We start from the raw sequence: 70,910 nt of genomic DNA, 5'->3' as shown, positions 1-70,910 counted from the left end.
AATATCATGATCTAAACTATAATAATGATGTCAAATCTAGTAATATTTTATGCACTTATTTATACGTGAATTCTTTTGAAATTTCTTAAGTCGCTGCTACTACTAGAGTGTCACGATACAATTCCTCTGACACTAAGTTTCTTGCATAACACATGAGTATTTTGTTGTGACTTTGAGGATCACCAAACTAACTCTCCAATTGAAAAATTATTTATGATTATATTGATTTCTTAAGATTACATTTTCATTATTCTATATTAGCGATGAATTGAGAGAAAGTTGAGGGAATGAGAAGGGAAGAGAGTGTCAAATCACAAGATCTCTTTATGAAGTGTATTATGGTTCATTACTCGGATACAAGACATGCACATTATATATATATATATATATATATATATATATATATATATATATATATATATATATATATATATATATATATATATATATATATATATATATATATATATATATATATATATATATATATATATATATATATATATATATATATATATATATATATATATATATATCATGATACCACTAGTTAGTTACTTATAGAAAAAGTTAGTTAGATATTCTAACTAACTTTTCTACATTAACAACCATCAATCTAACTAACTATATTAAATTATATTTACTTATTCTTATATATCTAATATCCCCCTCAAGATCATAGTTGGAGCAAGGAGAAACTTTGAGCTTGTCTTTGAAAGCTTGAAATATAGTATGTGAAAATGGTTTGGTTATAGCATCTGCAATTTGTAAGGTGCTTGGAATGTGTTGAATCAGAAGCTTGTCAGTGGTTACTTGTTCTCTCACAAAGTGGATGTTTAGCTCTACGTGTTTCGTGCGGGCATGGAGGACCGAATTATGAGATATCATCACTACAGTGATGGTGTCACGGAGTAGTGTTGGCACCTGATAGGGAATATTTAGTTCCTTTAGTAGCGATTCAATCCACAAAAGTTCTGATGTAGCATGAGCAAGGGCACAATATTCAGTATAGGCACGAGTATGAGATTTGGTCAAAAGAACACGAATGAGCCAGAAGTGGACTTTCTATCATCGGGGTCACTGGCTCAATTCGAATCAATATAGGCACGAATAGCCAACTTGTGCATTGGATCAGCTGGCTTTAATACTAAACCATGACGTGTAGTGCCACTAAGGTATCAAAGAATTCGTTTGACATCACTCCAGTGTGATTCAAGTGGTTGTGACATGAACTAACATGTTTTATTAACATTATATACAATGTTTGGCCGAGTTAGTGTCACATATTGCAATGTGCCGACAATGGACATGTAGTGTGAAAGATCAAGTATAACATATATGCCATGTTTGATCAATTTGCATTGACTGTACATTAGAGTGTTTACTTCATTTCTACCTTCCATATTTTCCTTGTTTAACAAGTCTCTGATGTAATTAGTTTGACTTAGAAGGATATCACCTCCTTGTTGCTCATGTACCTCAATTCCTAGAAAATAGTTTGGCTTGCCTAGCTTTTTAAGAGAAAACTCGTGATGCGGTTTGGAAATCAAGTTATGTACCAACTGAGGAGATGTACCAGTGACGAATATATCATCAACATACACCAAGGCATAAAGTGTGAAATTTTTTGTTTATGATAGATGAAGAGTGAATGGTCACATTTATTGGAACTGAACCCAAATTATAGTAGAGCCCAGTGGAGCTTTTCATACCAAGCCCGATGGGCTTGTTTGAGGCCATAAATAGCCTTTTTGAGCTTGCAGAAAAGGGTAGTATTGTTACCTACAAACCCTGGTGGTTGGTGCATGTACACTTCCTCTTGAAGATCACCATTTAAGAAGGCATTGTTGATGTCAATCTGTTGAGTTTCCCATTTGAAGGTAACAACTAATGTCACGATGATTCTAATCGTGGTAGGCTTAACCAGTGGTGAAAATGTCTCTTGAAAATTAAATCCTTCTTGTTGGTGGAATCCTTTATCCACAAGTCTAGATTTGTATTTGTTAATTGAGCCATTTGGATTCTTTTTCAACTTGCAGACCCACTTACATCCAATTGGTTTTCTATGTGGTGGGAGTTTGTTAAGAGTCCAGGTTCCACTTATCAACAATGAGTTATATTCTAATTTCATGGCATTGAACAACTCAAGATGTGCTAAAGCTTGTTTTGCAGTAGTAGGTTCAGAGTGAACCATGAGAGATTTTGGTCGAGAGTGACCAGTCTTAGCTCTTTCCATCATAGGGTGATTGTTGATAGGAGGTGGTATGGATTGGGATTGATTATGGAAAGAATGTGACAAAGAGTTAGATGAGTTGGTGATGTAGTGATCTAAAGAGGTGAAAGAGATTTGAGCTTCCTTGTTATGCAAGTCATTTAGGCATGAGGAAATGTTATACCCAGGTGTAGGTTCATGATCAGGATTCCAGGTGGATGTCTATGGTGTATTTGTGATAGCGTGATTTGGTGACTCAAGTTGTGTTTCAGGGACTTGAGATTGATAGAATTAGAGAATTGGAATAAAGTTGACCGCCTATCATCAGGGTCTGATGCCCAGTCTGCATCACAGAACCCTAACAATTGCATAGGTTGCTGGACAGAAGAAGGTTGGATGAGCAAACCATGATGCAGAGTGCCACTTAAGTACCTCAAGATCCTCTTGACTGCCTTCCAATGATCCTCTAAAGGGTTGGACAGAAACTGACAAACTTTGTTGACAGAAAAGGAGATCTCAGGTCTAGTTAATGTAGCATATTACAAGGCACCAACAACTGATCTAAACTGAGTTGGATCATCAACAACAGCTGAACCAACGTGAGATAACTTGCTGCTAGAGACCATGGGGGTGGGCATGCCATTGGCATTGAGCATATTCAGTTTGGAAAGCAAATCAGAAATGTATTTGGTTTGGGAAAGAATCAGAGAACCATTTGGGAGATGAGATACTTCAATGCCCAAAAAATAGTCAAGTTGCCCTAACTGCTTTAGGGAGAATTTGTCATTGAGATGCTTGATTAAGGAGGTAATAAAAGGAGCAGAACTGCGTGTGATGATAATATCATCAACATACACCAGAATCAGAACCTGAAGTTTTCCTTGATGCAGCAGAAAAAGACTAAGGTCACATCTGCTAGCCTGAAAACCAAGATGAATTAGTGCACCCTTGAGTTTGTCAAACCAGGCCCTAGGAGCCTGTTTTAAACCATAGATAGCCCTATTCAACTTGCAAACCAGTGTCTTGTCAGCTGCTTCAAAGCCAGGAGGCTGCTGCATAAAAACCTCCTATTCAAGAGTGCCATTTAGAAAGGCATTATTAACATCAATTTGTTGGATGGTCCATTTATTACTAACAACAATAGTTAAAACAATTCTGACAGTTACTGGTTTGATTACTGGTGAGAAAGTCTCTTGAAAATCACAGCCAGCCTTTTGATGGAACCCTTTAGCTACTAATCTGGCCTTATACCTGTTTATGGAACCATCAGCATTTTCCTTTGTTCTGAAAACCCACTTAAAGCTAATAGGCTTCCTGCAATCAGTAGCTTTCACCAATGTCCAGATCTGATTTCTCATCAGTGCCTGATACTCTTCTTTCATTGCCTGAAACCAATGGGGAGCAGCCAAGGCCTGAACAACAAAAGTTGGTTCCATGTGGGCTAAAAGAAGGGTAGGATGACGTTTGGGAAGAGTGATACCTCTTTTGGCTCTAGTTTGCATAGGATGCATATTTTGAGGATTAATGAAAGGTAAATTGATATTGGGAGGGTTGGGACTAGGGCTAGGACCAGCTGAAGAGGAACGATGTTAAGAGGAAGAAGGTGAGATGGTACTGGCTTCAGCTGGATCAGAAAGAATAAGGGCAGGAGAGTCAGAAGAAGAGGAGATAGGGATGGTAGTGATGGGTTGGGGAACAAGAGAAACTGATTGTGAACTAGAAGTGGGGGATGACTGATCAGAGGGAGCAGATTGCTCGGGATTGAAAGCAGGGGCAAACCTGGGAGTGGTACTGTGGCTACCAGCTTGATTAGAATTAGAGTTGAGGGAGGAGGAGGAATGAGAGGGAAGATGAGACTGACTGGCAGTAGAGGAAATAGAGAGAGGAGGGACAGACCAGATACGAGAAGGAAATGAGGAAGAAGAGGAATATTTGGAGGGAGTGGAAAATAATGTGGAATAGGGAAAATGAGCTTCATGGAACACAACATCCTTAGAGATGTAAATATGTCCATCTGAGGCAAGGAATTTATAGCCCTTATGAGTTGTGGAGTATCCAAGAAAAATGCATTGTTGAGACCTATAGGCTAGCTTATGAGCGTTATAGGGACGCAGGAATGGGTAACAAGAGCATCCAAAGACTTTAAGGTTAGAATAATCAGGTGGTTTGTTAAGGAGTTTATAGTAAGGAGAATAATTGTCAAGTGTAGGGCTGGGAATTCTGTTGATGAGATAGGTTGTTGTGACAAAGGCATGATCCCAAAACTTTAAAGGGAGGGTGGATTGGGCTAGGAGAGTTAAACCAGTCTCAACAATGTGCCTATGCTTACGTTCAACAAGACCATTTTGGTGGTGTGTATGGGGACAAGTGAACCGATGGACAATACCTAACTCAGTAAGATACTTGGTGAGAGGCCTAAACTCTCCTCCCCCATCAGTTTGGACACACTTTATGGGACAACCAAATTGTAGTTCAACCATTTTCTTAAATTGAAGAAACTGAAACATGGTGTCAGATTTGAGTTTCAGGGAAAAACCCAAACAAACCTAGAGTAGGCATCTACACAGGTGAGGAAATAAGTATATCCACTTGAGGATTTCATAGGAGTTGGCCCCCAGAGGTCACACATAACTAATTCAAAAGGATGAGTGTAAACCATAGTGGACAATGAAGAGGGTAATACGTGTAACTTGCCAAGGCAGCACGCATGACACAGTTCTGTGGGAGTTTGGGAGGGATAGCTAGGTTACAAATTTTGAAAATCTCAATGAGAGCATGATGGTTGGGGTGTCCCAATCTGGTATGCCACAGAACATACTTATTAGTGGCTATAGACAATGAACTATTAGAATGTGGAGAAGGTAACTCAGTGCTAACAGTGGCAGAATTAAGAGAAGAGTTGAAAAATTTGCTTGTAGTATTATTATTGAAAGAATTATTACAACGTGACATAAGATTTGGCATACAATTGGAAGTATTACAACTATTTATTGCAGAGGAACAAGGTAAACTGCAGCTAGTACTACAAGTATGAAGACTGGGACAAGACTTGGACAGTTGAGACGCAGCAGGATTAGGAAACTTGTAGAGGCCATCATCTCCAACAAGGCCACGGAGTAACACTTCAGAGGAAGCCTGAGATTTGACAACACAAAATTTAGGGTGAAATTCAAAAAACACACTGTTATCTTGGGCAAATTTGCTCACACTCATCAGATTCTTGGTAATGTGAGGGACAAGTAAAAGATTGCTAAGAGTAAGAGATAGGTTAGGTTTGTGTGGTAAAGGAAAGGACATAGAACCAACAGAATTGATAGACAAACCTTGGCCATTTCCCATGAAGACTTGCTCAGTACCAGGCAAAGAAATGGAGTCAGACACATTAGAGGCCTCAGGCGTAACATGATGAGAAACGCCTGAATCAGGATACCACCATTGATTATTGAAGCTAGCTTCAATACCTGCATAGAAAGCTTGTGGTGCAGAGGATATGGGAGGTGCAGCTCTAGGAGAAGCATAAGCAAATTGAACAGGATACACAGCACGTGGAGCCACAAGGAAGGGATTGAAAGGAGCTCTCTGCTGTGGATAACCAACACCACTGGAATTGGAATTAGAATAGCGATAATAGCATACTGAAGCATCATGACCAGGTTTGTGACAAATCTGACACGGCATTTTGCCAAAACGTCTTCCACCACGGCCAAAACGACCGCCTCCACGGCCAAAACGACCTTCACGCGAGCCATAAGTGTGATTCTCGGCATTAGCGGTGACGTGACTTGTTCCTTGAGGAAACACGTCAGTAACAGATTGATCAGCGGCGACCGGCGCAGGCGGTGGTGCTGCTTGAGTGAGATTCACCGTCGCCGGCTCCGTAACCACGGCTTTGCGATGTTTCTCCAGACGCGACTCATGAGCCAATAGAGACGACTCCAATTCATCTAAAGAACTCAATTCATCTTTGTTGTTGATGGAGGCAACGATGGAGTCATACTCCTCAGGAAGAGAATCTAGAACAATCTCAATTAGATTACGAAGAGGAACCAGATCCCCAATCGAGACCAACGATTCACTGATCTCACGCGTGCGAGCCATAAGCTCCTCTATCGTCAACGTTCCCTTCGTGAGACGACGGAGCTCCAATCGTAACTGGCGCGCTTTGGTGGAGAGAAGAGTGTTGAAGTAACGGTGGATTTCTGTCCAAACTTGCCACGCGTGTTTACACTCAACAAGCTTCGGAAGAAGCGAATCGGAGATGGTGGAAAGGAGCCAGGTGCAAATTAGGGCATCCTATTGCTCCCATTCAAGAAACGCACTGTGAGATGCAAGATCGGAAGGTGACGGCGGCGGAATCACCGGAGCTGTAACAAACCGTTGAAGACGATGACCGCGAACGACTCCGTCAATCTGTTGCTTCCATTGTTTGAATTTTTTATCGTCAAGCTTTACAGAGATAAGGTGAGAAATCTTCACCTAAGAAGAAGGAAAAAGAGGCTCCATGGATCAAAAAAGATAAGCTCACGATACCATGATAGAATTAGAGAATTGGAATAAGGAAAGATTTTCTCATTGTATTCCTTAATCATTGGATACAAAGGGCTTTATGTATATATATATATATATATATATATATATATATATATATATATATATATATATATATATATATATATATATAATATATATATATATATATATATATATATATATATATATATATATATTATATATATATATATATATATATATATATATATATATATATATAGACTTGCTTAGCTAACTGACTGAGTTTGTTATAACAACCTAACAGCTCAACAATGCTAGACTAACAGAAATACAAATATACTAACAGAATACAAAACTACTCTATTAGAGATATGCTTTTCTTATGTATTGGTAAGGATGAGTGATTTGAGGGCTGATTTTCTATTGGATTGTATTGAGAGGCCAATGGAACAGTTGATGAAGTGGATGGAGTTAGATGTGGTTCATTAAGAGTTTCACTTGAAATGACTTACGAAGTATGGTTATGAATGTTGTCTCTCAAGGTGATAGGAAGATGAACATATGGTTGTTTATCAATAGAAGTTGTGAGAGATGACACTTTGACTGAGGTGGTATATAGAAATTATGATTTACTGAATATCATATCCTTTGAGATCTAGATTCTTACATCAGAAGCCACACACTTGTGCCCCTTATGAGTAGGAGACACTCCAAGATACACACATTTTGTACGCCTGAAGTCAAGTTTGTGTTGGTTGTAGGGTCTCAGGTGTGGATATCATGAACCATTAAACACTTTGAGTGTCTTGTATTCAGGTTGCTTGTGATGTAAGGAAAAAATGGTGAGATGTAATTGTATAATGCCAATGTAGGTAGGATGTTGATAAGACATACTGCAGTATTGAAGCTATGGTCCCATAGATCAATTGGCCGAGAAGCTTGTGCTAACATTGTCAGACTCATCTCGATAATTTGTCGATGTTTCCTTTCGACTGTGCCATTATGGTGTGAAGTGTGTGGGCATGTGAGTATATGTTTGATCCCTATTTCACATAGTAGCTTGGTGAATTAACGGAATTCACCTCCAAAGTATGATTGAATGGCTTTTACCTGTGCACTAAATTATGTGTTGACATAAATTTGTAATAACTTATAGGCGTTGATGGCATCACTTTTCTGTTTCAGCATGTATATCTACGTGTACCTTGTATGAGCATAAACAAATGAAATGTAAAAAGACTAGCCACTTCTAGATGGAGTAGGTGAAGGCCCCCCATAAATCCGTGTGAAATAGTTCAAAAACATTGTTATATTTTGTATGAGTTAAAGGAGCATGAATTCTATGAGACTTCCCTAAGCAATAAGAATGAAAAAATTGTTCATGATTCTTATTATTGACATGAATATTACACAATTTGAGAACATGTTTAACTGTTATAGGGTTAGAATGACCTAGCCTACAGTGCCACATTACATGATTATCAACATTTGTGGAGACATAATATTGTATATGACTAGAAGTGGTGTTATTTGCAAATGAAAACAATTTGGGAAAAATCCTTAATGCACAATTGTGCGTATTAGCAAGAGTTAGACTATTGAAGCCATACAATCCACGCTCATCAAGATAACCTTCAAGCAAAACTAGTTTAGATGTCTGTGATTTGATAAAACACTTGTTAGCATTAAACTCAAAATAGACTTTATTATCTTTTGCAAAATTTGAAACTCACAAAAGATTTATTTTGATATTGGGAACATGTTAAATGTTTTTTATAGCAAGTTGACACCTAGGAAAAGATGTTGACTCAACTATGGATGACCTTATAGATTTGACTACAAGTTTGTGCCCATTTCCAAGTATCACTTCATTAGGATATACACATGCATGCAAGTTTTTAATGTTTGGAACATAGAGAGTTATATGATGCGATGCACTTGAGTCAGCGAACTAGGTTTTAGATTCCAACTCCTGTGGAATTTGTAAAGAGTCCTGATGAGCTAGAAGTGTAGTTGCTTGGCTTGTTGGTGTCTTGAATTTGATGTTACACATTGGCTCGATCAACTTCAGAGGTGTATGATGCTTGTGCTTGAGATTTGCTTGGAGTTGGGACAAAATTCTCATCAAATATATGCCAACAATTTGTGATACTATGTCCATATGTGTTATGTCATTGACATGTAGGCCTATTACCAGTGGTATTGTTCACTCTACCACGACCTTTGCCTCTGAAGTTGTTGAAACCACGAGATCAACCTCGATATGTGAATATCCACCCGCATTTCTCCCCACATAGTTATACTTATCAGTATGTGTAATTTTAGCAGTTGCACTAGGTGTGACCAATTCTTGTTCGTACTTCTCCATTTGAGACTATTGCACATATAGCAATGCTTCGACCTCATAGATGTCTGCGGGTTCAACTTTTTCATACATCATCATAATGAATGAAATTTATTCTTTAGGGAGGCCATGAAGAATAACATCAACTTGATCTCTCTCTCTCTCCTATAGGATCACCAATGGAAAAAAGAGAGTTAATTATAGCTCTAACAAGAAGTAAAAATTCTGACACTGGCCTATTCCCTTTCTTGATGGTTTTCAATTCAACTCTTAGTTGATGCACCTGTGCCTTCATTTGTGAGTGGAAATGCTTGTGAACTTTGTCCCATATTTCACAAGCATGCTTACAAGAGAGTAATCTTGATAACATTGATTCAGAAATGGTCCAGAGTAACCATCTGAAGAGAGTTTGATCTTGCACAATCCAAGACTCATACTCTTCCTAGACTATGCTGAGAAGCCTCTTATTATTTGTTTTGAACATGGATGGAATCTTTGGATTAACCATAATTTTGTGGAATTTGTGAGAAAAAACCACTCCTTCGACTTGTTGATTCCATAAAGGAAAGTCGTTTTCTTGTAATTTGATCGAGAGTTTCGGTGAAAATGTATTACCCGAGTTATGCTGCATCATTTGAGATGTTAGTGGTTGTGAAGATCTTAACACTTCATGCTAGTCTTCTTGTAGACTTCCTTGATCTACCATTGATGCTTCTTTGAACCTTTCTATTGTTGCTTGAAGGAAGGTTTGTAACAAAATGCATTATGTTCAATGTTCAATAACTCACAGTAATGGATTGATACAAGGTGATCTCTCTCTCTCTCTCTCTCTCTCTCTCTCTCTCTCTCTCTCTCTTCTCTCTCTCTCTCTCTCTCTCTCTCTCTCTCTCTCTCTCTCTCTCTCTCTCTCTCTCTCTCTCTCTCTCTCTCTCTCTCTCTCTCTCTCTCTCTCTCTCTCTCTCTCTCTCTCTCTCTCTCTCTCTCTCTCTCTCTCTCTCTCTCTCTCTCTCTTCTCTCTCTCTCTCTCTCTCTCTCTCTCTCTCTCTCTCTCTCTCTCTCTCTCTCTCTCTCTCTCTCTCTCTCTCTCTCTCTCTCTCTCTCTCTCTCTCTCTCTCTCTCTCTCTCTCTCTCTCTCTCTCTCTCTCTCTCTCTCTCTCTCTCTCTCTCTCTCTCTCTCTCTCTCTCTCTCTCTCTCTCTCTCTCTCTCTCTCTCTCTCTCTCTCTCTCTCTCTCTCTCTCTCTCTCTCTCTCTCTCTCTCTCTCTCTCTCTCTCTCTCTCTCTCTCTCTCTCTCTCTCTCTCTCTCTCTCTCTCTCTCTCTCTCTCTCTCTCTCTCTCTCTCTCTCTCTCTCTCTCTCTCTCTCTCTCTCTCTCTCTCTCACACTAACGACCATCAATCTAACTAATTATATTATTTACGTTAATGATTCATATATATCTAATACTTTGTTTTAGAAATGTAAAATCTAAATTCTCAACTCACCATGAGGTTAAATTCTTATATTGGAACATGTGAAGCTTACTGAATATATTAATAAATGTGATTTCTTAAAAAAAAATTGAATGTGATTGTTTCTGTGATGTTTATAGATGTTTAGTTTTTATGTTCTTTATATCAATATTTTATCAATTTATGATTAAATATTAATTTATTAAGTTTTTAGTAAATGAATGTTTAATAAACATATATTATGTTTATTTAATGAAACTCAGTCATACATATAACTGATTAAGGTCATGGTAATAAACATGACAAATTTTAAAGAGTGATTAAACTTAAGGGAATTTTTTTAACGTAATTAATATGATTTATATTTATATTTGAATAAATCATATTATACAATTTATTTAAAATACTTTATTGTTTAATTTCAAGTGTGAAAAGGTTAAAGTTCCATGTCAATTAAAAATAGAGAAAATATTGAATTTTTAAGAAAGGTGACCCATACTCCATTGTCTTAAAGTTTTTGGTGGATACGTAGGATTAAGGTAGGGTGTTCAAAATCGAACCAACCCAATAAAAAACCGCAAACTAAACTAAAGCAAATCGAAATCGTAAAAAATCGCATTTGATTGGGATGTGTTTGAGTTATTTTATCACAAAACTGCACAAATTGATTTGGTTTGCGATTTGTATTTTGCAAACCGAATTAAACCAAACTAAACCTAATTATTCTACAACCCAATCTTTCTTTATCTCACATCTAATCCAAAATCAAAATTTATTATGGGTCAACCGTACAAATATTCTCTTACTCATATTTAAAATTTTATCAACCTTCTCAAATCTCTTTAAGTAGTATCATGTGTTATTTCTATCTTCTTTGTTACTTACGACTCACCTCTTCTACTATAATATCTCATCTCTTATATTCTTTTTTTGTCATCTTCTCGTTTTTATGTTATTGTTTTCTTTTTCAATTACGTTTTTATCACATCTTTCTTCTCTAATTTCGAATCTCTTATGTTCTTTTTTTTCATCTTCTCTAATCTCTTCTCTTCTCTGTTTTTTCTTTTTTTTTTAAATATTTTTTATATTGTTTTATTCTATTATTTTAAATTTTTTATTTCACTTTTATATAATCTAATTTTTGTATATTGAATGAGAAGTTTTTGTTTAATGTAATGAGTTTTGTTGTTATTTGATAATGTTTGAATGACTAAACACAAAATTATATTGTTCTCTATAGGTGTATGTATAGCTCAATAAAAATCTTGTAAAAAACTGAATCAACCCAAATTGTATTGGCTTGGTTTGATTTTATTTCTAAAATCCAACCGAATCAAACCAAAGTGCATGTTTTTTTATCTTGCTTTTCGGATGATTTTTGACATTAAAACTGTCCAAACCGCACCGCGAACACCCCTAGGTCAAAGTCTCTTAGATCCATGAACGTTTATTCCATTAACACTTTCGGATCTCACTCCCCAGACTCTCCAACAAGTGGTATAGAGTCTAGTTAGGCTCGGCGGGGGAGTGATTATTCTAGTGTGGATCAAGACTAGTATTGATTTGGGTGACTCACACTTATGAGAAAGTTTGTTGTGTTTCAAGGTGAAAGTGCTTAAGTCCTATATCAACTAAAAATAGAGGGAAAGTTGAATTTATAAAAGAGGTGACCCATATCTCATTGTCTTAAGGTGTTCGGTGGATATGTGGTGACAAAATCTCTTAGATCCATCAACGTTTAATCCATTAACATTTTTGGGTTTCGCTTCGGAGCAATTCTTATCCTACAAACCGATTTTATATAAATGAATTACATGAAATCACACATTCTTGACACTCAACCCTCATTGACTTTTAGTCTCGTAACTAAACTTTCTATATGTTGGATTGGAGATTGAAGTGATTTTATAAAATATGATGAAACAGGATATGATGCAATTCAAAAAGTCAATTAGAGAATAACAATAAAACCTTTTTTATATTCAGAAAAGCATTGATTGATTTGTATGACAGAGATTTATCCACATACATTTCGACAAAAGAAAAATTGAGTTAGACAGTTAAACGATATTATATACATTAGTAACATTAAGATGTGCCGGCCAATGTTAAAGCATGTAATCTACATCAATCCATTTGGCAACACATCAAACTCATGACACAAACAAACTTTATTTATAAATCATAACAAGGTATGCTACATAGACATTAGGAATTGTTGTTTTGGTCTTTGACATGCTGTGCTGCTAAGAATATGGGAAACAAAGGTGGTTTTTTCCGTTATGCAGACGGTGTTGACAAGTTTCTATTACTCTTCGGAACTTTGGGTTGTATTGGTGATGGTATTCAAACTCCACTCACCATGCTTGTTCTTGGTAGTTTGATTGATGATTATGCTCGTGGTGGTTCTCAGCATACTGTCTCCATTCATACTATCAACAAGGTAACAATAACATTAGTAGTGCAAATTTTTCATTCCTTTTCTGTTGTTATATGCTTGAAAGTTGTCATTTCATCGTTCTTTCAGTATGCTCTCAAACTAGTTGCTGTTGCCATTGGAGTTGCTGTATCTGCTTTTATCGGTAAGTACTGATTTTGCCAACTTTTCATTGTTTGATGAAACTGTCAATTATAATATGGATTCCAATATAGTGCACAATATTATGTTGCAGTTGGTGTATGTTGGACAAGAACTGCAGAAAGACAAACTTCTCGAATGCGAATTGAATATCTGAAATCAATTCTCAGTCAAGAAGTTGGTTTCTTTGACAAGCAAACTAACTCTTCCACGACTTTCCAAGTTATTGCCACCATAACTTCTGATGCTCAAACAATCCAAGACACCATGTCTGATAAGGTACATATGATTTTAGAATCTTCTTGCACCTTCTCTCTCTTTCAGCATGTTTTGGAACCACGTTTCGCGTCATGAGGTATTCTTGCCGCGAAAACATAGAAGCTATAGAACTAAGCTTCAACACTGACATGGTTATTTGTTTGTTTTTAGGTGCCTAGTTGTTTAGTTCACCTCTCCGCATTTTTCTCTAGCTTTATAGTAGCACTCTTCCTCTCTTGGAGACTTGCAGTAGCTGCTTTTCCATTTTCAATTATGATGATCTTGCCAGCACTCATATATGGGAATGCTATGAAAGAGTTGGGTGGTAAAATGAAGGACGCGTTCGGAGATGCTGGTAGTATAGCCGAACAAGCAATATCGTCGGTTCGTACTGTTTATTCGTATGTAGGCGAGAAGCAAACGCTAAAAAGGTTCAGTTCTGCTCTTGAAACATGTATGCAGCTTGGCATAAAGCAAGGTCAAACAAAGGGAGTGGTTATCGGAAGTTTCGGTTTGCTATATGCTACTTGGGCATTCCAGTCTTGGGTTGGGAGTGTTCTTGTTAGGACCAAAGGAGAAAAAGGTGGCCATGTGTTTTGTGCTGAAATATGCATTATTTGGGGAGGATTGTGAGTATCTTCACCGTTTTTTCGTATTCGAACATGGAACTCCATTTGCCACAAGTTTTAACTTCGATTTACTATATGCAGGTCTCTGATGAGTGCACTTCCAAATCTTGCTTCCATATTAGAGGCGACAATAGCCGCTACTCGGATTTTCGAGATGATTGATAGAAAGCCAGCCATAGACTCTACCAGAGGAAAAGGAAGGATTTTGAAACATACAAGAGGCGAGATTACATTTAAAAATGTCGAATTTAGTTACCCTTCAAGACCAGATACAATGATTCTCCAAGGACTTAATCTTAAAGTTCAGGCATGTAAAACAATAGGCCTAGTCGGAGGAAGTGGTTCTGGCAAATCTACTATAATCTCATTGCTCGAAAGATTCTATGATCCTTCATGTGGTGAGATATTACTTGATGGTTTTGATATAAAGAGACTTCACCTTAAGTGGTTTAGGTCCTTGATAGGATTGGTAAATCAAGAGCCAATTCTCTTTGCAACATCTATAAGAGAGAACATTCTATTTGGAAAAGAAGGAGCTTCAATGGAAGATGTTATAACCGCTGCAAAAGCAGCGAATGCGCATGATTTCATTATTAAACTTCCTAATGGATTTGAAACTCAAGTAAGCTATGATTCCTATCTCATTCCATTCACACTTTTTACTTTAATAAGCAAGATAACAGACAATAATTATTGGTACGTTTGTTTCTGCGTCAAAGAGAGAAAAAAACGTGCGTTTGGCCTATGTTTTCACGTTTTTTCAGCCTTGGGGCGCAAGAAATAGCACGGAAACGCTGTTCCAAACGCATGCTATATAGCTTTGAAAAATTATACTTTGCTTTTTCAGGTAGGACAACTAGGAGCTCAATTATCCGGAGGGCAAAAACAAAGGATTGCTATTGCAAGAGCTTTAATAAGAGATCCTAGAATCCTATTACTTGATGAAGCTACTAGTGCTTTGGATTCACAATCTGAAAGAGTAGTACAAGATGCACTTGACTTGGCTTCTAGAGGTAGAACAACAATCATCATAGCTCACCGCCTTTCCACGATTCGTAAGGCTGATTCAATCGTAGTTCTTCAATCAGGAAAGGTGGTTGAATGTGGTTCGCACAATGAACTACTTCAACTAAACAATGGACAAGGTGGGATTTACACCAAAATGCTACATTTGCAACACACAAGTCAAAATGAAAATGCGCAGCATCACATAAACAAGAGCCCTCGTGCAATGGAAAACCCAGCAAGTTCGAATTCAAGCTGGCAAAGTACACCAATTCATCACGCGTTTAGCTCCGCACAGCCGTTTAGTCCCATATATTCAATCAGTGTTATAGGTTCTAGCTTTAATGATGACTACAGCGGTGAAAACTTGGAGAAACCTTACGGTTCAAACATTTCTTACTGGCGTTTACTACAGATGAATGCTCCTGAATGGAAACATGCTTTGTTTGGATGTTTAGGTGCTATTGGTTCAGGAATATGCCAGCCATTTTATTCCTATTGCTTAGGAATAGTTGCTTCTGTCTACTTCGTAGATGATAACTCTTTCATCGAATCACAAATCAGGTTGTACTCGATCATCTTTTGCTGCATAGCCGCTGTAAACTTCACCTCAGGCATCATTCAACATTACAATTTTTCTATCATGGGAGAGCGTTTGCTTAAAAGGGTGCGAGAGAATATACTCGAGAAGGTGTTGACATTTGAGATAGGATGGTTTGATCAAGAGGAAAATTCAAGTGCGGCTATCTGTGCGCGTTTGGCAACGGAAGCCAACTTGGTTCGATCCCTCGTTGCAGAACGAATGTCGTTGTTAGTTCAGGTCTCCATCACTGCTTCACTCGCTTTCGTACTCGGTTTAATCGTTACATGGAGGGTAGCTATTGTCATGATTGCTATGCAGCCTTTGGTCATTGCATGTCTCTATTCAAAAACCGTTCTCTTGAAGAGTATGTCAGGTAATGCAAAAAATGCTCAAAGAGATGCTAGTCAATTAGCAATGGAAGCTACAACAAACCACAGAACTATCGCGGCATTTTCGTCCGAGAAAAGGATACTGAATTTATTCAAAACTGCTATGGATGGCCCCAAGAAGGAAAGCATCAAGCAATCATGGATTTCAGGTTCTATATTGTCTATGTCACAATTCATAACAACAGCATCTATAGCTTTGACGTTTTGGTATGGAGGCATATTATTAAATCGTAAACTTGTAGAATCAAAGCATCTCTTGCAAGTTTTCCTCATTTTGATGGGAACTGGACGACAAATTGCCGATACAGGAAGCATGACTTCTGACATAGCTAAAAGTGGAAGAGCCATTAATTCAGTATTTGCAATATTGGATAGAAAAACTCAGATTGAACCAGAAGATACTAGAAACAGAAAAATGAAAAAGACTATGAAGGGTGATATAAAACTGAAAGACGTGTTTTTCTCGTACCCTGCAAGGCCAGATCAAATGATTCTCAAAGGCCTAACTCTTGAGATCGAAGCTGGCAAAACAGTAGCATTAGTAGGACAAAGTGGATCAGGAAAATCCACCATCATTGGCTTAATTGAAAGATTTTACGACCCGTTTAAGGGATCCATATTCATAGACAACTGCGACATCAAGGAACTTCATTTGAAAAGTTTGAGATCACATATTGCACTGGTGAGTCAGGAGCCTACTCTCTTTGCAGGAACAATCCGCGACAACATTGTATACGGGAAGGAAAATGCATCAGTGGATGAAATAAGAAGAGCCGCGCGTCTTGCAAATGCTCATGACTTTATAAGGTACACTTTCTAATCTCTATATCCATCTCAATGGTAAATAAATGGTGAAACAACTTAATAAAGCGCTTATCATACAAGTGTTTATGTGTAAACTACTTTGTGTGATGATGCAGTTCAATGAGGGAAGGGTATGACACATACTGTGGAGAAAGAGGAGTGCAGCTATCAGGAGGACAGAAGCAAAGGATAGCAATAGCTCGGGCAATGGTGAAGAACCCTTCGATACTTCTGCTAGACGAAGCAACAAGTGCTCTTGACAGTGTGTCTGAGAATCTAGTACAAGAAGCTTTGGAGAAAATGATGGTTGGAAGAACATGTGTAGTTATAGCGCACCGTTTATCAACAATACAAAGTGTTGATTCCATAGCTGTAATTAAAAATGGGAAAGTGGTTGAACAAGGCTCTCACTCACAGTTACTGAACAATAGATCAAAAAATGGGACTTATTACTCTTTAGTTAGGCTACAACAGAATCACTCAACTTGATATGTCATTTCATGAACAATTGAATAATATGAGTTTTTGGTGATTATTGTTATTTTTTTATTTTAATATCAGCCTATTTGAATCCACACCATTTATATTATATCTCCACCACACCAACCAATGATCAACAGGTGCCTCAAATAATTAACGGTCTGGAATTTCTATCATGTAACCCCACCTAGAAATGATGAAAGGTACTGACTCCTTTAAAGTGAACAAATTATAGAGGGTAGTGGGACTTGTTTGAAACAAGAAGTGAGATTGTGTAAAGAAAATGGAAGAGGAGAATTTAGGACAACCGTTGTTGAAGAAACGGTATTACCAGAACTGCCCGGGTTGTAAGGTGGATCGAGCCAAAGAGCTTGGAACAGATGTTTCCATTCGAAATATTTCTTATATATGGATGACCGTGTTATGTGGCAGTGAGCATTGAACTGTTTTCCACTTTTTTCACATGCTCTTTAATGTTCTTGATTTTATTGCAACAAATTTAAGTTCATCATTGTTTTTCAGATTCTATCTTTGATGATAGAAACAAACAACTTCTATATTCTTCTCTGATGGCTTTTTCATTTATATTGTACAGCTTTGCCCATAGCGTCGCTCTTTCCCTTCGTTTATTTTATGGTGATTTAACTTCTTTTTTTTCCTGGAATATGCTGATACCTCCTTCGTAGTGCAACTTTGAATGTAAGTATTTCTGCTACTTGAAAGATAAACAAACATAAGGCAAATATTTATTTTCAGGTAAAGGATTTCAATGTTGCAGAAAGTGAAGAAGATATAAGTGCCTATGCTGGTTATGTGGGTAAGATTTCATTTCAGACTTCCATTCTTCGATGTATTCTACCTCGTTAATACTTAATCCATATAGGATTGCAAAAATGTTATAGGATCTTCATTCATGCTCGGAAGATCTTTGACATCTATATTGTGGGGAATAATGTCCGATCGCTATGGTAGAAAACCGGTTATAATTATAGGGGTTATGACAGTGTAAGTATATCATGGTTTCCTTTGCCTTCAAGCTATATACTATATGTTGTCATATAATAGTGATGGTGATTGCTTGATTTCAGTGTCGTTTTCAACACGCTGTTTGGTCTTAGCACAAATCTATGGATGGCTATTAGCATGAGATTTTTTCTTGGAAGTTTAAATGGTCTGCTTGGACCAGTAAAGGTTCTTCTCTATGCCTCAATAGTTTATTATTAAAAGTTTGAATTTGAGTCATTTTATGTTACTCTAAGTAACTATAGCTTCCATTATTAACAGGCTTACACAACTGAAATTTTTATAGAAGAGAAGCAAGCTTTAGGACTCTCATCAGTATGCCTCGGTTACTTTTGTCTACTATATCGTATCTTAGAAACACATGTCGATTATAATAATTCAAACTGTGATCTGATATCAGGTTGTTGCAGCATGGGGAGTAGGTTTAGTCATTGGTCCAGCATTAGGAGGTTATTTGGCTCAGGTGAGAAAAGCTGACTCTTGAAATTCAACTCAATTCAAAACACTTGAACCTATCTTTGCTTTAATACTTTTGTGAAAATTTGGACCACAGCCAACATTGAAATACCCACATCTATTTCCAAAGGATTCCTTCTGGGACAAGTAAGCAGATACTTTTAAAAACTTCATTAGTTCAATTTTGTTTTCCTTTACTATTTGAATTTATTTTATACTTTGTTGTTATATTGGATTTCATTTGTCAAATCGTAATTCTCCTCGCAGATTCCCGTATTTCTTGCCTTGCTTTGTAATATCAGTTTTTGCATTTGTGGTAGCAATCGCCTGCATTTGGTTACCGGTACGTATCTTAAGCTCCTTAAACAAATACTTTTCCAATCTTTCATGTTGTGTGAGTGACTATATATATGTCTGCATGACTGTAGGAAACACTTCACTACCACAATGGCAGCAAGGAGTCCAATGACAATGTGGAAGCTGCAGAAGTTGATAGCAGTGAGATCAAGAAAGACAAAAGCATCTTCTTAAATTGGCCTTTAATGTCATCTATTATTGTTTACTGTGTTTTCTCTCTTCATGATATTGCTTATCAAGAGGTAATAATATTCTACTTCATGATTTTGCTATATTGACCCTCTGATGTCTAATAGTATATGCCAACACCAGGTTTTCTCGTTGTGGGCTGTCAGCCCCCGAAGGTTGGGCGGTTTGAACTTTACGACTAACGATGTTGGTAATGTTATGGCAATATCAGGTACATTTTATTCTCAACATATTTATTAAGCATTTATCTTTTTGTGCTTAATTACCTACTTCTATGACCCATTCAGGTTTTGCTATGATGATTTACCAGCTCGCGCTGTATCCGTCGTTGCAAAAAGCTTGTGGACCTGTTAACCTTGCTCGCATCACAGGGGTCAGTTTTCACTTTCACCCTATATGGCAGTTACTGCGACTGTGATTCAACATTCTGATTTTTGTTTATTTGACACGATATTTAGGCATTGTCCATACCACTCTTGCAAAGTTACCCCTTCATGACACTGCTGTCTGGCTCCACACTCTACCTTGTGTTAAATATTGCTTCCATTCTGAGGTACCTTATGTTTGTAAGTGAAGATCTCTCTCTCTCTCTCTTTCTATGTATACTTTGTCGATTCATGAGTGCGAGCGATTGATATTGAGGGTGCACCTCTTTCTTTATATTATTCTTTTTGCCGAACTTAGGAGACAATATCAACTGGTTTATTCCTTCTGCAAAATAGAGCAGTGGTAAGAAAAAATACTTCTCATTAACTGTCATTTCCTTACAAAAGTTGAAATTCGTATATATTTTTTGTATGAAATTGTGATTTGTGAGAGATATAGCATGTTGATTTGGTATACAGGAACAACATCAAAGAGGTGCAGCTAATGGCTTTGCAATGACTGCTATGTCAGCATTCAAAATAATTGGCCCAGCTGGAGGAGGTGCATTGTGAGTTTCTCATCGTGAAAACCTTAAATTGATTGACTCTCTTTAGAAGATTCATAAATCAGCTTATTTAAAAAACTACATGCATTTTTCTTATCCTGCTTGCTTGTGGTGAATGCAGATTAGCATGGTCACAAAAGCGATTAAGTGCTTCTTTTCTCCCAGGTATGATGCTGGTACAGTAAATAAATGATTTATAGGAACATGATTTCTGTTACTAACTACTATATTACTGTAGGCACGCATGTGGTCTTCCTTGTCCTTAATATTGTTGAAGGAGTTGGAGTCATTTTGATGTTCAAACCTTTCTTGGGTGAAAAGAAGGAAAAACCAATGGAGCAGTTACAGTGAAATCAATAAATTTTGGATAAGTTATGAAGCATTAGCATCATGTAAGTTTGGATTTCCATCTTTGAGATATTAGTATAGGTGAATGCATGGTAGGTTTGTATCATTGAGTTTGAGTTTCATATATGTAATTTCATCTGCATATTACTATATGCTCTTTGAATTTAAAAGTGAACATTAAGTAACTTTATATTGATACAGGTTGACCCTCATCTTAAAGGGCCAAATCTACTCTCTAAATTTGAAGGAGGACCAAACACAGCTCTTTTCCAGAATTTGGGTCTAGCTTTTTGGAAGCCTATTGCCTGACATATATCTTTTGATCCGGTCTGATATATAAGTCTAAAAATAAACTCTATCAACCACGAACATCGGAAACATGATACTATACTCATACTAACACATCAACATCGATAATAATTATTAAAAAAAAATTAAATGTAATCACGGGTGTTGGTTATAATTTGCAATGAGATATTTAAATAAACCAACAATATTATTCAAACATGACTTTATAAATGATGTCTATATAATAACAGGTGTCGTCTATAGCTGGGATTTTTAGAAATTAGGAAAGAATAAATTCGATTTTCTTTTCTCATAGCTCAAATGTTAACTTCCCTCGTTTTACATCTATTATCGCACCGGCTGTAGCTAAGAAAGGTCTACCTAAGAAGATGGGTATATTAGAGTCTTCTTTTATATCCATTACTACGAAGTCCGAAGGGATATAGAATTGGTCAATGCAAACTGGAATATTTTCCAGCATTCCCATTGGGTATTTAATAGAACGATCTGTCAATTGGAGGAACATTCTAGTGGGTCTCAAGTCTCCTAACTTTAGTTTTTCACATATGGAAAGATGCATCAAACTGATGTTAGCTATGAGATCAGATAGTGTCTTGTCGGTGACAAACTTGCCTATCACACAAGGAATAGAAAAATTACTAGGGTTTTTCAACTTGGGCGGCATGTTGTTTTGGATAATGGTGCTACACTCTATAGTGAATGTCATTGTCTCATCATCTTCAAGTTTCTTCTTATTTGACAAGATCTCTTTTAGGAACTTAGCATATGAGGCCATTTGAATAATGGCCTCAGTGAAAGGTATAGTGACATGAAGTTGTTTTAGGAGTTCGATGAATTTCTTAAATTGACCCTCATTCTTAGTTTTTGCTAGTCTTCGAGGGTATGGTATCTTTAGTTTATACGGAGGTGGAGGTAAATAAGATTTTTCTTTCTCAACAGTATCTTTAGTAGTGATAGTCTCTTCGCTATCAGCTATTGGTTTTCCTACTTGACTTTCATCAGTAACTTTCTCAGGTTCCTCCTCTACTCTTTTATACATCATAAGGTTTTCAACTTTTGGGTCTACTGGTCCATCTATCTTTGTCCCACTTCGTAGTGTCATAGCGTTTGCATGGACCTTAGGATTAGATTGAGGTTGGCCTGGAAATTTTCCAGCAGGAGCAGTAGTAGCTGCTTTTTGCTAGAAAACTTGAGAAATTTTAGTCTCAAGCATCTTGTTATGTGTAGACATGACTTCAACCTTGTTTGCCAATTGTTTTACCAGCTCGTTAGTGTGAACGTTTTAATTCATGAACTATTTGTTCTGTTGGGTATGAGATACAATGAAGTTCTCCATCATAAGTTTTAAGTTTGACTTTCTAGGAGCAGGAGGAGCGGCGTGGGCTCCTTTTTGAAAATCTGGAGGGTTTGAAGGTGGAGGGTTTGGCGCAAATAATGTGTTATTGCTCTTGTAGGAAAAGTTGGGATGGTTCCCCCATCCAGGATTATAGGTGTTGGAATAGGGATTTTCTTGCGCATAGTTGACATGGTCATGCGCAGTTCCAGTCAATATTTGGCACTTAGTGGCTATATATCCTTAGACTCCACAAATTTCATAGTTTGGGGTTGCACGATGGTTGGATTGGAGTGGTTATAGTTAAGTTATTGATCTTTTGGGTAAGTGCATCGGCTTTAAAATTTACATGATCAATTCCATTGACTTCGAACATTCCTCCTTTTTGTTGGGTTTTCTCGACTTGAACTCGTTCAGTTCCCCATTGGTAATGATTCTAGGCCATGTTTTCACTAAGCTGGTAGGCTTCATCAAAGGGTTTGTTCATGAAGGATCCGTCAGTAGCAGCGTCTATGATCATTATTGTGTTGTATAGTAGACCATTGTATAAGGTATGAATGATAATACATTGTTCTAATATGTGATGAGGACATAATCTTATCATATCTTTAGATCTTTCTCATGAATCAAAAAGTGATTCTCCTTCGGCTTGTTTAAACGTAGTTATATGATTTCTCAGTACTGTCATTTTGCTTGGTGGAAAATATGTCGTTAAGAATACCCTCTTGAATTCATTCTAAGTGGTGATTGAGTTCGCAAGTAGAGACTGTAGCCATGATTTGGCTCTATCTCTCAGGGAAAATGGAAATAGACGTAATCGAATGACTTATAGATTGGCACCATTACTCTTTAATGTGTCGGCATATTGTACAAACACTGATAAATGAAGATTTGGATCCTCTTTGGGATTTCCAGAGAACTGTTTATGTTGTATGATTTACAGCAGAGACGGTTTCAATTCGAAATTGTTCGCCTGGATTGCATGTGGAACAATGATTAAGTATGGTTCGTCCTGAGACGGAACTGCAAAGTCCTTGAGTGGGCGAATATCAATTTCATCCATAGGCTCGAATTTGGCTCTAAATTCATGTATTCGGCGTTTGAGGTGAATGTAACGCTCAACTTCAGGGATCGGTTATTCTAACTCCTCTATGTTTGAGCAAGTGTTGGGCATACAACCGGTAGAAATAAAATAAAATGCCTTAATCTATACGACGCAACAATGAGTTGTGATATTGACTAATATTCCCCGGCAACAACGCCAAAAACTTGATGTGATGTTTTCCTTCTCTTTGATGTTTTTCGCAAGTGCACGGAATCTATCGGAGTAATATAAAAGGTTGTCGAACCCACATGGAATTTTGGTCAATCCTACCGCTATCTACTATTGCTATGTAAATTTAAGGTAATGGTATTAGGTGAGAAGGAGAATTAAAGCAAAAGATAAAGTGAGTTTGTTTTAAAATAATTAATAAAAGCGGGACCAAAATATGGTTTGCATCGATCAATAGTACTCACAGCTAAATCGTATTAATTAATTAAATCGGGATAATATTTTTTTCTTTAATAGGAAAAAAACTTAATTTAAATGAACCATTTACGTTCGCTAAATTGGAACCGAGTTTTATTCTAAAATTTATAATGTCGTTGTCGCGGTTCGGCGTGTTAAAGTATTAAACTTATGTTTTTGAAAATCAAGAACTTCTAATTGATTAAAAAGTTGTTTCGAGTGAAAAATAAATTGAAAGGTGATACTAGTTGTCGCTCGCGTAGCACCAGAGCTTAAACTTACAAACGTCTACTGTCGCAGCATATTTATTCCTCTAAACTCTATTTTTAAAAATGGTTGTTTTTACAATTTAAAATAAGCCTTGTTGTCGCAATGGATTTAATTTAAAATCTTGTTTTTATTTTCTATGCTCAGATACTGGTTCCTCTCTTTCAAAAACGGAATCAATATCTCTAAATTTAGCGCATTCGCGGTAATTAATTTTAACTTAAAACATTATAAAAATCAGTCCCAAAAATGAGTCACAATTTAACCGATAATTTTTAACTTAGATGCGAGTACCGTCGAAACGACTGTCCTCATATTCCAGACTCTAAATGGTTTAGTCTGACAGATTTGACATAGTATTCATATTAAATTCACTATGCATACCAAATAAATTTCTAAACATGATAATATAATGATGATAATAAGTACTAGTAACTAGCATGCAAATAATAATATATCGGTACGAGTAAAGTACATATAAATGAATTGATATATTTATCCAATTGATACTAGTAAGCAATTTAACAATCAAGCATATGATACTTATGATTAAATCAGCAGCAATGAAATAACTAGAACAATGAAAACTAACAATTATAATATTAAGAACTAAAACAATAAAATTCAGAATTAAAATAGTAAAGGAAATATCTACGGTAAATAGACAACTAAGGAATTGGAAACGGGAAAACTTGTGATTAAAATTCTAGAATTAAAATGGTGGCATGATTATAAAATGAATGATCTAAGCAACATCCGCAGTTCTTCAAATCCTAACTCTATGGTGCACTTATCACTTAGTATGAGCAAATAAGTGTTTCTCAATAATTATTTTTCTCCTAAGTGAATTCTAAAAACTTGGATCCCCCCAAACGTAAAAAAAAATATGACTTTATATAGTGCTCCAACTGCTGAAAAGTGAGTCAATTAGTGCTAGGGGAGTGGGAGAAAAATGTGGGAAGTGGGAGAGAAGTATTCCAAGCAGCTGCTATTTTTCAGCTTCAAAAGCCAATGGCAGACGTCATGGCCTCATGGTGAACGTCATGAGTACTAAATGGTGGATGTGGCTAGTGGAGGAGTCATGGAGAATTCCATGCACTTCATACTTCAATTTGTTTTCTTTTTATTTAAGATGGGTGGCGCCCCATGGGTGCCACATCATGGTGCACGCCATGGAGGTCACCACCGGCGCATTTTCTACACTTTTTTGTTTTTTCCCATTTTCGCTCCGTTTTTTCTTGTACCAAATCCTACTTGGAAAATACCTGAAACAAGGACAAACTATCAGCATACCACTACATAAAGGTGACAAAATAACATCAAATGCTAAGTGAATAGAGTCGAAAAATATGGTATATTATGCGGTTACCAATTTTATAGTGAAATAATAAAAGTGCAAGATATCCTTGGTTCAGTGCAGAATACTCATATTTGATTCAGATCCAATAATGCCTAAGAGCCACAATTAAGAGGGGATTTTTCTAATTATTGAGGAAAAGACAAAACTTGGACTTTCTCTCACCTCCCTGCTACGATCCGTAACAGATAATTGCCTTTTGTATTGGAAAGCAACAAATATGGGGGTTGGGGTGCCATGCTGCTACGGCCCATAGCAGCCCCCTGGTTTTTGTAATGGAAAAATTGCTAAAATGTCGTTTTTGCTCTGTTTCACTTGCCTTTGATCCCTTTTTACTTGGAGGATCATTAGACCCTAGAATTCAGAATAAAACATAAACCAAAGCATAAAAATGACAAATGAAAGGTAATCGAACAAAATATGCTAAAATACTAAAGAAAGACAATTGGAAAGAATGATGCAAAGACCACTTATCATTTGACTGTGTACATTTTATGTTAGATAGAATAGGGTGGACTCACCTTGTCCATTTACGTTACCCTACATATGTGCGACTCAAACTTGAGTTCCTCAGTTCTCACTCTTATGTAACGAATCCCATGAGCCACAACTCGACTGGAACTGTTAGATTTAGAATGTTTAATATGGATTATGAGTTTAATCATGACCAAATTATTGCTCTGTTATGATTTCCACATCATGTCGGTATCCCCTGCAAGGTCCCTCATTAGAGGCCTTGGTTGACTAAATTTGGCCGCTTATGGGAGCGGCTGATCAGGGATTTTTATACTAATATGGAAGGGAAGAAATCTTCCCACATCCATAACTCATCTATTCGCTACTTTAGGCAGATTCTAGCCCACTCCGCTTTAGGTAGAGGTGATAATCGTAGTGTTAATTCTAAGGAGTTATTTTTCATTGATTGTTTGTTTAAATCAACACCAATACATCTACGGAGTTTATGCTTGCACACATGAGTTTGGTTTCCAACTCGAGAAGGGGCGTTATTGCTATTGGAAGGTTGAATACCTCCATTGCTCACGCCTTACATTTAGACGTTAAGCTAGCTACCCCGGTGCCTCTCGCCGGTAACACTACCTTGGACATTCATTCTTGTCAGGCATATCTTTGGCAAATATTTTTTGTATCGTATCCACAGAGATTAGGTGATATTACCGCCGTTCGATAATTCAAATGTTTTAAGTTTAGAAAGTAACAGGTTTGTTTTGTTTGGAAAAATATCTTGTTAATCAATTTTAACATAAACTATTAAGTGGTTTTAGACAAATATAAAAGCTTGGCAAGATTGGAGTTCACTATTTCAAATATCTATGATTCACTATGATAAATAATTAGATTCAAGATTATTGATGATGTTCAAATATCCTCTCAAAGTCATTTATGTCTAAATGATATCGTGATAGTTACTATATTGATCCTTAGACGATCTCTCCACCTAACTATCAATATAGTAACCTTGAATGTTCAATATCAATGAATAGTAATGGATAAATCTATCTCTACAACTTATTCACTACTTGAAAATCTGTTTTATGTCTAAACTCAAGTAATCTCTCTCGACAACTACTCAAATCTGGTTTTCAAAGTAAAGCAAAAACAGTTCCAATACATCAACAATCTTTATCTCATATATAAATCAAAGTGAATACATAGATAGATGAGAATAGCTACTACCTCCAATCTTGACAAAAAGGGTTTAGCTCCTCATCACCATTGTTCAAAGCAGAATGTAAAAGATGAAAAACTCTGTTTTTCTATATCAAAAACTCTCAAGAACAATGTGTGAATGAATGGAATAATACATCCATCCCCTAGGTTAAACTATTTTGTCTCTACCAAAAAGGTTGACATTTCCCTATTTGGACATTGTCATCAGCAGCAGAAAAGCACTTTCCAGGCAGACATCAAAATGGCAATTACTTTTTCTGCACAGCAGCACATTTGACCCTCGGTCAGCTTGCTGGATTCGCAGCCTTCGCGGCGCGAAGGGAGTTCGCGGCGCGAACTGTTGCTTTCCCAGCTTCCTTGTTTGGCAAGCTTCCTCCAAAATGCCATGTTGAAACCAAAGTCTTGCTTATCCAAAATTCTACACAACTAACAAAAATGTGAAATAACTATTCAAAACAAAATAAATTAAACCTAATTGCATTTATACAAATTAATGAAGATAAAAGTGTGTAATTACATCAAAACTTGGTAAAAGGGACCAATAAAAAGGTATAAAAAGTAGTACAAATTGGTCCCTAACATCAGGCACATCACATGATTAAATATAAGAGTGAGGGGAGGTTCCATCTGATGATTAACAACATTGTGGTTAGGAGCATTATTTTTCCATTCTCGACGCGCATTGATGTGCAAGTCAAGGCTAATTAGCTATATGATTTATATGTTGGCGATAACGCTGATGTTGCTCTATGGATGTCGGTGTGGATGGTGATACCCGTGATGAGTTGGATCATAGAAAGCAACACTCTCCTGCACTTTTTCACCTTACCCACACCCCTTCCTGGAACCCATTGAGCCTTAGTTTTGAACTTCTATTTGATAGTAACCCTCGAGTAGTTTTTATATCTAGTCAGGGAAAATCTATAGCCGCACACTAAATAGGTCGGTCAATGAATATAAGTGAATTATATGTTGCGTACAAACTGAATAAAATGGGAATACCGCATCTACTAAGTTAGGTGACCCTCACTTGGTCATTTAGCCCAAACGGTGATTGAACCTTCAAAAATAATAATACATCTTTGAAAAAGTAAGTTTTTATGTAAATCAAATAAGATGTGTCGATCAGAATAACTAACTGGCTTGCATACCATGTGTGTGAAATATAAAGGGCCTTAATGTGATTTTCCGGATGAAACGAATATGTAAATTAGACTTTGATTCAATGTAATGGTTTTAAATAGTATCCATAGGAGGGAGACTTGTGATCGCAAATGTGGTTTTTGTTGTCACAATATCCTTGGTGTCGACGCTAGAACTTATCGAGTCAATTTTAGCCAAACCAGTTTTTATAGCCACGTACGAGTATTTAAATGCTTAGTTTTATTTAAGTCTTTATATCTTCACTATTGAACTTCATTGTTTTACATGATAGCTGACTTGCTTGAGGATAAGCAAAGGTTCAACTGTAGGGGAGTTCGATGACTCGGAAACATGTCATATTTCTGACTCGATTCACGTGGAATTTTGTGTCATTTTCTCTTTCTTTTTGTGGTTTTATGTTGATATTTTGTGTCTATTTCAGGTATTTTATAAGTAGGGGTCTTCGTGCAAGAAAACAATGTGAAACAGTGAAAACGAGAGCAAAATACACTTTATGCGCTCTTATGACGGGCTCACTGCCAGCATGACGGTCGTCATGGTGTGTCAAAGGAAAAATTATCACAGCAAGAAGAAAAAACTATAAGGAGATGTGTCCCGTGACGAGTAAGTCATCATCTGGATGACGTCCGTCAACCCTCCTCACCTCATGACGGACGGGCCGTCATCACCATGGCGCCCATCATGGTGTTAAAAAGCTCATTTTTAGCCCACGTGTCGAGGACTCGGCCAAAGCAATTCCAACATTATCTTCATTTTCTCCTACGCAATCCAAGACATCCCAGTATGAATTTAGGCATTATAAATAGGAACTTTCAGTTTAGAATTTATCATCCAAGTCTTTTTAGGCAGAAAATCACTTTTATAAAAACAGTAACTTTCTCACATTGGGGAATTACTATAAGCATCGAGTATTTGGATCATTTACATTGCAATCTTGCCGACATAGCTTTTTCGAATTTTTATTCAAGTTTTTCTCTGTACTAGTTTGGAACAGTCTTAATATATTATTAAGTTCAGCTTATAGACTCTATATTTTTTCTTTTACTACTTTTTTCATTTACTACACTTGCATGTGCTATTTTATTAGTAGTACTAATAGTAATAGTAGTAGTAGTAGGATGTTAGAATTAGATATGAATACTACTTATATTAGCAGTAACGTATTAAGCATGTCCAACTAATTATGTTAAGTCTGGATTACAAGGACCGTCGTACCAGCGGTAATCAAATTAAGTCGTTAAAATTATAATTAATTGGGAATTGTTTATGGCCTTAATTATTTTCTGTGTTTAACTTTAATATTTCTGCAAAAGCAGAAACGTAGAGATATCGATTCCGATTCGAAAGAACATAACCTTTATTTGACGGTAGGAAAATTCAATTTTCAATTATTAATACTGTGAAATCATTTTCTAGTTGATTAGGGAAAATTCAGTTTTCAAAACTAAAGAAAACCATGAAACTTGGCATGCTATAAAAATAAGTCAAGATTGATAAGTTAATCAAATTATGATTAGTATAGTAAGATATATTGATAGAAGAAGCGCATGAGATTATGTTTTCATATACAAAGAGGATGCAATTTCATAGTGTACAAAGAAACGAGAGTTGATGATGTTCATGATGATATGATTCAGAAGAGGAGGTTTGAAGAGAAAATGAAGAAAACGTGTTTTATATTACTATGTGTTTGAGGGAACGATTAAAATTCATGTATGTTTAGTCTTATGAAGGAATGTTATTTGACGACTCTTAAACATAGTAGTTCCACTTACATTATACACCCTTATGGGTGTATAGTTCAACACATTTAACATTATATACATGTGTGGATATATAGTTGAGTGAAGTAGTTACACTATATATTTATGTGTATATATAATTTTGTTAGTAAATTTGTAACTGAATCTGCTAGTAGGTTTAACTAACATATTGTATGTTAGTTAATTAGTTAGGTTTAAATATTAAATGTAAATAGTAATTTGAAATGTCCATTAAGCAAAACCTATTAGGCATGCTTTTCTCTTTATTTAATTAATATTATTTTAACATTGCAGTTACAACTTTTAATATATCAAAACTTTATTTTACAACATCGTATCATAACTCCTGATTTTTGGAACTCGCTTTCGTATAAACCCTAGTTGTTGTGGTTAGTAACCTTTTTTCTGCCTTTTTATTGCGAATTTTTGTTAATTTTTTCCAATAACCATTCTTAGATCATTACTATTTGGTGTTTTTGTTCAGTTTCTAACTGCCATTTAACCTTTATCATTTTTTATTCTCATTTAATCTAGTTAGAGACTATTTTTCCCATAAACGACCATACTAATTTGACTCATACCCCTAGATCAACCAGTTTCTAAACCAGCATCATTGTCGACCATCGAACGCACCCTCACGTGTCATTGTTAACACCTCCAATTTTGGTGATCCAAACATCGGTTTGCTTGTTCGACCTTACACATTTTGTTTGTGTTTTCAAAATCGAATTCTGACATACTTTATTTTTTAGGTATTTTTTTGTTATAACTTTTTTTATTTGGTTATTCTTTCAACATGTGTTGTCTCATAAGTGGAAGAAGTTATGAATTATGGTACATCTTCAGCAATTACTAGTAAGAGCTTGCACTCCAAATCTTTTACTATTTGTGATAATATTCCTAAGAATCCTTGGATTCTTGACTTTGGTTTCATTAATCATATGACATTTGATTCCACATTATTATTCTCTTATACTTCACCTTCGAGTATTTATTATATTACTATTTTTAGGGATCTCATGCTCTTCTCATTGTATTTTTCAAGACCTTACCATGGGGAGACAGTTGGAATTCCTATAGAAAATGAAGGGTTATACCACTTCTCTGAGGACCCAGATGCTCCAATGATATTGTCCTCAATGTCTCTAGTCTGAGTCTTCCTCATTTGTCTCACAAAGTTGGCTTCACCACACGCGTCTTGGACATTCTCCATTTTATATAATTAGTTCTATATTTTTCTCTTTGTTCTTACAATATTTTTTTAGTCTTTTAAATGAGATATTTGTCAGTTAGCAAAACACAACCATGTCTCTTTTCCTTTTAGTTTTAATAAAAGTGGATGTTTGGGGGCCTGCCCCTAGCTCTAATATTTTTTGTTCAAAATGGTTTGTCTCGTTTTTTTATGATTGTACACGAGTAACTTGGATCTTCTTGATGAATACTAATTTATAATTACCATAGTTGTGTATCCAATTTAATAATATGGTACAAACAAAATTTAGAAAAGGTATAAAAAGAAATTGATTTGACAATGATAAAGAATATGTCAATCAAACTTTTTCCAACTTCACTAATAAACATGGCATTATTTATGAAATCACATGTGTCGTCACCCCTCAATAAAATGGTGTTGCAAAAAGAAAAAGAAAATGTCATTTACTTAAAAATGTCCGATCTCTCTTATTTCAAATGTATGTTACCAACTTTTATTGGGGAGAAGTAGTTCTTAATGTTGCCTATTCAATTAATCGAGTCTCATCTCGAGTCTTAATTAATGTTAATCCTATTCAATTTTTGTTATCACATTTTCTCTTTGTTCCCATATTACAGAACCTTGATTCTCTTGTGTTTGGATGTAATGAGTTTGCTCATGTTCATACAATATCGCAATAAGTTGGATTTGTTGAAAGTATAATTCTGGACCAGGTGAAGGAGAAGAATGTTTGTGCTTGAACCAATCAGGTTAGACACCTTGAAATACAACGACTAACTGAGTTGAGTTGGTCCTTGCTACACTGAAGAATTGGTTGGGAAATAGTAAGGGTAATTTGTCAAAAGATTGTAACTATGTGAACCAAATGATCCAAAGTTAGCATAATGAGATACATATATCATTTAGTCACAACACCACAATCTTGGAACACAAATTCAAAGACAATATTCTATATTCTTAGTTGGTCGGCAACTTATCTCGAGCAGGACTGACTTTAGTTTTTCACGAAGCCAAACAAGCTGAGAATGTAGGTTTCGATAGCTCAAAATATGGTTGCACACTTAGGGAAATGTATGGTCTCCCATGTGCTTGTCTAATTTCAATTAAGGTTGGACTTGATATCTCAATACAATTGGATGAGGTTTACACCCACTGAAAAGGATCAAGATTGATGATGATGGTGTGACGAAGGACGGTAAATCAAATATCTCTATCTTGACCATATGGGAAGTGATATAAAAGTGATTTTTGAAAGTCGATGATAATATGAAACTCCATATCAAAGGGAAATTGAGAAAGATTGTTTATCCATAAACCACATATTTAAAACCAATATCACAACCGGTAAAACATAAGGTACTGCTAAGAAGGTCAAACCAACACCGAGTGACAATTCAATGATGTGGTCTCTGATCCGCTGTCGCACACGGGTCAAAAACGAGTTTAAAAGTGTAGTAAAACGAAAGCGACACTCGAATATCGTAAAGGACTCTTGAATGTTATAACCAAACGAATATAAAGAAGGGGTTTTTAAGGTTCAAAACTTAAATCGAAGATGATTAAAGGTAAAATCAAAATTGATAAATAAGCTAATCTATTGTATCGATTTCCGACTTATCATCGATTCTTATAATTTTAATTCCCTAGCGGATTCAATCCCATTCGATTACAATACCCACTGACAAGCGCAAATTTGTATTATATGATGTATGTTCCTAATTTCCGAATTAAGCAAACGGATTTAAGCAGACGTGAATTAAGCAAACGCGACTTAATCAAACACGATAACGAAAAAGCTACGATAACGTGATTATAATTAAGGATCATACAAACAATCAAATTTAATCAACTCTATCCTATAATAAAAAATAGAATTAAGCAAACGAAAGTAATCGAATTAAGCAAACGAGTTTATAGGAAGAATTGAAAAGAAATTGAAATTAATAAAAACCTCAAAGTGGAATTCGAATACAACAGATCAACTCTTTGGGAATTAGCTCTCTATGAAATCTTCTAAGCAATATCGTATCATCAAAATTCAGAAATCGGATTATTATTATAATAAGGAAAGACTTAATATAATAAAAGGCAAATTCGGGCCCTTATAGGATCCGGCACGAAAATTACAAAAACTGGCCCAAACTAACTATTTTAATTAAGTCTGGGACTTTAACGAATCATTCGACCATTCTTCATTCCGAATATGCTTTTGACTTCAACATGAAACTTGTATTTATTTCTCTTAGCTTTCCAACGTATATTAGAATGCGTCAATCTGAGTCCTATAGCCCAAGTTATGATCTGAATAGTGACAAGGTATCAAATAATTATTTATGCTGAAAATAAAGTACGAAAATAAAATAAAGCCAAAAATAAACTTAAATATAAAAACACACTAAAATAGTAAAAATAATAGAATAAATTATATAAATGCCTAAGTATAATTATAGAAGAATATGCATCAAAATGCACTGATCAAATTCTCCCACACTTGAACTTTTACACTCCGAGCAAAATTACAATTTCAAAACAAAAGGAAAGAATATAGAGCATGCACTTCCAAAAGTTTTCAAGATACAAGGTATAAGCATAATTCTAAGTTTAAGCTTCAAGAATATGGTGTTAGTAAGCAACTTTTTGTGACATTCAAAGCAGATAGAAAAATAGATTACAAAAAGGTACATCAACAGCAGTAAGATCCTCATATTATCCACTCAACTCTCACGTATTTAGATTAACTGTTTACACTCAAAACACAACATGAAAATTAGTACTACCATAAGCTTGAAAGGACTCTAACATCCATAATTAAAATACATGTACACAAAGATCAAAAGAACCTTTATTTGGTTGTAAGGTGGCCAAGGTAAGGGTGGGATAAATCCTAAGGGGTATTAGGCTAAAATTCAAAGAGATAAAAGAGACTGGAAAGAAACTGCGGGAGTTGAATTTACAAAATATTTCATTCACTTGAACAACTCTATAGCAATTATTTTCTCTTCTCTTTCCTCTTTTTATTCTTTTTTTTGAAGGAGTATGTATTGACATGTATTGAAATATTACAAACATAATGCCTTTTTTTCCTTCCTCTTATCCTTCTATTTTTTCTTCCTCTTATCCTTCTATTTTTTCATTCCTTTTTTTTCTTTTCTATTTTTTTTCTTTTTCGGTCAACTTCTGAAATATTACAAACATAATTAATCAACCTCACACACTCCAAACAAGACTCTTTCAACCCTTTGAATAGGGTGATAACATTGTTTTTCACTTCTCGGCTTGTAATGAGTTTTAAATTAAAAAAAAAAGATAATAAGCTCAAGGGGGTTTCAAACAAGGGATGTCATTATTTTAGGGTTGGCTTTTTGGCTAACTGGCTAAAAAAACAAAAGAAAACAAAATTGTCTTTATCATATCAGTGTGCACAAGTAAACAACAACATCAACAAGAGTCAATTCAAGTTCTAAAGATCAACAGACATGAGTGAATCACACAAGAAAGAAAGAGATAGATTTTTGTATGTTATCCATATAAGGCTCAAAGCTCACCAGGGTTAATGATCTACTGCTAAAGATATACAATTTAGAGTCTAGTCCTACCTATCATACTAAAAATGCACAGCAAATTTTTCACATCACACCACAAGACTATAGTCAAGAGAACTAAGAAAAATACTCATAATTGTAACTCAAAAACCAAAGGAAAAAGCATGTAATATTTTTTTTAAAGAAAGCAAACAAAAACCAAAACAGAGAAAAACTGAAAACAAAACAAATAAATGGTTCCCTCCCCCACACTTAAAACATACATTGTCCTCAATGAAAGGGCATAATATAAAATAAGAGTGAGAGAAAGGAAAGAACACACTCGATGAGTCAAGGAGGATAAATGATCGCATAAGCAGCCTTTCCCAAAGAGAGTTCTTCTACAGTCTCTTCTTCCAAAGTCGGGTTCTCATGGAGTAGCTTTGGATAGTGCCCATTGACCTTGAAATTTTGATTAGTGCATTTGCCTTGTATTCCAGGATCAAAAAAGTATCTTCGATAAGTAAAAGTGTTGAATGGGCACGTGAAAGTGATCTCCTTTTTCACAATATCAAGAATCAAAGGATTACGGGGCTGCCTCACTACTTTTATTTCATCTTTAAGTGAGATCTTATGCATACATATGGAATGGCTAATATCACAAGTGTCAGCCAAGGTCCATTCAATTCCCTTCTTATGTTTTTGCTTAGTTGAAGCTTTAATGAATAATATGAATTCTTGGGAAGTGGTTTAGGCTCCATAGAATGTGGTTGTTAAATGGACGGTATGTTTGGGGCAGCCGGAATGTCAAGAGCTTCAGCCACATAAACAACTTCGTTTAAACTATCACCCTGCAAGGCAGCATCAATCTCAGCACAAACAACATAAAGGTTTGTGTCAGTATAATCATCACATGAATAAACATCATCAAACCCAGATAAAGATGGAAAATCAAGTGAAAACAATTCAAAAAAAGTGTCATCAACCAACTCAGAGATCAATTCAATATGAAAAACAGAATGCTCCTCCAAGGGATGTTTCATGGCATCGAAAATGTTAAATTTTGCGATAATGTCACCAAATTCCATGGACATGGTTCCATCGTCGACATCAATTTTTGTTTTCGCCATTTTCATGAACGGTCTGCCTAAAATGATGGGCGACCTGCTTGAATTTGTTTCTCCATACATATCCAAAATGTAGAAATCTGCAGGAAAAATCAAGTCATTAACTTGAACAAGCACATCTTCCACTACTCCAATAGGGCGAGCATTATTTCTATTCGCTAGTTGAATGATTAAACCAGTATGTTGTAAAGGACCAGGATCAAGGTTATTATAAACAGAAGTAGGCATAACATTAATGCTTGCGCCCAAATCAAGCATGCAATTGTCGAATTTACTATCCCCAATGGTACATGGAATATAAAAAGTTCCTGGATCCTTGCACTTTTGGGGTATGGCCTGATTGAGGGATGAAATAGTATCTTTTTCAGGAGAATGTTTAGGCTGGATAAGGGCTGAAATGTTTCGTCCCAAATTTACTCTCTCCACTACGCCAAACAAGACCTTAGACAGCGCTTTTTTTAGCCTTAGACAGCGCTTTAAAGCGCTGTCTAAGCCTCCGCTGCTAAAGGTTTAGACAGCGCTTGTTTAAATCTTAAAAGCGCTGTCTAAGCCCCCCCCCCCCTTAGACAGCGCTTTGGCCAAAAGCGCTTTCTAAGACCCTCCTATTTTAATTTTTTTAGGTATACCTTAGACAGCGCTTTTGGCAAAAGCGTTGTCTAAAGGGGGGGGCTTAGACAGCGCTTTACAAAAAGCGCTGTCTAAGCCCCCCCTATTTTAATTTTTTTAGGTATACCTTAGACAGCGCTTTAGGCAAAAGCGCTGTCTAAAGGGGGGGCTTAGACAGCGCTTTTCAGAAAGCGCTGTCTAAGCCCCCCCCCTTAGACAGCGCTTTTGCCTGAAGCGCTTTCTAATCCCCCCTTTAGACAGCGCTTTTTACAAAAACGCTGTCTAATGTATACGAAAATTTTTGAAGCTTTTGTTTTAAACCACATTTTTTCCAGGTTTATAAACCAGAATTTCTACCTGTTTTCAACCAGATTTTGACAGACAGTTATCACATTTTATACATGCCATTTTGGCCTTTTTTCTACCAATTTTTGGCTAACAAATATAAAAGCGTGTGGTGGAAGTCAGAAAGATCAATAAGTCACGTAAATGTGTCAATTAAAATGAAATTGTGGGAGTAGATTTTAATGCAAAACTCATTAAACTCTATGACAATTGTTACACAAATTTCTATTAAAAAAATTATTTTACAATAATCTAAATAAGTTAATCAAAACCAAATCACTAAAATACAGCCTAATAGCCTAATTATAGAATGTATCATAAACAATAGAGATTCAAAGCAATTCTTAATAGGATTATAAGGTATGTCAGATGCTTCAGAGGCTTGATGCTGACAAATTATCTCCACCATTGCTGCCATCACATGTTTGGATGCCAGTTCCTGCAAAGGAGCAGCTGTCCTGACTGTTTAACGAACTTGAGAATGCAACAAGTACCATATGTGCCTTTGTTTCAACCTATGTCCAAGAATGACATACAAAAAGGTAAGTGCAATGAATGAAACATGCCAACAATGCAGTTTACTAGTATTTACCTTATGTACGGCATGGAAACCAAGTGCCCCAGCCACTAATAGATGGAGTCCAGCTGCCATCTCAGCTGACTCAAAATGTTACAGTAAGGCACTTCATCAAAGTTAACCATCATTTCAAGTTACAACACTCAAGTAAACATTTACTATAAAAATAATTTTCTTGTATCATCAAAAGCATAGTTATGTTCAAATATCAAAGTCCATCATGCTTCCAACATGTACTCGTACACTTCAAAGGTAATCCTCACAACTGGATAGGAAATACAGATTGGAAACATCATTTCTAATTAGTATTCTTGGTGAGAAGCAAGAAGCAAATGCATGTGATTAAACTTAGCAAACACAGGTCGTGCTTAACCTTGTATTTGACAACTACTTTTTGCTTAATATAAGTAAATGTAAGAGGGAGAAGATATGACAATTTATGTAATTCAAGCCCAAAAACCATGGAAAGAAAAACACAACTTTTTCCCTAACCAACTCTCCTTTCTTTCCTCAGGGAATTATTTTAGTTGGTTTCGATTCCGGTCTCTCACTTAATTATGTAACAGATTAGTAAATCCTAAAAAAGGATTCACCTACAACATGGCTACATAAAGCAGTTGGAACAGACAAAGGAACCAGAAAAAGTAACCTCACAATTTTTTTACTGTACAAATATTGTCATTTGTATGTTGCTAATATCCAGGCAAAACTAACAAAGTCATTACAAGAGGTAATGAGACAAGATACAGTATTCTAAAATATGAACTCAGTTTTTACAAACTCAGTTTTCAAACTAAACATAGTTAAATATATTAATAAAAGAAGTGTTAAAGACTGTTATAAAGGCCATAGAATATGAATACGGTAGAGTATACAATGTTGTAATATAAATTTTGAAGAATGTTTAGTTAAATATATTAATAAAACGGTCGGTGACAAAGAAAAACGAATCTGTACTATATTTTGTGTTTGCTTACCCCTGTCTCTTCCTTCACTTCTCTAATTACAGCATCACAAATATCTTCACCCTGCAAATAGAATTAAAACATGTCAAAACTCAAAAGATTGAATTTCCATTTTCATAATTTGATCAATAATCATTTCGACGTATACTTCATTCACAGCTCCTGTAGGCATCTTCCATACACCTGTGCCTCCAAATCTACCACTGGTTTCCTGAACCACAAGCACCTATCAAATGAAACAAAACCATTCAAACAGTATTACAAACAAGAAACAGTATAATAACCACAAAATGATGTGTGAAAGATCACCTCTCTCTTGTTATTGACAACAAAAGCACCAACGCCGACACGGTGTGACGCGTTTGCAGGAATGCTATCAGGGGTATCAGGGATCCAATATACAAGCATCAAGTAATCCGACTCGGCATGATGGTACCTAAATCCAGCCTGCAATACAGTAAAAACAGTCGTTCGGATTCGCAATCAATCCGTTCCTAAGCTAGTTGCTGCTGTAAAACATGTAAAACATAAATGTATATTATATACCTGGACAGCAGAATGAACAAGGTTTGAATGTTGCAAGGGTAAATTGATCCATATACCCTTTTTTCCCTGTTTTGAATAAATTAAATTAAATGAAACTGTATTAATAATAATAGTAATAATTAATTAGTGAATGTAGCTAATTAACCTGTTGAGTCCATTTGGTAGCCGTTCATTTCCAAGCACAGACTGAGGCTTTTTGGATGGACCCTCCTTTGGAACATGTAAATGAGATTGGCTGAACTGTCCAAAAGCATCAGATCTAGCGCCGGACTGGTTTGGTGAATATTGATATTCAGGTAAAGTCCTTGCCAAAGCCTAGAGTAAAGTTCATTTCAAGTCAAGCTTAAATAGAGAAATCAAGCAGTAAAAAACTAAAAATAATAGATTCTTATTGAAGGGTGAGATTCATTTAAATGCGATCGAAAATGCATTTTCAATTTTCATTTACTATCACTTGGGGGAGAAGCAATCCCCTAGTGAATTTAACGTAGAAATAGTAGATTCTTATTGAAACATGTGCTAAATTAGTTTTACATAAGTGATAACTATGCACATTTCATAACATTGAGTTGGGAATGGTGTATGAAAGTTGCAAGTGCACCACACATAAAACAGTAAAATGACCACCATGGTAATTTAAACTCAGCTTAAAAAAATAGCTTAATGCTTCTCTTCAATGAATTGAATCAACAACTACAATGTTGAAGACTGTGTTCAGAATACTTACTAGTAGATGTTCCTCTAGGATCAAAATCATCAAAGTCATCCTCAGTATTGTTTGCAGTTACACTTGAACTTTGAGAAGGAACTGAACTTGCATTAACAGATGACTTCGATGCTCTAGATGATGTCTTTTCCTTGCTTTTGCTGCAAGGAAGACATTCCGAAATAAGAATACAGGTAACAAAATAGAACGATTGCAGTATGTCAAGGTAGAAACATGTGTCTATCCGCGCATAAGACAAAAAGCAAGTGAAAGTAAAAGGATGGGTCGAGATAAGCATCTCAATTCTCAACCATTAGTCAAATTCCTATACATAATGTTTTCAAAAGTAAAAAAAGCTTGTTGAATTAGGCAACAACGATCAAGGATTAAAGCTGAGTCTGGACATCTATCCTGTGTGAGCATGTAGTAAGTATCATGCTGCCTGTCTTTGACTAGGTACATATTTATTTCAGCATAAAACATTCCAAACTTTCCAAGGATTATCTATGGCAATACATTCCAACTACATTATGGAACTACTGAACAAGCATAAAATACATCTATGAAGATCAAGCACTAGTGTCAAAGTTCAAGATATTTTCCCCTAACAGTAAAGATAAAAATAGTTACTAGGTACTCCAGATTCAAACTTTCCAAGGATTATCTATGGCAATACATTCCAACTACAGTATGGAACTATTGAACAAGCATAATATACATTTACCATTGCTTGCAGACTATATTACTAGTTAGACACACCCCACCTGACAGACCGTGCAGAAGCCTTCTTGAAGGAGTTTTCTTGATCGTTACTTGAGTCACCATAGCGTGATTTTCCTGAGTAATCTTTGTCTACTTTTTCTTCATCGTAGCGCCCCTTGTCTCCGTAGCTATCACTATACCTATCACTGTCTCTTGAACCAAAACCTCCATATTTACTACTGCTCTGGGAACTCCCACTACTAAACGAGGTTGTCCCGGACTTGTATGTGATTCCACTAGATGAAACTCCAACATACCTAAATTAAGCACCCCAAATAAAAACAAAAATATAGTTTGCTGAGAACATAATAGTAGCTTAATCATTATGGGATTGAAGCTATATCTCACAAATTCTATCAAAAAGACATGAGCATTTGAGCTTGACAACATGGACCCAGATACTAAACCTTTGTCAATACAAGGAGCAAACCAGAGAAAAATAATCCTGTTCACTCATCACTGCAGTTGATCGGAATACTTTTCTACACAGCCTAGGACAAAATAAACTACCACGTACAAGGATTACTCAGATGAAAACTGTCCAATATTAAGAAGACATTACCTTTGTCTCTAACAATTCTTCGTGAAATTTCATTTAGAATCTCAGCAACTTGTGAGTCCTTTAATGCAGAAGCTCTCCTTAATTGAATTAAATCAGCTACAACATCAGGGTTGAATGGTTTCTCGTTCAGAGCATATCGGATGTATTTGCGCAAAATTTCTTCCAAGACAAAACCTGTCTGGATATGAATTTTTTGTTACTTAAAATCAATGACACATGCAGAGGAAGTCAAAAGTATGGTAAGCCAGCAAACAGAAAAATGAATTTCCATGAGATTTTTCCAGCCAGCAAAATGAAAGCTAAGAACTACTTTCATGATCTAGACAAACAAACAAACAAACAAACAAACATTATAATTTCCTATAAGCGCAATGAACAAAAAAAAAATCCAAAGAAACAAAAAAACCAACCAATTTCCTGCGTTGTGCTTTGGGAGAACTGAATTTCCTAACGGTTTTAACAAACGCGATAACGAAAGTGAGACCAGCATAACCAAGAGGAACGGCGAGAATCCACGGCAACGAAGTGGGACCCACTCTCGGACCGGGAATCGCTTGGGTAACAGAACCGGTGAACTCAACGAGGTCGAGAGCTTTTTCTTGAATCCACGGAAGTTCCTCTTCTACTTCAACCTCAACAACTTCATCTTGTCTAGATTGTTTAGGGTTATTGTTACTGGAAGGGTTTTTCGATGATGACGCTGAAGCAACGGTTGAGATTGAAGTAGGTGATGATAAGAGTGGTTTTGGGTGGAGTGTAGGGAAAAAGAAGGGTTGAGATTGAAAAGGGGTTAGGGATGGGTTTTTGTTTGGGAGAGAGAGAAAATGGGAAGTGAGAGAAGAAGTGAAAGCCATTGGAATGGTTTTTTTTTAATTGAAAGACTTTAAACAGCGCTTTCTCAAAAGCGCTGACTAAGGTCTATATTTAAAAGCGCTTTTTAAAAGCGCTGTCTAAGGGGGGGTCTTAGACAGCGCTTTTTAAAAGCGCTGTCTAAGACCCCCCCTTAGACAGCGCTTTTAGTATTTTCTTGGAACATTTTCAGCGCTTTATTTTAATTTTAACCTTAGACAGCGCTTTCTGTTAAAAGCGCTGTCTAAGATGCGCTGTTAAAAGCGCTTTTTGGCGTAGTGCATTTGCCCTTCAACCTTTTCTTACTTGTGCACAAGTCTTTTAGAAATTTTGCATACTTCGGAACTTGCTTAATAACATCAAGAAGCGGAATGTTTACCGCCACTTTTCTGAACATATCTAAAATCTCTCTCTCCTTGTCTCCATCACCAGTCCTTTTATTTTCCAGTATTCTATGTGGGAAGGGAACTGGTGGCACATACTCTTTCTCTTTTTCTTTTTCAGTTTCTACCATAACAAAGGGTTCAGTTTCTATCACAACGTAAGAAGGTTCAGGTGTTACCTCAAGAATTTTTTTATTTTTTTCTGGGGTTGGTTCTGCTAACTTCTCGGATCTCAAGGAAATTGCACTCACATTAGCATTTGGGCCTTTTGGATTCACGACTGTTTGGGCAAGAAGTTGGTTTGATCCTTGGGCTTGCTGCATGGCATTCATTGAAGTGGCAATCTGTCCAATCTGTGTCTGCAAAGTCTGAATATTGGAATCTGTTTGTTGTTGAAATTGGAGATTGTGAACAGCCATTTGTTTGACAAGATCCTCCAATGAAGGTCTGAAAGGTGCAGAGGTGGAATGGGTAACATTAATTGTTTCACTAAAGAGGTAAGTTCATCAATTCTGGTTTCTAGAGCTTTGTTGGAAGAAGAAACCTGAATCTCATTCACACCTTTTGCTTGGACCATAAAATTATCCCTTGTTGTGAACTGTTGGGAGTTAAGTGACATCTTCTCAATTAAGAATTTGGCAGCAGCTGGAGTCTTATCAACAAGTGCTCCACCACTAGAAGCATCTAAAATGTTTCTTTCCATTGGTAGCAATCCCTCATAAAAGTATTGTATTAGTAATTATTCAGAAATCTGGTGGTGAGGACAACTCGACACTAACTACTTGAATCTCTCCCAATATTCAGCCAATGATTCCATGTCAACCTGTCTAATACCACATATTTCTTTTCTGATTGAAGAAGCTCTTGAAGTATGGAAAAATCTTTCTAAGAAGATTTTCTTCATATTATTCCAACTTGTAATAGAATTTGACTCAAGATAATATAACCAATCTTTTGCAGCACCTTGTAGTGAGAATGGAAATGCTCTAAGATTAACATGATCTTCAGTAATTCCTTGAGGCCTCAATGATGTAGACACACAATCTGAAATTCTTTTAGATGCCCATGCGGATCCTCACCTACAAAACCATTAAACCTTGGCAACAAGTGTATTAAACCAGATTTCAACTCAAAAGGAACAGTAACATCAGCATATTCAATACATAAACCATTGTAATTCATATCAGGAGCAGCAAGTTCTCTCAAAGTTCTTTGGTCAGCCATGTTAAACTCAATAGAAAAGAAAAAAAAATCAACAAAGAATGAGAAAACACAACTAATTCAGCAATGCAACAACAAATAAAAAGATACCGACAATGTCCTTATTAAGTAAAAACAATTGAAATACGAAAAAAGAAATACAAAAAATACAAAAACACAAAAATTAATTTAATAATGTCAATTAAGAATTTTTAGAATTTTTGCGGAATTTTCGAAAACTACCAAAACAGAAAATAAATCATAAAAAATAGAAAAATAGGGAATTTTGATTTTTTAGGGTGACGTCCATTATTTAGTTTCTAAATAGAGGCTTTCGATCCTTGATTTTTTTCCTAATAAATCGACAAATAATCGGAATAATCTTAGACGATTTTCTTAAAAACAGAATTTTTTCCCTAAACCGTAAAAAGACCCGAACGCAAGAAAGTTAAGGCAAAAAAATTCTAAAAACATAACACTTAAACCTATAATAATTATTAGACTATAATAATGGTTAATATCTACAATAGTCCCCGGCAACGGCGTCAATTTGATCTGTTGTCGCACACGGGTCAAAAACGAGTTTAAAAGTGTAGTAAAACGGAAGCGACACTCGAATATCGTATCACAAGGACTCTTGAATGTTATAACCAAACGAATATAAAGAATGGGTTTTTAAGATTCAAAACTTAAATCGAAGATGATTAAAGGTAAAAGCAAAATTGATAAATAAGCTAATCTATTGTATCGATTTCCAACTTATCATCGATTCTTATAATTTTAATTCCCTAGCGGATTCAATCCCATTCGATTAGAATATCCACTGACAAGCGCAAATTGGTATTATATGATGTATGTTCCTAATTTCCAAATTAAGCAAACGAATTTAAGTAGACGTGAATTAAGCAAACGCGACTTAATCAAACACGATAACGAAAAAGCTACGCTAACGTGATTATAATTACGGATCAGACAAACAATCAAATTTAATCAACTATATCCTATAATAAATAATTGAATTAAGCAAACGAAATTAATCGAATTAAGCAAACGAGTTTATAGGAAGAATTGAAAAGAAATTAAAATTAAATTGAAATTAAATTGAAATTAATAAAAACCTCAAAATGGAATTCGAATACAACAGATCAACTCTTTGGGAATTAGCTCTCCATGAAATCTTCTAAGCAATATCATATCATCAAAATTCAGAAATCGGATTACTATAGTAATGAAAGACCTAATATAATAAAAGGCAAATTCGGGCCCTTATAGGATTCAGCCCGAAAATTACAAAAATTGACCCAAACTAACTATTTTAATTAAGTCTGGGACTTTAACGAATTATTCAACCATTCTTCATTCCGAATATGCTTTTGACTTCAACATGAAAATTTTAGTTCTTTCTCTTAGATTTCCAACATATATTAGAACGCGTCAATTCGAGTCTTATGGCCCAAGTTATGATCTGAATAGTGACAGTGTATCAAATAACTATTTATGCTAAAAATAAAGTACGAAAATAAAATAAAGCCAAAAATAAACTTAAATATAAAAACACACTAAAATAGTAAAAATAATAGAATAAATTATAGAAATGCCTAAGTAGAATTATAGAAGAATGTGCATCAAAATGCACTGATCAGTCTCCTTCATATTTTGAATATGTTGGCAAACTTTTTCTGGATTCTCTAACTTTAAAATCTCAAAAAAGTGCTTTCAAATGAGCTGGCATTAGCAAACCACCTCCTTCATTGCCTTTACAAAAATCCAATTCATCAACGAGATGCCAGTTTTTATACACAAATACATTGAATGGATTGTCAATGATGAGGGTGACGGTAAATGCGATTTTCAAGATGTTTCTGCTTTGGTCGGTAAATGAGAAGAGTATCATCCATTTTTCTGCATTCAACTTATCAAATAGTTGAATAGCCATAAAGATTCATACACACGGGTATACGTGAAAACAAAAAAAAATTGATGCAATTCATCAATCTCTTGTTCCTTGCATTAGTGGACCGACACTGGAGGAAAAATGGATGTGTTTCCCTAAAATGCGTCATCTTATAGCAAGTGGTATGAAATAGTGTGTATTGATCTGACATGATACAGTTTCTTGGAAATATTTTTTCCAATGCACATTGTCTTACCTCAAATTCCAAATTATTGTATTATGTGTATTTGATGACTTTCAAAAAAGAGACACATTGTTCAAGTTTATTTGAAATCGGGATGCCTTATACCACATACGTCACTAAGGTGGATAACTCATTAAACAATGGAAGATAAAACTTGGTTGGATCATTTTTTGGATAGAATGCAAGAATTCACAAAGTTGAGCAAGATTGAAACATGGGAAATTCCGGATAAGCATTTTCGGATATATATATATATATATATATATATATATATATATATATATATATATATATATATATATATTCAAAGATTTTAATGTGTTTAAATTTCTAAAATATTTCTCCATTTTCCATTCAAAATTAGGTTTTGTTTCTAAAATTGATTCTGCGTTGGGTGGTTCTGGAAATGCATTTATGGATTCACCCCAAATATTTTTTTTAAAAGGAACAGGGTTTCTTTGGAAATGCATTATTGAATGCACCTTAATTTCACACAACAAAATAACGTTTATCCGAAAATGCATATCCGGAATTTCCCCTGGTACATGATAGAATTTCTAAGGTCAATATTAACATATAACTTGTATAAATATGGGTCTCTCATCTCATATTTTTTACAAAATCGCATTACACGAGAATGAACAAAATTTCACAAGTCGCATATGTCTACTTCAACGATGTGGAGCCCTCAATTGCATTTAAGTTCGCAGAGTACACATCTCTTATAGATCTAAAATTCATACTATAGAATCTCCTACAATACTCAGACAACCGAAGAATTATGAAGCTCGAGTATCGTTCACCCTCTGTCATACCCCGATTTTGACCCTAAATCGCTGAATCGATGCATTTATCGTATCATTAACATCATATGCATATCGTAATATGCATTTTATCTCGCACAATGTCCAAATTGTCAGTCAGAGAAAGGACGTGAAAAAAAATAGACATATACCAGTGATGCTGAGAGGAGAAAGGCAGGAAAAAAAGAAGAGAAAAAGTTGTGCAGCGGCCACAGTAGCATAACAACAACATACACCTTATTTTCATCCTCCCGCCATACGCCGAATATGAAGTAACTTGTTTTTTTTAATTACGTTATTCTACTATTATACTGATTGTTTATGCTTTACACAATGTTGTTTACCAGCAACATATATACATCTCACTGTATAAATATAGTGTTAAGTATATTTTTATTATATGGTTCAGATTGAATTGTGTCGATACGTTATTTACATATTGGTGTGCATGATGCGTGACATTTGTGTTTGTTCGATCCGGTTGCGATGATCGCATTCTTGCGTTAGCAATATTGTTAGATTTTTTTTGTTTTAACATGTTTTATTTCATTTTTGCTTTGCATTTCTTTTTGATAAATTTAGATCCACGCGATTTTGATCCATATTGTGATGATCATGTTAAGTGTAGAAAGCTAATGGTTGATTTTTATTGGTTTATGTGTGGTTCTATATTTGTTTATTGTTGTATTTTGATTTTACACTCGTCCGATGGTTTAGCATAGCGGAAATCCGCCCTTTTTTGTGTCCTTACCAATTCGCGTTTCGATTTGCAACTTTTATTATATTATAATTTCTCTATGTAATTTACGATGATCACATTCTTACGTTAGCAACACTGTTGGTTTTTTTAGCATGTTAAATTTACTTTTGCTTTATGTTTCTTTTTGATAAATTTAGATCTGCACGATTTTAATCCATATTGCAATAATCACGTTAAGTGTAGCAAGTTATTGGTTGTCTTTATCGGTTTATGTACGATACTTTTAATTGATTATCATTGTGTTTCGATTTTGTACACGCGTCTGATGGTTTAGCATAGCGGCGATCTGCCTTTGTGCGCTTACCAATTCACATTTCAATTTGCAATTTTGTGCTTCCATTTGATTTTATTATATTATTGTTTCTTAATTCGACTTGCAATGACCGATTACGCGTTAGCAATTGAGATTTTTTATTATTATTATTGGTGTTAAGAATAACTATCCAACATCGTTATGTTTAGATCAGATTTAATTTCTAGTGACAGCCTTTGCACGTCTTCGCGTATGTGATTTTGATTCGCATCTTTGCGTCATGATTTTAATCCGTGCATTTTTCTTTTCACTTTACTTTTCCGAATCATTTGTTATGGATGTGTGATGTAAATATTGTGTACGCTCTTGTATTTTTTTTATATTTTATCATTGTTGAATGCCTGTATGTACGTTCAATTTTTGTGGCGTTTGATTTACGCCTTGTGCTTGAGTTTGTGTCACTATATTTGAATTCACACCCCTTTGCGATCCAATTCGCACTCTTCGCGTTACCATTTGTATCCATCATATTTAACTATCGATTTTAATTCATTTCTAATCACTTACTCAAAATTATTTTCAAAACTATTTTGCAATGCAAGTCAAAAGCTTGATCCAACGTCAAACTATTTTCAAAATCATCTAGCTTGATCCAACGTCAAGCTATTTTCAAAATCATCTCAAAAACTAACCCATTTGAAACTTTTCTTTTCAAACAGTTTCCATTATCTCAATTTATCAACCATCCATATTCGAATCATTTTTCAAACCATAAAAGCACTTGAATTTTTGTTTCATAACCAAAAAAAAACCTTGATCAACATCGAGCGCATTTTCCTAATCAAACTTCAAAATACTTAAAAATATTCAAAACACTTTTTTTTAATAAAGATGGAAACAAAACGGAATGAATACCACGAGCTCCTGTGACTAGGATTCGAGATGGATATCTCGCTAATCCAAGCTCTCACTGTCGTTAAAAATACATCAAACTCATTAAAACCTTTTTTTCCTTTTGGCACAACCTAAAAAAAAAACCTTTTCAAAAACGAAAGATATTTTGTCTTAAGATGATACAAAACAATGTTTCATCCACAACTGTTGAGTTAAGATAAGTGGCGTGACTGCGATTTATAAATCCATTCAATATGGTCCAAACGTTCGCCCCTCACCTGTTTCGGGTAAAATAATATTTTTCATCGATTAATACAAGGTAGCTTTCGCTAAATTTGAGCAACAAACTGAAGGAGAAGAGCGATCCAAAACGCAGCGGAAATTAAAAAAAAAATCTCCTTTAGCGATCCTTACGAATTGGCATGATCAGTGATAGAATCATTACCTCTTGTGGCGATTGAAACCTTTGATGCAGATCTACGGAGCAATCACGAACGTTGAATGGTGACAACGCCTCTACTCAGTCCACACGAACGGATTCCTTCAATCTCAATGCTAGCTGCTACGAATGAAGGCTTTGAAAGAGAGAGAGAGAGAGAGAGAGAGAGAGAGAGAGAGAGAGAGAGAGAGAAACAAAATTGCAACTGCACAAATGCTTTTGCACAAGGGTTCTATTTATAGAACCACTTGTGTGGGTTGTAAGCTAAAAAGCCCACTTAAGTTTATGTGGCCCATATCTTATTATATGCCAAAATCAGTAAAGCGCGTGGTACCTTACCATATTTCGTATTCTACTTAAGTACACCGTACCTTACGATGTTCTATAACTCACTTAAGTGAATCGTACCTTACGGTGTTCCTTAGTTACTATATCTCTCATCAATCCGTCCTTTTGTGTGTGACCCTGTAGGTTTTCGCGGCATTGGCAATTATATTAAATCACGTATTTAACATAATAAACAGACAGCGGTATCTAGCAACACATCACTGCTACACAAGACACGAAAATTCCATGTGATCTGACAAATCCTTTTGTGATAATACTTATGTGTATAATTACCCTTTTGCCCCTATGTCTATATTGAACACAGGGCATAGACTGTGTCATCCTTGTCCAATTCAATATTGGGTCCCTAGACATTTATCCTGTTACACAAGATGGGCAAGTTCCATCTAGGTCACTCATGTCCCTCAGCATGCTTCATGGAGTAACCATCAACTGTCTTTATGGTCATCCGGTTATGGACAACATTTGATCAGCAATAAGGCACTCGACTCTACATCTAGGGCCCATAGTGGTTTCAGGTCAAAGGGTGGTATACACCATTATCACCATGACAATAACTTATGATACTTAGCATAACATTATATATAGTATTCTCATAGCGATTCAATCCAGTATAAATATTACTCTCAATATCCATACTTATGTTTAAGACTTGATAACTCCTTATCCATGATCCATAAGATATGATCATCAATCTATATACATAATAGTCTTAATGCTTTAATGTTATCCCACTTCACAACAAAGCTCAACTACGGATACTTTAAGAATAGTGTCCTTATGTTTAATGGGATCTCATGATTAAGTCACACTTGATACATTAAACGGACTAGCTATTCTAGGGACTTTATTAAACAAACATAATAAATAAAAAGCCTTTTATTATTAATAAATAATTCGATACAAGTACCAAAAGTATTGGCCTCAAGGGCTTACACCAATAATCTCCCACTAACACTAGAGTCAATCAGGCATACCCCTAATGCCCATAGATCTAGTATGACCATCATGCTTCTGCTGCGCAAGAGGCTTTGTCAATGGGTCAGCAATATTATCAAGTGTAGGTACTCTGCATATTTTCACATCTCCTCTATCTATTATCTCTCGAATGAGGTGATAACGCCTAAGTATGTGTTGGGATCGTTGGTGAGATCTAGGCTCTTTAGCTTGTGCGATAGCACCATTGTTATCACAATAAAGACCAATGGGATCCAGAATGCTATGAACTATACCAAGTTCACTAATGAACTTTTTGATCCAAACAGCTTCCTTTGCTGCACTTGAGGCAGCAATATACTCGGCCTCAGTTGTAGAATCAGCAACTGTATCTTGCTTTGAACTTTTCCAGCTCACAGCGCCACCGTTTAAGCAAAACACATAACCAGATTGCGATCTAAAGTCATCCTTATCTGTCTGGAAGCTAGCATCGATGTATCCAATTACAACAAGCTCTTCCTGACCTCCATATATCAAGAATGAGTTCTTAGTCCTTCTCAAATACTTAAGGATATTCTTGACAGTTACCCAATGAGCATCATCGGGATCAGATTGGTACCTACTCGTTGCACTTAGAGCATATGAGACATCTGGTCGAGTACATAACATGGCATACATGATAGATCTTATTGTAGATGCATATGGAATCTTATTCATGCAATCCCTTTCTTCCTTAGTTGAAGGGGATTGTGTTTTTGATAGACACATACCATGTTGCATAGGTATGAATCCTTTCTTGGAATCATGCATATTAAAGCGTCTCAGCACTTTGTCTATGTATGTACTCTGACTTAGGCCAAGCAGTTTTTGTGATCTATCTCTATAGATCCTTATTCCTAATATATAGGCTGCTTCACCTAGGTCCTTCATAGAAAAGCATTTCCCCAACCAAGACTTTACTTGTTGCATGATAGGGACATCGTTTCCAATGAGTAATATTTCATCTACATATAATACAAGGAAAATGATCATGCTCCCACTAACCTTCTTGTAGACACAAGGCTAATCTTTGTTCTTGATGAATCCATATTGTTTTACTGTTTAATCAAAACGAAGATTTCACTTCTGGAAGCTTGCTTCAATCCATGGATTGATCTTTGTAACTTACATATCTTATGGGCTTCTTCTGGTATGTCAAATCCTTCAGGCTATGTCATGTACACATCCTCAAGAAGATTCCCATTAAGGAAAGCAGTTTTGACATCCATCTGCCATATTTCATAATCATGATATGCAACTATAGCAAGTAAAATTCGAACAGATTTAAGCATTGTAACTGGTGAAAAGGTTTCATCATAGTCAACCCCGTGAATTTGTTTATATCCTTTTGCAACCAGTCTTGCCTTATAGGTATGTACTTTACCATCCATGTCAGTCTTCTTTTTGAAGACCCACTTGCATCCTAAAGGGTTAACTCCTATAGGAGGCTCTACCAAGGTCCAAACTTGGTTTGTGTACATGGAATCCATTTCAGATTTCATGGCTTCTAGCCACTTCTCAGAGTCAGAACCAGTTATGGCCTCTTGGTAGGTCACAGGCTCATCTTGATCCATGAGTAATACATCACATTGATCAGTTATGAGATATCCATATCTCTCAGATAGGTGACGTATCCTGCTTGACCTACGTTGGTCTTGTTCTACTTGAGCAGGTTGCTCTTCCACAACTACTTGTATTTCCTGCTCTAATTCCTCCATATGTGTATCAATGCTTTGTGATTCTTGAATTTCTTCAAGCTCTACTTTCCTCCCACTGATTCCTTTGAAAATAAAATCCTTTTCTAGGAAAACTCCAGTTCGAGCGACAAACACTTTGCCCTCCGAAGGATTGTAGAAGTAATACCCTATTGTTTCTTTAGGATACCCCACAAATAAGCATTTGTCAGATTTGAGCTCAAGCTTAGTTGAAATTTGTCATTTCACATAAACTTCGCAACCCCAAATCTTCATGTAAGAGATATGTGGTTTCTTACCACTCCATATCTCATATGGTGTCTTCTCAATCTTTTTGGATGGAACACGGTTAAGTGTGTAAGCTGTTGTCAATAGTGCATGTCCCCAAAAGGAGTTTGGAATATCGGCGTGACCCATCATAGATCAGACCATGTCTAACAAGGTTTGATTTCTTATCTCAGATACACCGTTCCATTGGTGTTCCAGGAGGAGTAAGTTGGGATAGGATCCCACACTCTTTCAGATGGTCATCAAACTCTAGGCTTAAATACTCACCACCTCGATCTGATCGAAGAGTTTTAATATTCTTACCTAGTTGGTTTTGTACTTCATTCTTGAATTCCTTGAACATTTCAAAGGACTCTGATTTGTGTTTCATTAAATACACATAACTATATCTACTGAAATCATCAGTAAATGTGATGAAGTACTGAAAACCTCCTCTGGCTGGTATGTTCAGTGGTCCACATACATCAGTATGTATGAGGGCCAAAAGATCATTAGCTCTTTCACCTTTTCCTGTGAATGGATACTTTGTCATCTTTCCAATTAAACAAGATATGCATGTCTCATATGATTCATAATCAAAAGAGTCTAAGAGTCCATCTTTATGGAGTTTGGAAATGTGTTTCTCATTTATGTGGCCTAATCGACAATGCCAAAGGTAAGTTTGATTTAAATCATTAGGTTTCATCCTTTTAGTATTAATGTTATAAATAGGCATTTCAAGATCAAGGACATATAGTCCATTGTTCATTTATGCAGTAGCATAGAATATATCATTCAAATAAATGGAGCAACAATTGTTCTTTATTATAAATGAAAAACCAAACTTGTCTAAACAAGAAACGGAAGTAATATTCCTGCTAATTACAGGTACATAATAACAGTTCTCTAACTGAATTATTAAACCACTATGTAAAGTCAATACATAAGTTCCTATGGCTAAAGCAGCAAGCTTTGCTCCATTGCCAACTCGTAGGTCAACTTCACCTTTTGCCAAATCTCTACTCCTTTTTAGCCCTTGCACATTGGTACAAATGTGAGAACCGCATCCGGTATCTAATACCCATGATGCAGAAGTAGATAAATTAATTTCAATAACAAAAATACCTGAAGTTGAAGTCTCTACTCCATTCTTCTTATCTTCTAGGTACTTTGCGCAGTTTCTCTTCCAGTGTCTGGTCTTACCGCAATGGAAGCAGGTGCCTTCCTTTGTTATACCTCCACTAGGCTTCAAAGCAGGAGAAATGGGTTTGGGTTTGGCAACTTCCTTGTCTTTCCCTTTATCACCCTGCTTGGTGGGTCTTTTGTTCTGTCTCTTTCCATTTTCGATCATCAGAATGGACTTCCCTTTTGACTTCAGATTCTGCTCAGCAGTTCTTAACATGGCTAGCAGTTCAGAAAGAGATTTGTCCATATCATTCATATTGAAATTAAGGACAAATTGACTGAATCTATCTGGAAAAGATTGCAAGATCAAATCAGTCACAAGTTCCGTTCCGAGTGGAAAACCCAACCTCTCAAGGTTCTCCACATACCCAATCATCTTGAGCACATGGGGACTGTAGCACCTCAAATTTTCACCTCCCATTTGTATATACATTTTCATTTTAGGTCATTAACATTGCATTGTCCATTGCATAGTCCATCACATGTCATCAAGCAAGACTGGTCAGGAGATTCAACTATGCAAGGCAACAAGGGCATTCTCCATGAGATCTAAGCCCTAGGGTTGGTACAATGAGTTCATGTGACCCAAGGATCATTTTGAAGAGATTTGGCCAAGTGTTGAGGGCTCAGAGATCATCAGTCCATGTGCAAATCATCTGAAACCCTAAAAAGTCAACAGAAGTCAACTGTCAATTCAACTATGGATTTGAAGGTGGGAAGTGGTTAGAGAGGCCTCATTCATGTGTAAACAAGTCTCATTTGACATCTCAAACATCAACATTGAAGAATTTGAAGCTAGATCAAGACTTTCCAAAAATAGCAAGTGACCTGTAATTTGAACTTTCCAAAAATGGAAAGGTTTTGGACCAACTTCAACACAAGATTACATCATCAAGAAAGCTTTAAATGAAATTTTGTCCAACATGAAAGTTGAATATCTTTCTCTCCCATTTCCAAAAAGTCCAAGATCATGGATTTCTCATGTGTGGTTGAGGAGATATGGTTCAATCATGGCAAAGTGTGGTTTAGACTTCAAATGAGCATAACTTTCAAACCAAAGCTCCAAATTGGATGGCTCTTTTTGCATTCTTCTCCTTTTGACCTCTAGTTTCCAAACCATGCCTTGCATTGCACAAATTATATTCACATGAGCATTTGGTAAATCATTGGATTTTTGGAGGGAAAATATGAAATTCAAATTTTGTGCACCATTTGAATATTTCACCATTGCCATTGGCTCCAAACTGATTTTTTAAGTGAAATCGAATGGAAATTCGTGCACTATTCATGCATGCATTTCATGCATAGGGTGAAAAGGCCAATTTGCACTTACACTCCAAAATGACTAATCCACTTTGCCTTTGAGTTAAGCATGATTAAAAGAGGATTAGCATGGCATATATAAGCAAAACCCTAACAGTTTTCAACATTAACAACAACTCATTTTTCAGATCTAGATCAAATTTCATCAAATTTTCTCTCAAAATTTTCTTGCAAATCTTCAAACAAGAACCATTTTCATTGCTTAATCCTTGGTCCTGAGGTGTTGTGGAGCAAGATTGCACGTGGAATCAAGAGAATTCATGCAAGATGGAAGCATGCTCGAAGCTTTGAACAACAATGGTGATTTCAGATTTTGTTGAATGCAAGCACAATTGAGCTTCAATCTTCCTTCCAATCACCTCAATAATCATTGTAGAGGAACTGTAAAGCATTGCCAAGGCCTATAGCTCGCGAATTCCAGATCTGCTCTTCAAGAGGTTACAAATCAATCCTCTTAATTCTCAAAATTCTTGTGATATTATTGTAGATCTTGTTGTTGTGGTCATGCTGAGCTTTAAATCGTGTGAAATGATGCATTGTACATGAAGATATGCTTGATTGAATTTTTGATCTTGATTCTTGTTTGCTTTGATTCATGCGTATCTTGATGTTTCTTGATGAAATGTTTGTGGATTCTTGCTCTGTGATGAAAGGCCTACACGATGTCATGCTTGTTTTTAAGTTCTGGAGAATTTGTTCTTGGTGTTCTTGAATGCATAGCACTGTTCATGAACGTGTGATGAAGAAGATGATGATTGAGTTTAGGCAACGCTTTTTGATCATTCTGAAACAGAAATCCGTGGTTGCATGTGTTGTTAGGGCTTGCATTCTGATTGGTTAATGTATTTTTGCCATGCTGCGTTCTCATTGGTCCGTTTGGTTGACCGCGTATGTTGACCTGCCAGCGCATAAATGAAACGCAGAGTTTCATCATCTGGCGCGCTGGACATTCAAATATGTCCCCCAGTTCGATCCTCCGTGCCACACTTTATTCAAATGCTTTCATGATTTTCTCACTTTCCCTCCTATTCCATACCATGGCTTCACATGCATTTTTTTTTAATTTTTCATCATCTTTAAAAAATCATATAAATTTGAAAATTGATCCAAATTCATCCCAATTTTTTGCATCATGTTTCTTATTTTGTCTATTATTTTTTGATCATTAATTCCAAAATTGTGCATGGCTGGATAATATTTTGTGCTAGGATGTTTGAACATGCATCCATTCTTGACCTTGCCTTGATCATACCTTTGTGAAATGCTTGATTCTTATCCAATGAATCTGAAATTTTGCATGATGAAATTAGACACATTGCTTGACATTTTGGTGTTGATTTTGTGTTTTTATCACTTACCATTTCTGTTTTATGATCATGCTAAGTTGGTGTGACAATTTGTGTCACACCTTGTGATGTTCAACTTGAATGATGTGCTTGCCATGCCAAATGATATCCAATTGTCCTGATTTTTTGTGTGATGCATGTTATAGATGTTGTGATTGCTCATGAATTTTGTTGGAATTATTTGAATCATTTCTGATTTAATTGAGATTTTTCATTCTGGTTGGTCACATTTGAGCTTTAAAATTGCCTTGAATTTCATTTGATCATGAAATGCTTGTTTCTTATCCAATGCTTCTGAATTTTTGCATACTATTTCTAGACATGTTGAGTGTTGTTTTGGCTTTGGTTTGAGGTTTTTACCAATTACGATTTCTGTTTTATGCCTATGGTAACTTGGTGTGACAATTTGTGTCACACATGTGCTTGTTGTGCTTGTCTTGACTTATGCTATGTGATTGCCATGCCTAATGATGTCCAATGCCTCTAATTCTTGGTGTGGTGATCATGTTGTATGTTCTGTTTACTCATGAATTTTTCCAAGATTATTTGAATCATTTTTGATTTAATGTGCATTTATTCCTTCTGATGTCACAATGTGGTCACAATTTGCATACCTTGCCATGTTTGGTTCATGAAATGCTTTTGGTTAATGATATTGATATGGGGCCTTTTGGAATGTGTTCTTGATTGGATAAGGATGATTCATGTTAAATTTCATGTTCTGTTTTGAATGTTTGACCTACTTTTGACCCTAGGCTCTGACCTAGTGGTTTGGACTCACTGTTTGGATTGTGGATTTCAGGTTAAGAAGCACATTACCATGGTTGAAGTGGTTCACTCATTTGAGTTGATTAGTTGATTGATGTTGGCTAATATTGAGTTGTTTTGTAGGATTTGAAAACAAGTGGCCTAATGGCTTGTGCTTTGCACATTGGTGCTTGATGTTTTGAATGACTGAGCACTATTGCCTGATGATTGTTGTTTGTCTGATTGTTTGAATTGTAAACTGATTGGTTTAGATTTTTTCAGGTACCTAAGTTGCTTTGAGTTCTTTTGAACTTGCTTTTGCTTTGCTTGGTTGCTTAACCGTTGAGGTATAACTCTCTGACTTCATGTAGTCTGGAAGACCTGTCCTGTTATGTGGGCAGGCACCTGTCTGAAGCCCTCCTTAAGAGGCAATGCTTGTGTTTGTTTACTTTTGTGCCAAGCAGGAAAAGTCCTCTTATGAGGCAATTGGAAGATAAAAGAGATGTGCAATCCATCTCCTGCTATTCAGTGTGTCATTCACTTTGCTCACACCATGTATTGATGCATTGTGAATAATAGCCCAAGATCTTTGTTGTGTCAGTCATATGTGGAGAAGAGTTCCTACTTTCTGAACTCCCGCACTTTCATTTGTCTGAAGCTCTCCCAGGCCAGGGATAAGAGCTGTGAGGTTTTACCCTCACTTCCCATTTCATCTGCTTCACCCTAACTCTCAATGTTAGGGTTAAGAGCTAACTACACCCGATTCCAGTTGGCTTGTGTCTCACAGCCTAACCTTGTATGAGCCCAATTGTGTGCATATAGTGTGTGTGCTTGCTTTGTGTGCTTGTATGTATTTGCTGGTGCTGTTTAGGATAGCTTGCTTCCTATGCAAGTTAGATAGAAACCTTAACATAGGGATCGTATGCATGACAACTTCTAGGCTCGAGTCGTAGTCTCCCTAGTAGTTTGTGTCTCCCTTTGTATCTGGTTAGGCTAGTCCTTTTTCCCTGTGTAGGGGAACTACGTCGCCCTGATCCTCATATCAGATGAGGTACGTAGGCAGGAGATGAGTTGATCTCTCCGGGCGCCCTTTTTCTTTTTCAACCCTTTGTGTTGTGTTGGAGTCCGACGTAAGTCCAGCGATTGGCAGTTGGTTTCCTGTGTCTTATTTGCTTGTTGGAGTCTGACGTAAGCCCAGCGATTGGCAGTTGGTTTCCTGTGCGTGTGTTTGTCGGTTCGGAGTCCGATGTAAGTCCAGCGATTGGCATTCGGTTTCCCTGTTTGCCTGTTTGTGTGGAGTCTGACGTAAGTCCAGCGATTGGCAGTCGGTTTCCTATGTGGGTTTTGTTTGGCGTGCGTTAGCCGAGCTACGAGTGCTCTGATTCTTCTCCAGTCAAAGAAGATACGTATGCATAGGAGGCGACATCCTAGCGAGCACGTTTCCCCCTGTCCCGAACTACGTCGACTCTGATGTCTGTGCCTTACAGACTACGTAGGCCCAGGATGCGATATCCTGCCGAGTTAGTTTCTCTTGTTTTCTTGTGTTTCCTTCCAGCCTTGTGTGCAGTTTGTGATCAGTTTTTAGCAACCTTTATCCTTTCTTTTGTGCGTGGATCCCGTCGAGTACGACGGATGCGTGGGGGTGCTAATACCTTCCCTTCGCATAACCGACTCCCGATCCCATCTCTCTCTGGTCGCGAGACCATGTCTTTTCCAGGTTTACTTCGAGTGTTTCCTTTCCCTCCTTTGGGATAAATAACGCACGGTGGCGGCTCTGTTATTTCGTTTTCCCGCCGGTTTTTCGCGTAATGCGACAGGGACCTATATGGGCTCCCTCAGCTAACTTGCCTTGAAAAAAGGCTTTTAAAACTTCAAACCTTTCATGCCTTGCTTGCTTTTGATAGAGCATCTTCAGGTGTTCGATCATATCGAACGCTGCCATGTTCTCATGTTGCTTTTGCAACTCTGAGTTCATAGTATCTAGCATGAGGCAAGCAATTTCATTGGCATCATCGTCATGCTTCTTATAAGCATATCTTTCTGCCTTAGGTGCAGAACTAGGAGGTTCCTCTTCAGGAACAGGTTTCTCCAAGACATACAGTTTTCTATCATGTTTGAGGACAATCCTCAAATTTCGGTGCTAATCCAGAAAATTTGTCCCAGACAATTTTTCCTTATCAAGGATTGATCGTAAAATGTTGTTAGAGGTGTTTGTTGTCATGGTAATCTACATGAAAATAATGAAAATATAAGTATCAATAACATATTTAATTAGGCCTTTAATTAAATATGCTCCCACTATTTTACTCAAAACAAATTACCCTCACCATTTGATTCGGAAAATCCCGTTGGAAGATTTTCTAGTGGGTCGAGATCCACATTTCACTTTGTTTTAAGTCCGCCTAGGCGGATTACACAAAACTAGGTTATTTAGGTAGGAACTCCTTCCAATTGTATCTAATACAACTCTCGAATATTTTAGTTGGGTGAATAACTCCTTATTCCAATCCATCACATGGATCATTTCCAACTCTTGCTTCTAAACATATAAAATCTTATTATAATTTGTTTAGTTAAGTTTGACCCATTGTTTTAGCAATTGGATATTACAATTATCCCATCGCACCTTACTAATATAGAATATGCACCTCGCGTAGGCGAAACCTACATTATTCGATACTAGTCTTGATGAGTGCTAAAATTTGGAAAGCATAAACTTAATGTTTAATTTGAGGGAATTTGCAATTATTCTGATCTCATTGGCTTATTTATCATATAAATCGTCTCTCACATGCATCAACATACATTCACATGCATCAACATACATAATGAAACAGTTATGGCCCCTAGCGCAATTGTTCTCCCAAGCCAATGAGAGAACCTAAGCTAACCTAATAACGATCTAAGCTTCTCCAAGCAAGATCTTCAAGGTTGTCCTACTTTGATATTGTATTCTTCTCTTTCTTCATAACATTACATTATATAAAAGAAACTCGTTTTACATACGAGGGAGTGAGATGAGAAAAGAAGTTACATTAAGAGATTAAAAGAGAGGCACAACACGCAAGTCGTATTTTAAAATCCCAAAACAGAATAAAGGAAAACTAAGGCCATAACCGATCACCACAAGACAATAATAATAAACACATTATTATTATTAATTTAAATTCTGTTAATTAATTAAAACCAAATTAAATTTTGACGACCGATCACACTACGCAGAGTTAGCCGGGGGTTCCGCTGCGGGGTTGCAGGGGCAGTGCCCCCCGACACAAAATTTTAATGAATAATTCATTTGAAATTGACGTCTTTTTTCGCATCAACACTTGATACTTTAAAGCACAACTCTTGTGCAATCACAACCTTAATCGCATAACTCTTTGACAGCACAACCCTTGTGCCGTCATTAACCCTAATGCACCAATTTCAGACCGTCAAACACACCTCGATTGTTAATTCAGTATGATTGATCAACACGTCATTGCTTCACCATACTAATGTCGGATCAAGAAGCAAATGACCATTGATCGCTCAAAGGAAGACAACCATTAAGTGTTTGAATGAATGAAACAGAAACAGTATATCATATATACCGTGTTTTGCATTAGGATTACTTATATCATATATATAACTTGATCGATCTCAATTGTGTAACCTATGGACGATCGATGTATCGCTGCTTCACCATACTAACGTCGGATTCTGAAGCATAGTCAACATCAATCATCCAAATCGTACACACATGATGCCAAATTTAATTACTCGTTTATTCTTTGATTCATTCTGTCTTTTAATCGTATTAATACATAAAATAAACAGCTATCAGATGCATGGTTTCGTAAGTGGCTCTGATACCACTGAATGAGAAGAGCGATCCAAAACGCAGCGGAAATTTAAAAAAATCTCCTTTAGTGATCCTTACGAATGGGCATGATCAGTGATAGAATCGTTACCTCTTGTGGCGATTGAAACCTTTGATGCGGATCTATGGAGCGATCATGAACGTTGACTGGTGATAACGCCTTTAATCAGTCCACACGAACGGATTCCTTCAATCTCAGTGCTAGCTGCTATGAATGAAGACTTTGAGTGAGAGAGAGAGAGAGAGAGAGAGAGAGAGAGAGAGAGAGAGAGAGAGAGAAATGAAATTGCAACTGCACAAATGCTTTTGCACAAGGGTTCTATTTATAGACCACTTGTGTGGGCTGCAAGCTAAAAAACTCACTTAAGTGTATGTGGCCCATATCTTATAATATGCCAAAATCACTTAAGTGTGTGGTACCTTACCATATTTCGTATTCTACTTAAGTACAACATAGTTAAGTACTTAAGTGCACCGTACCTTACGGTGTTCCTTAGTACACCATATTTCGTATTCTATAATTCACTTAAGTGCACCGTACCTTACGGTGTTCCTTAGTTACTCTATCTCTCATCAATCCGTCCTTTTGTGTGTGACCCTCTAGATTTTCACGGCATTGGCAATTATATTAAATCACGTATTTAACATAATAAACAGTGAGTGGTATCTAGGAACACATCACTGCTACCCAAGACACGAAAATGTCATATGATCTGACAAATCTTTTTGTGATAATACTTATGTGTATAATTACCCTTTTGCCCCTATGTCTATATTGAACACAAGGCATAGACCGTGTCATCCTTGTCCAGTTTAATATTTGGCCCGTAGACATTTATCCTGTTACACGGGATGGGCGAATTCCATCTAGGTCACTCATGTCCCTCAGCATGCTTCGTGGAGTACCCATCAACTGTCTTTATGGTCATCCAGTTACGGACAACGTTTGATCAACAATAAGGAACTTGACTCTACATCTAGGGCCCATAGTGGTTTCAGGTCAAAGGATGCTATACACCATTATCATCATGAGAATAACTTATGACACTTAGCATAACATTCTATATAGTATTCTCATAGCGGGTCAATCCAGTATAAATATTACTCTCAATATTCATACTTATGTTTAAGATTTGATAACTCATTATCCATGATCCATGAGATGTGATCATCAGTCTATATACATAATAGTCTTAATGCTTTAATGTTATCCCACTTCACAATAAAGCTCGACTACGGATACTTTAAGAATAGTGTTCTTATGTTTAATGGGATCTCATGATTAAGTCACACTTGATACATTAAACGGACTAGCTATTCTAGGGACTTTATTAAACAAACATAATAAAGAAAAAGTCTTTTATTATTAATAAATAATTCGATACAAGTATCAAAAATACTGGCCTCAAGGGCTTACACCAACACAAACAAACTTTTTTTTACTCAGAACTACGTATGCCTTGACTTCTCTTTTGAGATACGTAGGAGCAGGATTGCGAAATCTTGTCAGTCTCACTAATAAAAATAAACATTTTGTCCTCTTCTTTACCCTCTTAATAACTCGAGAAGCCTAAATTATAAACAAACACTAACACGTACAATTAAGCAAGCGGTTCTCGTTGAGTACAACGGACGTGAGGGGTGTTAATACCTTCCCCTTGCGTAATCGACTCTTGAACCCTGATATTGATTGTGATGATCTTATCCTTGTCCTTCTTTAGGAGTTTTATTCGACATTTTCCCTTTCCCACTATGGGAATAAATAAAGATCGATGACGACTCTGTTAATTCCATCGTGCGAGTGTGCGATTGCGCTTCGCGAGGTCATTCTCATTTTTCGAGGTACGACACCCTCAATTGACAACGAATGGAAGATTCACTTCAACAACTTTGAGCTGAAGACGAATGTAGATTTAAGAGTTACGTGTAATACATTTAACTGTTACAAAACGAAAGGTTTGATCAAGTTGGATGCGGTGATTGTGAGATCGATCAAAGATATTATAAAGATGTTAAAAGATCCATCTGAATGTTGAAATATAATGTTCGATTTATGTTAACGATTATCTATGTAATGTTTTATTTTTATGTTATCTTCGTTTTCGTTTCTGCATTTGTTTTTAGTTAAATAGGCTCCAGAAATACACTTCCGTAAAATTTACTGAGATGCATTCCTAGATTAAATCTAATCAAATAATTAGGACGTGACTCAAAAATGGATACATTGTGTGTGTTTGAGGTGCGCTTAAAAATACATTTTCAGATTTTATATATAGTTTGGAGTTTTAATTTTTCACTGGGACGAGGAACAAATCTTTATAATACATTAAGCAATTTCAAAAATAAATTACAATTTTGACATTCCCTTTTCATAGTTATTCAATGCTTTAGACTAAACCTTATCCACCAAATCTTCACCAAACTCATAAGCTCATAACCTAACTTGGAGAAAGAAGACAAGAGAAAAAATCTGAAAATGAAATCAATTAAGGATCTGAGTCATCATCTTATCCACTGAGTTTATAATTCATCATAAAAAAATGAAATATTCTCCAACATGTTCTCATTCTATGTAGTTTCGGACTATGGACGTGGCATGGCATTGTCAACGGTGAGTATTTACCAGGAAGGATATGTAGGAAAAATACATTGCATACTTCTTTTTATTACGCTGAATAAATTCATATAATTCAATGAAAAGAATACACAAAATTCATATAATATTTTTGCGTGTCAACTTTATGATACGATAGAATAGTACTCTACAATCATTAGTTTTATGTAACTTGATATAAACATTAAGATATGCAATATATAGATGATTTTTTTCCTTAAAAATAGTAAAAAAAAACACAACAAAGATTTGTTGGTGGATAGTTTGTTAAAAAAAACAATTAAAAATGATGGATTATGACATAGACTAATCTTTAAAAAATGAAACTTGTCTGAACTAGGTGAAAAACATGAACAAGTTGACTTGACCTTAACTAGGTTCCTTCTACCAACACTCTTTGCAATTGTTATTCTATAGCAAATAGCAATGCATCTTGAGGTATATGAAAAAGTCTCACTGTCTTTCACACTCTAATGACCTAGAAATTTCCTCTCCAATTTTTTTTTGTATATATAAACATTTATTCATGTATATGTTTTGGAATTTCAGCTAGAAACTTGGACAGTTTTGGTTGCAACTTTGTGTTTACTTGTGTTTATTCTGCAAGAGATTCTTATGGGAGGGAATACTTCAAAAGGGTCTTCTTCACCTAGAAGGAGACATGTTCCTTCCTATGAATATGAATCTTCAGGTTCTTCATCTTCATGGAATAATAACTATGATGGATATCCACCACAGTCACCACATCCTCAGCAGAGTCCTTATCATACACCTCACCATCAGTTTCCATCTGCATCAGCTCCATTTTATGATAATTCACAGCAAAAGAAGAAGTTGGATAAGAGGTATTCAAGGATTGCTGATGATTATCATTCACTGGATGAGGTAATTGTTAGATTATATCATTGCATGTAATAGTGTTTTTTTTTCTTTGATGTATAAGGATTTGTTTGATTTGTTTGTCATTATCATTGGTCTATTTTTAGTGGGGTTAAGATGGACCAAAGATACTGTATGGGGCAGAATGAGTAACTAGTTGTTTTCACCGAATGAGAAGTAAAGTTGTTTTCAATCTAGAGGTAAAAATTGGAGACCATATCATCGTTCAAGTGACACCGTTGAAATATTTTGGATCAGTAATACAATATGATAGAGAAATAAAAGGGAATGTAAACCATCGAATTCAAGCTGGATGGCTGAAATGGAGCATGGCTTCATGGATTTTATATGACGCAGAGGTACCGCTCAAGTTAAAGGAAAAAATTTATCCGATTGCGGTAAGACCTGCGATGTTGTACCTGAAGAATGTTGGCCGGTTAAGAATCAACACGAGAATAAAGTAAGTGTAGCAAAGATGAGAATGTTGCGTTGGATGTGTGGTAAGATTAGACAAGATAGAAATAAAAATGAAGATATTAGAGAGTGTTGGGGTAGCACCTGTAGTAGAGAAGATGATGGAAATTAGACTTAGATGGTTTTGACATGTAGAGAAAATACCTGTAGATTCTGTGGTAAGAAAATTAGATCAGACGGAAAGAAATCAAACAATTACAGGAAGAGGAAGACCTAGAAAGACTACAAGAAAAGTCATTAAGAAAATTCTCAAAATTAACGATTTGCATAGAAGCATGGTCCATGTAATCGATGTAATGATTGATTGAGCATAAAATTAACTGTTTTTCATTTCCAGAGAGAAAATACACATTATTGTCAAAAAAAACTTTAAGTGAGTTGAACACAGGTAACTGCTGCTCTTGCAAATGCTGGGCTGGAATCATCTAATCTCATTGTTGGCATTGATTTCACAAAGAGCAATGAGTGGACAGGTGTTATTTCTTACTCGCGTTTTCATACTTGAATCTTTTTTTGTGTGTGATTTTTAAGGCTTAATATATATATACACACACCTCACTTTCTCAGGGAAGAGTTCATTCAATCGGAAAAGTTTACATCACATTGGAACTGGTCAAAACCCTTATGAACAAGCAATATCTATTATTGGGAAAACTCTATCTACTTTCGATGAAGATAACTTGATTCCATGTTTTGGTTTTGGAGATGGTAACAGACGAATGCGAAGCTAAATTACTTTTCCAATATAGTTTTTTTTTCCAGCTTGCAAACATAATTGTTTCTTTTCTGTATATTATTTGTCAGCATCTACACATGATCAAGATGTATTTAGCTTCTATTCAGAAGAGAGGTTATGTAACGGGTTTGAAGAAGTTCTGGCACGATACAGAGAAATTGTTCCTCACCTCAAACTTGCAGGTACTAACTTTATTGATTCACCTGTTATCTTAAAAAAAAATTATAACTAGGCCTAATATTCGTCGTTGCGTTCATAAAACAGGACCGACTTCGTTCGCCCCGATTATTGAGATGGCCATAACTATTGTCGAAGAAAGTGCTGGCCAATATCATGTTCTGCTTATAATTGCAGATGGACAGGTACTTTTTTACTTAATATTTCACGTATAAGTACTTTCATATACAAATGAAGAAAACGCAATGTTAGTATTTGCAATAGAAATCTAAATGCCTACAATTCTGCAATACTTTGATGAATGATATTAGTCTGTTATGGATATTCGTTGTTTCTGCTTCAAAAACTGATGCTCAGTATGTTGCCACAGGTGACGAGAAGCATCGATACAGAATATGGCCACCTAAGTCCACAGGAACAGAAGACAATAAATGCAATCGTAAAAGCCAGGTAAATCTTTTCTGTTCTTTCTCGTGAGGACCGTTCTGCATTCTTACACCCTTTGTAAATTGCAGTGAGTATCCGCTGTCGATAGTTTTGGTAGGAGTTGGAGATGGACCGTGGGAGATGATGGAGGAATTTGACGATAACATTCCTTCTCGAGCATTTGACAATTTTCAGGTTTGGTGTAACTCACTTAACCATTTTTTACTTGCCATATATAAATGATAAATCTTCCTGTTATGCTAAAATGATTTAATTTTTGTTTGTGGTAGTTTGTGAATTTTACTAAGATAATGTCGAAAAATGTAAATCCATCCCGAAGAGAGGCGGAGTTTTCTCTTGCAGCTTTGATGGAGATACCTTCTCAATATAAGGCAACCATAGATCTTGGCTTATTGGGGTAATAAAATACTAAAATACAGTACTTGTAATTTGTTAGATTCAGTTTATCTGGTGTAATAACTTCTAACTGAATTTGAAATCTCATGTCTTCGTTGATTTGACTAGTTTGCGGAGGGGTTATTCACCGGATAGGGTTCCTCTACCCGCTCCCCTTTATAATAGGACTTCCTCCAATATCAGTGGAAAATCTTTTCGGTCAAACAGTTTTCAGCCGAATGTGCGTAGAGGTACTGGCTATGAATATGATAGCGGTGCTCACAATCACACAGAACCATCTACAAGCTCTTTACATGATAATAAGGTATTGAGACCATGCTTTACAAAGCGAGAAGCGACGTTCATTCTGTCTCACTTTCAATAGTAATAGTGGTTTACCTATGACATGGTTGACTGCAGGTTTGCCCGATTTGTCTTACCGATGCAAAGGATATGGCCTTCGGTTGTGGACATCAGGTAACCAGTTTAACTACAAGCGGCTATATTAAGTTACCTATATAAAAGGGTGAATATATATTAAGTTATTTCCCTTCTCCCTTGTATTTCCTCATATGGCAGACTTGTTGTGGATGTGGAGAAGACCTTGAATTCTGTCCAATTTGCAGGAGCACAATCACTACTAAGATAAAGCTTTACTAGAAATATATGCTGCTTTTAATGAAATTTTTATTCATTAGCAGAATAAGGTTAGAACATCAAAGTAAGGAAGACATTTTGTTTATATTAGATTTAAATAATGAGTTTTACCCTGTTGTATATATGTGCCCTGTCCTCTTGTGTGCATTGAGGGCATCATGTTTTTCAATTTTCAGTAAACCGTCTCTGTAAAAACTCCAGATTGTTTCAGTGGACACTTTTTTTTTGCAGAGCTTGTCCACATTTGTTTAACAGATACCAATAGTATCTAATTTCTTTAGTACACAATCTAGACTTTTGGTATATTTTTAAAATGCCTTTGCTCAGGTTTTTGAAAATATTTGACCGAACAAAAACAAACTCTGCTCTCAAACTTTATTCTGCTTTAAATAAAATGCAACACCTTCAAAGAATAACAAAGAGGGAAATAGAATTTTTCTAATTAATGATACCCTCGTTCTTTCCATTACATTAATTAGTTTATACTTTATACTCCTCAATATACTCATACATAAGTGAGAAAATAACAGAATTTGACAAAATTACAAACCCAATAATTGGGTGATTACACAGCAACTGAAATAAGGAGCTCCTATAAAGAATCCTATGAGAAAATCCAACATCCCAGTGGTCTCTTGAGTCTGCTTCCTTCAGCAAAATCATCAACTGTGTTTACTGGGCCTATGGTTCTTTCGCACTTGATAATGTATTTGACTGCAGGTTCTTTCCTTCTGGCACTTGAAGGAACATTTTATCTTCTATATAAGCCTGTATATTTGCAACAATCTTCGTCGATTCAGGTACATTGCGTGATTTCAGATCAACTAAAAAGTTGTTTGAGACAATGTTCAACATCTTTAAGAACTGAGATTTATATCTTCTAAATAGAGCATATCCAGCCACCTGCAAACAAAGTAGAATTATTTAATCATAGAAGATCTATAGATCCAAAAACCGAACAATTTACATCACTTACTTGCAAGAATGCATTGAGTGAAACAGCTGTATATTGATTGGCTGGCAGAGAATTCAAGAACCTTGCAAGCCACGCCCAACCTTCTTGCAAGCCGTGCAAATTTTGAATGTTTGGAATTTCAGTCTGTCGAAACAAGCATGGTCAGCAGGTTAATCAAGGAGATGAAAAAAAAAAATGTAATCAACAAAATTGAAAATATTGTCCATGTGAGTTTGTCAAAATCTTAAGATTATCTAGACAGACCTGAACCAGTGCACCATACACCTTCATATATGATTCTAACCGCTTTAAATAATCTTCTGTACTCTCCAGTTTTTCATCTTCTTCTCGATAACCAATACTTCTAAAGTATGCCTCTTGTGATTGAAAGATGGTCTGAGGCAGTAGAATAAATAATCCAAACCAACATCATCAGTACCCCACTTCTGTGGAATCATATTTGCAGAACAAGTACGTAGGCACAGCCATATTGCTTATTTGAGCTATAGATAAAATGGGCTCGAACCTTTTATTTAGAAAAAATGGGACATACAAACAAAATTGTTGTGGCAAAATAACATTTCCCTGCTTCAAATTTACCGGCTCCTCAACAAAAAAAATGTTCCTTAATACGAGGCGGCTAAGAAGCTACGCAAGAAAATATATTGCTCAATAATATTTTCAAATTCTATCAAGTTACCTTTTTGTAAACCATGTGCTTTGGGACTGTGTAAAGGCAGGCCTTATGAAGCTCAGCAAGAAAAATATCCATGACATATGGGACCTGTCTTGCAAATGATAAACAATTGAACCCAAGAGCAAATAAATAATCATCGGAAAAAATCAATCAAACAAGCATTCATATTCATTCTATGCATCCTTGAAGGCTTAATTATATACGATCCTCCTAAGTCCTAAATAAGCCGAGAGAATAAAGATTAAACAGGGTGTGTGCATACCTGAGATGTAATGAGAACAATGACATAGGCAATTGCAAAGGGAGCACTAGCAGGGCTTGAACAGGATGAAACAACCTGTAAAGCATGTACGGTAATCACAATTATTTATTAACATAACATAATTCTACCACATGCTAGTTTCCGTTCATCATTTGGAACATTTCAAACACTTAAGATATTTAAAATTATAACATGATGTCATGTGAATACTCTGTTGTAAATAGGATAGATTTAGATCTGATTTAATTATGGTCTTGTCCCAAAATCAAGGGGCTGGGTTGTACCTACTAATTAGTATAAATAAACAGATCGAGGATTAACCTCTCAAGCAATTCAAATCAATCTTTGCTCAATTTCAAGTTGGTATCAGAGCTCACATTCTGTGGGCCTGATTAATAAATATGCTGTAGAATGAAGGAATGATGATGCCTTGAAAAGAAAAGATAAAGGGGGCAGGACGAAACAATGCAGTCTTACATTTGGCGTTGATATTAAGTGTCAAACTTTTATCCAACTCATACCTTGTTTCTTTGTATTCCAGCCACATCTTATTTGATCGGAAATATATTCATTTCATTGAAGCCACATGTTATTTTCATTTGATATCAAGTTTTTCTGATGCAAATTTCTCACTTAAAAAATATTCATTTAATGGTAGAACATTTCATAATCATTTTCAAATTCAATTAATACTGGCAATTGTATCATAAAGAAAACGCACCAAATATATATTAAGGACTTAAAGCAAAAAGTCTTAAATTATAGACTAATCATAATTTATAGCTTTGATATTTTAATTGTTGAGTAATGTCATTAACGAAACATTCCATAAATTTAAACTTTTAGGTGAAGATACATGAATGGCTTTTATAAAATGTCTAATGTCCTCTCAAGCAAAGAGTCGTTTGGGCTTTGAAAGTGGACAATGCATAGTCCTACCTATTCTTGCTAAAATCAACTTTTTTATTAGAAGAATTGGGCGTTAAGTATCAAACTCTATACTTGTTGGTCACAAGAGGCACCTACCCTGTCACAAATCATCCCAAAGAATTGAAGGCGCCCCAATAGATAAACTAATATTTGTTAAAATTTATTTGCTACCTTCCATATACAGTTAACTGATCCAAAAATAATATCTACTATAAATAAATAAATAACTAAGCCAAGTTTTAAGATTAGACTGATTAGTTTAATTTTCCATGTTTCATTTCAAATAAAGCAGAGAGATATTATATGTCAAAGGAATCGGAAAAAATATTAACTTACCTTTTTAACAAATATCTCAACACTGAATGTTTGAGGGCATTGACGATCATTGAAAATTTTAATGATTTCACTTGCTTTTGATCTGCAGAATGACCAAAAGAGTATATAGGCATGTATTACAATGTCAGTATTTTGTTTAAGGATTGTGATTGCCTAGGACATACAACTTTTCCCTTAAAAAGTTAAAATGTACAAGTAAGAATAATATATTGACAGCAGCATTACGCATTTATGAAATTTAAATATTTACTTCACCTAACATTGTCTCTTATTCCCCTTATTTGCCTTATATTCCGGGAAATATGACTCTCGTGTCTGGTATAATCCTGAACAGATGTTGACAAAAACAAGTCCCAGCGTCAAAATCAGAGAATTTGACAGAAGAAGCTACTCTTTAAAGTTTGGTGAAGGACAGGCAAATCTCTTGTGAAATAAATATGCATTATCAAGAACATAATTTAAATTTAAAAATAAGAAAACAAATATGACAAGCAAAACCAACAAATAATTGGTATTTCTTATTGCATGCAAGATCATAAATTAAGAACCTTAAGACATACATAGGTGGCCAATACCTGGTTAGAACTTGATCTTACAGCTTGGTTTCTGTCACACAGCTCTTTCAGTTTCTGTAGCCTACCATGCTCTATGTTTAAAGCACTTGCTGCAGCTCGATATACATAACCTAAAGATTGTATAGGCCTGTTAAATCTCAGTTCATAAACGACGATAAAAATGATGTAAAGATCTAGACATGCACGTGGAGAAGGATTTAATGGTGGGAGGAGAATGAAAATTATTGTTAAATTCATATTTAGTTTCTTTAAGTTTTTAGCCGCTGTACTTTTGATTAAAAAAAAAGTGAATTTCACGATTTACATCAAATCTTTGCAGAAGAATTAGATTGTGTATACATCTCTACATAGATATAATGTTAAAGGTGGGCAACTCATGAAAGTGAACAACTCATTATGAGATAGTATAATTTTAGCTTTAGTCGTTAATCCTTTTACTCAAATTCATAATGTATAAAACT

The 70,910-nt window shown here is 35.8% G+C and overlaps 7 protein-coding genes and 1 non-coding gene across 11 annotated transcripts in view; 4 read left to right on the top strand and 4 right to left on the bottom strand.

Annotated features, from left to right (window-relative positions):
- The first annotated feature begins 12,720 nt into the window (after nucleotides 1–12,720).
- On the top strand, nucleotides 12,721–17,288 carry LOC127082993 (putative multidrug resistance protein). Its single transcript, XM_051023229.1, has 7 exons — nucleotides 12,721–12,960; nucleotides 13,045–13,099; nucleotides 13,190–13,374; nucleotides 13,525–13,982; nucleotides 14,064–14,604; nucleotides 14,830–16,766; nucleotides 16,880–17,288. Exons 1-7 carry the CDS (start codon nucleotides 12,772–12,774, stop codon nucleotides 17,250–17,252), a joined length of 3,738 nt encoding a protein of 1,245 aa, XP_050879186.1. The 5' UTR covers nucleotides 12,721–12,771; the 3' UTR covers nucleotides 17,253–17,288.
- Nucleotides 17,289–17,406: 118 nt separating this feature from the next.
- On the top strand, nucleotides 17,407–20,732 carry LOC127082992 (protein ZINC INDUCED FACILITATOR-LIKE 1). Of its 4 annotated transcripts, none has more exons than XR_007788275.1 (17): nucleotides 17,407–17,674; nucleotides 17,839–17,879; nucleotides 18,000–18,060; nucleotides 18,146–18,248; nucleotides 18,332–18,434; nucleotides 18,528–18,581; nucleotides 18,667–18,729; nucleotides 18,820–18,869; nucleotides 18,990–19,065; nucleotides 19,151–19,321; nucleotides 19,392–19,479; nucleotides 19,556–19,641; nucleotides 19,727–19,821; nucleotides 19,953–19,997; nucleotides 20,114–20,202; nucleotides 20,321–20,364; nucleotides 20,438–20,543. XR_007788275.1 is itself a non-coding variant. In XM_051023226.1 (17 exons), exons 1-17 carry the CDS (start codon nucleotides 17,527–17,529, stop codon nucleotides 20,548–20,550), a joined length of 1,443 nt encoding a protein of 480 aa, XP_050879183.1. In that variant the 5' UTR covers nucleotides 17,413–17,526; the 3' UTR covers nucleotides 20,551–20,732. The 4 variants fall into 4 exon arrangements, 3 of the variants coding, with proteins under 3 accessions (XP_050879184.1, XP_050879183.1, XP_050879185.1); XM_051023226.1 differs by having other exon boundaries at nucleotides 17,413–17,674; nucleotides 19,727–19,834; nucleotides 20,438–20,732; XM_051023227.1 differs by lacking the exon at nucleotides 17,839–17,879 and having other exon boundaries at nucleotides 17,410–17,595; nucleotides 19,727–19,834; nucleotides 20,438–20,732.
- Nucleotides 20,733–21,145: 413 nt separating this feature from the next.
- On the bottom strand, nucleotides 21,146–21,958 carry LOC127079776 (uncharacterized). Its single transcript, XM_051020145.1, has one exon. The coding sequence runs from the start codon at nucleotides 21,956–21,958 to the stop codon at nucleotides 21,146–21,148; it is 813 nt and encodes a 270-aa protein (XP_050876102.1).
- Nucleotides 21,959–22,764: 806 nt separating this feature from the next.
- Nucleotides 22,765–22,872, top strand: LOC127089619 (small nucleolar RNA R71). The gene has a single exon (XR_007791191.1). It is a non-coding gene; the product is annotated as a small nucleolar RNA R71 (small nucleolar RNA).
- Nucleotides 22,873–37,120: 14,248 nt separating this feature from the next.
- On the bottom strand, nucleotides 37,121–38,997 carry LOC127079775 (nudix hydrolase 2). The gene is made up of 6 exons (XM_051020144.1): nucleotides 38,985–38,997; nucleotides 38,840–38,934; nucleotides 38,603–38,740; nucleotides 38,442–38,519; nucleotides 38,306–38,356; nucleotides 37,121–37,266 (listed from the first exon to the last, which is right to left on the bottom strand). The coding sequence occupies exons 1-6, from the start codon at nucleotides 38,995–38,997 to the stop codon at nucleotides 37,126–37,128; spliced, it is 516 nt and encodes a 171-aa protein (XP_050876101.1). The 3' UTR covers nucleotides 37,121–37,125.
- A 2,222-nt stretch (nucleotides 38,998–41,219) lies between these two features.
- LOC127079774 (uncharacterized) lies at nucleotides 41,220–41,725 on the bottom strand. The gene has a single exon (XM_051020143.1). It carries the CDS (start codon nucleotides 41,721–41,723, stop codon nucleotides 41,220–41,222), a length of 504 nt encoding a protein of 167 aa, XP_050876100.1. The 5' UTR covers nucleotides 41,724–41,725.
- Nucleotides 41,726–62,725: 21,000 nt separating this feature from the next.
- On the top strand, nucleotides 62,726–66,911 carry LOC127082991 (E3 ubiquitin-protein ligase RGLG5). The gene is made up of 12 exons (XM_051023225.1): nucleotides 62,726–62,946; nucleotides 63,499–63,834; nucleotides 64,691–64,775; nucleotides 64,870–65,010; nucleotides 65,107–65,220; nucleotides 65,303–65,400; nucleotides 65,586–65,665; nucleotides 65,731–65,836; nucleotides 65,932–66,059; nucleotides 66,167–66,362; nucleotides 66,458–66,514; nucleotides 66,617–66,911. The coding sequence occupies exons 1-12, from the start codon at nucleotides 62,893–62,895 to the stop codon at nucleotides 66,695–66,697; spliced, it is 1,476 nt and encodes a 491-aa protein (XP_050879182.1). The 5' UTR covers nucleotides 62,726–62,892; the 3' UTR covers nucleotides 66,698–66,911.
- Nucleotides 66,912–67,105: 194 nt separating this feature from the next.
- LOC127082990 (mRNA export factor GLE1) overlaps nucleotides 67,106–70,910 on the bottom strand; it is a 7,785-nt gene continuing 3,980 nt past the window's right edge. The window contains exons 8-15 of the mRNA XM_051023224.1: nucleotides 70,450–70,559; nucleotides 70,130–70,200; nucleotides 69,875–69,956; nucleotides 68,609–68,683; nucleotides 68,350–68,433; nucleotides 67,914–68,045; nucleotides 67,671–67,793; nucleotides 67,106–67,597 (exon numbers count right to left, since the gene is read on the bottom strand). Coding sequence (XP_050879181.1) covers nucleotides 67,376–67,597; nucleotides 67,671–67,793; nucleotides 67,914–68,045; nucleotides 68,350–68,433; nucleotides 68,609–68,683; nucleotides 69,875–69,956; nucleotides 70,130–70,200; nucleotides 70,450–70,559 — 899 coding nt within the window. The 3' untranslated portion in view covers nucleotides 67,106–67,375. The remainder of the gene's footprint in view (nucleotides 67,598–67,670; nucleotides 67,794–67,913; nucleotides 68,046–68,349; nucleotides 68,434–68,608; nucleotides 68,684–69,874; nucleotides 69,957–70,129; nucleotides 70,201–70,449; nucleotides 70,560–70,910) is intronic.

This window comes from Lathyrus oleraceus, chromosome 5, assembly GCF_024323335.1.
Source record: "Lathyrus oleraceus cultivar Zhongwan6 chromosome 5, CAAS_Psat_ZW6_1.0, whole genome shotgun sequence".
Taxonomy (NCBI): domain Eukaryota; kingdom Viridiplantae; phylum Streptophyta; class Magnoliopsida; order Fabales; family Fabaceae; genus Lathyrus; species Lathyrus oleraceus.
Note: the sequence above shows the minus strand (reverse complement) of the source record. Positions and strands in the feature narration are given on the sequence as shown.

What these genes read in the sequence shown, in the direction of transcription:
- LOC127079775 (XM_051020144.1), bottom strand. An exon ending in TTGTCAATAACAAGAGAGAG is followed by an intron (nt 38,520 to 38,602) that starts GTGATCTTTCAC and finishes TTCATTTGATAG; the next exon opens with GTGCTTGTGGTTCAGGAAAC. An exon ending in AAGTGAAGGAAGAGACAGGG is followed by an intron (nt 37,267 to 38,305) that starts GTAAGCAAACAC and finishes TCTTGGACATAG; the next exon opens with GTTGAAACAAAGGCACATAT.
- LOC127082991 (XM_051023225.1), top strand. Translation starts at nt 62,893, where the DNA reads ATGTTCTCATTCTATGTAGTTTCGGACTATGGACGTGGCATGGCATTG. An exon ending in ATGTTTTGGTTTTGGAGATG is followed by an intron (nt 65,011 to 65,106) that starts GTAACAGACGAA and finishes ATTATTTGTCAG; the next exon opens with CATCTACACATGATCAAGAT. An exon ending in CCTTCGGTTGTGGACATCAG is followed by an intron (nt 66,515 to 66,616) that starts GTAACCAGTTTA and finishes CTCATATGGCAG; the next exon opens with ACTTGTTGTGGATGTGGAGA.
- LOC127079774 (XM_051020143.1), bottom strand. Translation starts at nt 41,723, where the DNA reads ATGGCTTTCACTTCTTCTCTCACTTCCCATTTTCTCTCTCTCCCAAAC.
- LOC127082992 (XM_051023226.1), top strand. Translation starts at nt 17,527, where the DNA reads ATGGAAGAGGAGAATTTAGGACAACCGTTGTTGAAGAAACGGTATTAC. An exon ending in TGCCTATGCTGGTTATGTGG is followed by an intron (nt 18,061 to 18,145) that starts GTAAGATTTCAT and finishes AAAATGTTATAG; the next exon opens with GATCTTCATTCATGCTCGGA. An exon ending in TCGCCTGCATTTGGTTACCG is followed by an intron (nt 19,066 to 19,150) that starts GTACGTATCTTA and finishes GCATGACTGTAG; the next exon opens with GAAACACTTCACTACCACAA.
- LOC127079776 (XM_051020145.1), bottom strand. Translation starts at nt 21,958, where the DNA reads ATGACACTACGAAGTGGGACAAAGATAGATGGACCAGTAGACCCAAAA.
- LOC127082993 (XM_051023229.1), top strand. Translation starts at nt 12,772, where the DNA reads ATGGGAAACAAAGGTGGTTTTTTCCGTTATGCAGACGGTGTTGACAAG. An exon ending in CTAATGGATTTGAAACTCAA is followed by an intron (nt 14,605 to 14,829) that starts GTAAGCTATGAT and finishes TTGCTTTTTCAG; the next exon opens with GTAGGACAACTAGGAGCTCA. An exon ending in AATGCTCATGACTTTATAAG is followed by an intron (nt 16,767 to 16,879) that starts GTACACTTTCTA and finishes GTGATGATGCAG; the next exon opens with TTCAATGAGGGAAGGGTATG.